The following is a 72,089-nucleotide window of genomic DNA, read 5'->3' as shown; positions in this document are numbered from 1 at the left end:
ATACAGGTCCCTATTCAGGCCATCTTTGTAAATGTCCACAAGGGTCACCTCCGACCATTCTTTCATCAGGGGAACCAGATCACTAAACTCCTGGTTGTAGTCACCCACTGGTCTCCTCCCTTGTCTGATGGTTTTCATCCAGCCTTTGACCTTCTGCTCTGCCAGGGGGTCCTCAAACCTCCTCCTCAGTGCGGTCATGAAGTGATCGTAGTTTTCCAGTAAGGGGAAGTGTCCGTTGTATAGTGACACAAACCAAGCAGCTGCTCTTCCTGTTAGGTTTTGGGTCACAGCTCTAACCTGTGCTGCCTCCGACCAATACTCTTCCCCCCAGTCCATCATATGGTTATTCACTAACGCCAGGAACAACCCTAACTACTTGGCATCTCCATTGAATTTTCCAGACGGGGGGATTTTAGGCTTTTTTCTTCCTCTGCGCAGCCTCACTCGGCCAGCAGGTGGCGTCTCGGCTGCCTCTGGGGACTCGGCTGCTTCTGGGGAAGGGGTTTCTGGCTCTGGTTCCTCCAAAACCTCTTCGCATTGAGACAATCCCCCCACTGATCCCCTGGCAGTTCCTTCATCTTCATCCCCCTCCCCCCTGGAGGACTGAATAGGGGATTCATACCTTCGGCGAGCTGCTTGCCTCTCTCTCACATCCTGATAAAGATGCAATGCCTCATCCAACTGGAGCTTATCTCTAATTTCCTGCTCCCATTGCCAATCTGAAATCCTTTCTTTTGTCTTTCTCCTTGTAGTCACTCCAGAAGGAAGCTCTTTGGGGTCTGGCAGACTGCCCACCCCTAACAACCATTTGGCCTTGTCCCATTTGTCTTCTGACTGCAAAAGTTCCATCCACCGAACTCTGGTCCCCTCCAGTCTGGCTTGAAGCGTAGCAGTAGACATACATTCTGGCAACTCTGCAATTTCAGGGGTTGGCTGGCTTCCCATCAAAGTTTCCTTTTTGACCCCCTTGGTATTTAGTTTTAAATCCTGGTTGGTCAACATGGTGGTGAGATTCAACTAAATGTCAGACTGTCTCTGATAATATTTATGGAAGAAAACACCTTGACTTCATTTGAAAATAAAGAAAAATACTTTTACTAAATACATCTGGATTACAGCCATGGATAGTTGAATCTGAGACAAAATATGGCTAACATCCCATATCCCCTCGTTAGTCCCTCCTCCTCACAAGAGGTCAGGCAGGGCTGGGCCAATGCCAGCTCCTTCTCGCCCCCCGTGGTAATCTTCTTCCAAAGGTCTCTGGCTGCTTGGCATGTCAGGAATGCAGGTTTCATTGAAAAGCCCGCGCATGTGGCCTTCATGCTGATTTCAAACCTTTCCTCCCCCCTTTCTTCTTTTTTATGTCAGATGACACTCTTAAAAGGCCCTCTTCTCTCATCCTGAATAGGATAGTAATACACCTTAAGTCCATGAGCTATTCTACATTAAACATAATGACATTTCAATTTAACTACTAAATATAAAATGCACAATTAGAAGTGAAGATTGGAGTGGAGGCTGACAAGGATAAAAGAAGGGAGGGAGAGGAAAGAGTAAGAGAAGAAAGATTTCTGTAAAACAAAAAAGATGAAATGGAAGAAAGGCAACCCCGAACATGTTTGAACATATCAGGATAAAAACTGAATTATCTAAAAAATAATAAAAGAGAATATATATCAGTAAAAATGAAGAAATTAGAACTTGGGGGCAAAAGAAGATGTGGTTTATATAAATGCATAGAAATATTAAGATATGATTAAAAATATGGAAAAAGAACACTTTGGCAGAAATTGTAACTAAGTAAAATGTATTTGGATATGTTAAGTTGTATAAGATATGATATGGCCGACTTCTGGTGGCGCCTCTTTCTTCGCTGGATGCCTGTAAAGGCGCCCCATGCTGAGGTATCGTAAAAGCTGGAGAAAACAGCTAAAATCAGCTGCTCACCGGCTTGAAGTACCCTCCCTGGGAGAAAGGGAAGGGAAAGAGCAGTGTAAAAACGGTAGAACTCCCCAGAGACTTTGCTTTGTGAAAGTGAAGCCCCAGAGGGTCGAGTCCCGCATAACTCCTCTGAGCTCCGAATCCAGCACACTCCTGCAGTAGCAGGAAAAGAAGAAAGTGTCCATCTCTGCTCAAGTGATTTTTCTTTGGATTTCTGGATGCAGACGGAACAAATACAAGTGATCGATCATTGGGATTGCAAGTAATGAACCTGACTTCTACCCTTTAAGAAAAGAAACTTTCTATCGTTTCGATTAAGATTGCTGAAAATGGCATCTGAGAGGAAATGAAAGTTGGAAGTTGTTTGTGTAATCAAGTGGAGAGTGTATTTGTGGACTGTTAAAGTGGTAGCTCTCCTATATTGAAAGAAAGATAGACGATAGAAAATGTTTTTTTTAAATTTACATCCTTGATTCTGACTTTATAACTGAACTTTAATTTGGAATTTGAAATGGCTTCTAAACCACCTAAACCCACAACAAGAAGGGGATCTGAAGTACGTATGGAAGATACGTTTAAAGAACAGACAAAAATATTTGAAGAAAGGTTTAAAGAAGTTATGAATCATATTGAACTGACTAGAGAGGAAATGAAAGATAATACTAAAAAAATAAGAGATGATATTTTGATGGCTTTTCAAGGTTTGGAAAAGAATTTGGAGGTTTTGGAAGAGAAAGTGGAAGAAACTAATCAATCTAATCAACATTTGGAAAATAAAATGGAACAATTGCAAATAAAAGTGGACAAAAATGAAGATCAGGTCGTGGTGTTACAATACAGGGCGATGGAAGGGGCTTTGAGAATCAGAGGACTGCAGGAAGTAAAAGATGAGGACCTTAAGAAAATTTTATCAAAGGCTTTGGCTGAAAGGTTAAGACTTGATCCACAAGAGGTTGCTTTTCAAATTGACAAAGTATATAGGATTAACTCATGGATTGCTAGACAAAAGAAATTGCCAAGAGACATTGTGCTTTATTTCTTGACAAGAACAATGAGAAATCAAATTCTGCAAGCCACGTATCAGAAAAAGTTGCAAATAGCAGAACAAGAGGTGATGGTTCTGAAAGAGATTCCCCCTAAGATGTTAAAAGACAGGAAAGAGTTTATATTTTTTTACACAAGAGCTTAAGAATCGTCAGATTCAATTTAGATGGGAGGTTCCAGCTGGTCTCATAGTGTTTTTTCAGGGAAGGAGATATCATATTGAAACTGTGTTGAAAGCGAAAGATTTCCTTTTTAATGTGCTGAAAGTTGATCCCGAAGCAACAGATAAAAGCCCACAAGAGAGGCAAATGAGTATGGAAGCTGACGTGGCCCCTTTGATGTTATTATCCCAAGAACAGCCACAAGAACAAAGGATGACAAGGGCGGCTACAAAGTGTAAAGAAAAGAAGGATCAACTTCAAAGTAAAAGTCAAGATTCTACTACAGAAGCAGAAGCAGTGGGAGGAGTGAGGTTGAAGACAAAGAGGAGTGAGGATCTTCAGCTGATTGCTCAAAAGCTTCGCAAGGCCACAGATGGCAAATAAATTCTTGACTTGGAATGTTAATGGTTTGAATTCAGCGCAGAAAAGAAGAAAAATATTTCATTATTTGAGACAATTTAAAAATGATGTGATTTGTTTACAAGAGACACATATTAAACTATCAGATCAAAAATACCTAATAAACTCAAAATTAGGTAAACACTTTGTTGCTTCAGCTTTGGATAAGAAAAATGGTATAGTGGTATATTTGAGAAAAGATAGACCAGCTAAATTAATTGAAGCAGATATCCAAGGGAGATATATCGCTATTGAACTTGTGTTAGAAGGAAAAAAGACACTCTTGATTGGTATATATGCACCTAATCAGCAACAAGAAAATTCTATAGGATGTTGCATGATAAACTGACTCTTTGGGATTATAAATCGTTTATTATACTAGGGGATTGGAATGGTGTAATAGATACCCAAAAGGATAAGAGAATTCTCTCTAAGAAAATTCCTACAAAATGCAAAGCTGCCCAAATCTTTTTTTGAGATGATGGAAGATTTTGAGTTGAGAGAGGTATGGAGAATGCGGAATCTTGAAGATAGAGATTTTACTTTTTTTTTCTGATAGGCATCAATCTTTTTCATGTATTGACTTTATATTAATCACTAATGATTTGCTTCTTAGGGTGAAGAAAACGAAGATATTTCCAAGGTGTTTATCTGACCATAGTCCAGTATGGTTGGAATTGCAACAAGAAAAAGGTGGTAGAAAATCCTGGAGAATAAATGAAAATTTGTTTAGATATGAAGATAATGTAAATCAATGTAAAAAACAAATGAAAGAATTTTTTGATGATAATTTGAATAGGGGAACATCAATAGAAATGGTTTGGGACGCGAGCAAGGCCTTTATGAGAGGAGTCTTAATATATATTAATAATAAACAGAGAAGTAAACAACAAAAACAGCGTAGGTATTTAGAAGAGGAAATCCAAAAGAAACAACAATTATTAATACATAATCCACATGATCAAAAACTAAAAGATGCAATAAAGATACTACAGAGTCAATTTAATATGATAAAGGCAGACCAGGTGGCAACAAACATACAGTATGCTAAACATAATACTTTTTGTAATGCAAATAGACCTGGTAGGTGGTTAGCATATATCTTTTATTTATTTATTTTTATTTATTTATTTATTTATTTTGTCACAACAGTATATATAAGCATAAGCATGAAAGTAACTATATAATATATAAGCATATAGACCTACATATATATATATATATATATATATATATATATATATATATATATATATATATATATATATATATATATATATATCTTTGGTTGTTGGGTTTTCTCCGTGTAAAATTGGAAGTGTCTTGGCGGCGTTTGACGAAGTCTCATTCGTCATCTTCAGGCTTCTGGGAAGCACGAAGCTGAAGCCTGAAGATGACGAATGAGACTTCGTCGAAACGTCGCCAAGACACTTCCAATTTTACACGGGAGAAAACCCGAACAACCAAAGACCTATATACAAACACCCGTGAAAACCTCAGAAAACAAATATATATATATATATATATATATATATCTTAAGGAAAAAACAAAAAGCACGTATTATAGAAAAATAGAATATAAAGGTAAAGAGAGATATCAACAGGATAAAATTAAAAAAGCTTTTTTAGAATATTATGCAAATTTATATGCTAAAGATACAATCTTGAACATGGATATTGATAAATATTTGAAAGAGTACAAGGCTAAAGGTTTAACCTTAGAACAAAGGGAAGAATTGAATCGGCCTATAACTACTGAAGAAATTATTTTGACAATAAAACAATTAAAAATGGGGAAAAACCCTGGTACGGATAGACTTACAGCAATTTATTATAAAAATTTACAGAATGAGATAGAAGGTCCACTTAAGGAATTATTTAATCAGATACAATTAGAAGGGGGAATACCCCCATCATGGAGAACTACTTTTATTTCATTGATACCAAAAGAAGAACAGGATTGCTCAAAACCTGGGAATTATAGGCCAATTTCACTTTTGAATAATGATTATAAGATTTTTGCTAAAATAATAGCGAATAGATTAATGTTAGTTCTGTAACAAAGAATTTATACTGATCAATCTGGATTTATAAATTTATAAAAGGGAGGCAGATGAGGAATAATGTTAGACAGATTGTAAGTTTATTGGAATATTTAGAAAAAAACAATCAGATTTCTGCAGCATTTATTTTTTTGGATGCAGAGAAAGCCTTTGATCGCCTGCATTGGGAATTTTTATTTAAATTAATAGATAAAATGCAATTTGGAGATTGTTTTATGAGAATAATTAGAACGATTTATGGAGAGCAAACAGCCCAGATAATAGTTAATGGTAGTTTAACAGAAGTTTTTAAGATTGCGAAAGGAACAATACAGGGATGCCCCCTATCACCATTATTGATTATTTTAACTCTGGAGCCGTTACTGGATAAAATAAGAGAGGTAAAGGAGATAGAGGGAATTAAAATTAGACAACATGAGTATAAAGTGAGAGCATTTGCTGATGATTTGGTGATTATTTTGTCAAATCCTATAAATTCAAGTGTATGTTTGTTGGAAATAATTGATCAATATGGAAAAGAAAGCCTGTAGATCAGTTTTGTTCTTGGGTTTAGGAGCTTCCTACATTACTTGAACCTTTGCCTTTGTAGGCTGTAACTTGGAAGCATCAATAAGGTAGCCTAGAAATTCTACTTGGATGGTGATTTGGCATTTGTTCTTTTTTTACTTTAAGGCCCACCTCCTGGAATCTAGTGAGTACTGCTCACAGGCGGTTGAGGAGTTGTGTGTCATTGACTGCAGATATTAAAACATCATCAAAATAAGGGATGGCTCCTGGGACGGCACCTGGGACAGGCACTCCATTAGGCTGTGGAACAATCCTGGTGCCACGCTTACTCCAAATTGTAATCTGCGACACTTAAAGGCTGCGACACTTAAAAAAATCCTTCACCGAGGGAGTGTACAGATGTTGCACCACTGGCACTGGGTATACTGGGTTTTGTTGCAATGCCTTGTTTAAAATGCATTTGTAGTCTGCGCAAATGCGGACTGAGCCATCTGGCTTTACAGGAGTCATGACTGAAGTCTCCCATTTTGCATGGTCAACTGGTTCCAAAATATTTTGGGCTATTAGTTTGTCCTCTTCTAAATGAATGTAATGTGAATGGCACCCTGCATGGCTTCATTTGTATCAGGGCAATCTGGATGTCAAGGTTGAAGGAGATGGGTGTGCCCTTATACTTGTTCAGATCTCCTTCAAAGACATTGTTCTGTTTCCCTCCCCCCAATACTCCCAGCAAAGATTCAGTCAGAGACCTCCTTTTCTCCTTTTATTTACAAAATAAATGTCCTGGCCACATCTACCCACGGGCCTGCCAAGTTTCTGGAGATAACGAGGAAATTATAGATAAGGCCAGAATTACTCACGAATATATTCTTCCCTCCATTGATACCGTTTGCCCGCGCAAATTCATTGCTTTGTCCAAGACAAAAAACCAGGAAGTTCCGCCTCCTATTTATAGTCTCTGCAGATGTCACTGCATGACAATTATTACTTGGCCTTATCCCAACGCTGCTTCTGCTGCGCGCGCCGGTCACGTCTGCGCAGTCTTGCATCACTCCAAAACTGTTCTTGGGGCGTTGCCAAATCAGAAGAAGGCTCCAGGGAATCAGTCCTTGCCGGCCCCTCCTCCTCCCTTTGAGTGGGTGCCAGGGAGGGAGAGGGCTCAAGAGAAGCAGGGCTTGCCAGGTCTTCTCCCTCACTTTCTGAATCATCCGAGTCCAGGAGTCCAGGTCCAGGAACCTTGGTCACAACAGACATCAGCAAATTCCTGGACCAGGATCTCAATATCAGAGTTACTGATGGAGTTGATGCCAGTAATTCCCAGGCCCAGAGGGGAAAACCAGTCCAGTCCCAAAAGACTTGGTAGGGAGCCAATTAGGCACAATTAGCCGCAGAGGGCCCACCAAGTTCTTGAATGAGATTCCACTTCCAATGACAGGAATGCTGTTTTCTTGGTAGTCTCGGAGGTGAAGGTGGTGATACTTCAGCTGCTTTTTAGAGAGTCTCGGCACTAGTTTTTTAATCGTGCTCCAGGAAACTATGGTCATGGATGACCCAGTATCCATCTCCATGCGACAAGGGGACCCCTCGATCGTGATGGTGACAAGGATTTTTTTTGAGTAGGTGAGGCTGGCTTGCCCAATGATTGTCTCATCATTGGTGCCTTTGGAGGTGGTGAAACATTCTTCTCCATGATTTTGTTGTCTATATTGTGCTCTCCTGGGGCTTGTTTGGCTTGTAGACTGGCTGATGTGACATACTCTAGCTAAATGTCCCTTTGTGTCACACCTTTATTTTATTTATTTTATTTATTTATTTTGTCACAACAGTATATATAAGCATAAGCATGAAAGTAACTATATAATAATATATAAGCCAGGGGTGAAATCTAAAAATTTTCCCTACCGGTTCTGTGGGCGTGGCTTAATTGGTGAGCATGGCTTGGTGGTCAGATGACTGGGTGGGCATGGCCAATAACAATAAATAATAATAATAAACAAAGTATAAAAAAACAAGAGGTATCAAAAACCAACTTTTACACACACACAACACAACACAACTGACTCACACACAATGTAAAAGCAGCTGCACTTCACACTTCACACAGCCACAAAAAGCTCAAAAACCAACTTTCACACTTTACACACACAACACAACACAACTGACACACACAATGTAAAAGCAGCTGCACTTCACACTTCACACAGCCACAAAACCAACTTTCACACTTTATACACACACAACACACACACACACATACACAAAATACCACATACAGCTTTCTGAGATTTTGTGTGTTTGTGTAGTTAGAGTGAAATACTACAGAAACACACCAAATCTCAGAAAGCTGCACAAATATTTTATTTCATTATTTTATTTTATTTTATTTTTTGGTGGACTTCAATTCCCAGAGTTCCTCAGCCAGACAGCATTAATCCCTCAGTGGTGAAATAGATTAGCTAAGTTTAGATTAGTTCAGTCTAGCACTAAAAGTGAAACTTTCTGGCTGTGAGAAAAGCCGTGAGGTCGATCAGTAATTAGGTAACTGTCTTAGACTCTTTTAAAAGGAGTTTTTCTACATGTTTTCTACAGAAAACATGTTTTTTAAGGTTCTGCTGATGAGGAACTCAGGTGAGATCCCCAGAGTAGCTTTTAATTTTAATTTTAATTTTTAAGTTTAAAGGCTGCCGATCTCAGCTGAGGGGCAGGATCCTCAAAGACATTTTTTTACTTTTAAAGGCAGGTTTTGGCTGAAGCAAAACCGGCTTTTAAAAGTTAAAAAAAAAAACCTCTGCAGATGGTGCGGCTCAGCAGAGGCCCGGGATTTTTGCTACCAGTCCTCTGAACCGGCAGCCGCCATCGCTACTGGATTGTGCGATCCCATCCGATCTGGGAGCATTTCACCCCTGATACAAGCATATATATAAGTATGTAATAACTATATTAATTGGATATAATGAAAGGAAATAATAGGACAGGAACGGTAGGCACATTTGGCACTTATGCACGCCCCTTATAGTCCTCTTAGGAATGGGGTGAGGTCAATAGTAGACATTTTTTAGTTAAAGCTTTTAGGATTTTGAGAAGAGACCACAGAGTCAGGTTGTGTGTTCCAAGCATTAACAACTCTGTTACAGAAGTCATATTTTCTGCAATCAAGATTGAAGCGCTTAACATTAAGTTTAAATCTATTGTTTACTCTTGTATTGTGATTGAAGCTGAAGTAGTCTTCAACAGGAAGGACATTGCAATAGATGATTCTATGAGTTAAACACAGGTCCTGTCAAAGGCGCGGAGTTCTAAGTTTTCTAAACCTAAGATTTCAAATCTGGTGGCATAAGGTATTTTGTTATATTCAGAGGAGTGGAGAACTCTTCTTGTAAAATATTTCTGGACACGCTCAATTGTATTGATGTCAGAAATGTGGTATGGGTTCCAGACAGGCGAGCTGTATTCAAGAATTGGTCTAGCAAATGTTTTATAAGCTCTGGTTAGTAGTGTAGTGTTTCTGGAGAAGAAGCTACGTAAGATTAGGTTTACAACTCTTAAAGCCTTTTTTGCGATGTAGTTGTAGTGGGCTTTGGCATTTAGATCATTGGATATGAAAACTCCAAGGTCTTTGACAGGGTGGGGGTCATCTGTAAGGTAATGTCCATCAAGTTTGTATTTAGTATTTAGATTCTTTTTTCCAATGTGTAAGACAGAGCATTTGCTGGTTGAGATTTGGAGTTGCCAAGTTTTTGACCATTCTGACACAAAGTCAAGGTCTTTTTGAAGGGTAGCTGTATTGTTGGCAGTGTTAAATAGTTTGACATCATCAGCGAAAAGAACACAATTACTTTTAATATGGTCACAGAGATCATTAATGTATAATATGAAGAGTGCTGGTCCAAGAACACTGCCTTGGGGAACGCCGCTGTTGACAGGAACAGGATTTGATAGGGCACTGCCTATTTTGACCACTTGTTGTCTATTTGACAGGAATGCTGATATCCAATTGTGGAGGGGTCCGGAGATTTTAGTTTTAGGAGAAGTTTGTCATGTACCACTGAGTCAAAAGCTTTACAGAAGTCTATGTAAATTGTATCTATTGTTTTGCCTTGATCAAGATTTGTAGTCCATATGTTTTTGCAGTGAAGAAGTTGTCAGTGAATTTTAGAGGCAGAAAGTATGTTCTTAATTCAGTTATGAAAGCGAGACATTTTTATATTAATGTTTTAAAGAGTGGGAATCCTTTATTGTTAGATGCTAAGTTAATTGGTTTGGAAATGATGGAAAATAGAATGGGAGAGAGGAGGAATGTTTAAGATGTGAATATGATGATTATGGTTAATTTTTGGAATTGATTTGTTTAGGATATAAATTATAGGATTTTTGTTATTTGCTATTTGTATGGTATAAATCTATGGGATGATATTATTTAATTGTGAAGGATGGAAAGTGAAATTTATGAATTTAGATAATGTGGATGTAATGATTTTAACTGTTTACTGTTATATTGTGGATGTAGTTTAAATGATTATTTGTTTTAATTGACACGTTTATAGATAATAAAAGTTATGAAGTTAAGCTGGAAATATTATATTTGAGAGATTTTATTCGAAATGATATTTGATTGATGGAGTAGTATTGGAAGATTGGATATTAAATGTTATGACAATTGAAGAAATATATAAGTGATGAAAATTTGAATTTGAGAAGCTGGATTGTAATTTAAGAAATGGATTTATGAAATTTGAAGGAATATACAAGTGGGTGAAAAAAATTTGAATTTTAGAAGATGGACTAATTTTTAAAATGGACTGTAAGAAGAACGGACATTAAATGTTATGGCAATTGAAGAAATATATAAGTGATGAAAATTTGAGTTCGAGAAGATGGACTGTAATTTGAGAAATAGACTTATGAAATTTGAAGGAATATACAAGTGGAAAAAAAATTGAATTTGAGAAGATGGATTAATTTTAAAAATGGACTGTAAGAAGAATATGTGAAGTTGGTATTGCTTCTTTTCTTTTTTTTCTTTTTATTATTCTTTCCTATCTCTTTATTTTTATTGTGAGGGGATCTAAAGTTTTAAATTTTTAAAGGTGGGAGGTTATGTATATTTTGTATACTTTAGCTTGTGATTGTTGGTCATAATACCCGGTATTTGCTCTGGGAAGTCTGGGGGGGGAAGGGGGAGGAGGGGGGGAAAGGGGGGAAATGATACATGGATTGATTATTAATGTACAGTAATTTTTGAAGATATGAAATTAAAATTTAAAATGATATTGGGGATGCTCGACTGCCATTTCAGAAAGAAAAGGAGAAAGGAGTAGAAGGAGGGAAGAAAGTAGGTAGGAAAGAGTAGAGAAGGAGGAGGGGAATAAGAAGGTTAGATAGGGTGGAAGAAGGGAGGAGTGGAGAAGGAGGAGAGGAAGTAGTAAAGTGAAGGATGTGAAAGTAGTAGAGGGTAGAGAGGGAGGTTGTGAAGAAAGGAAGTGGCAATCGGGCAGGCCTGAATGAGTAATAAATAAAAATTAATGATTAATGATGGATAATAGTTTGTACATAAATATGATGTTGAAAAATGGAAATAAAAATTATTTATAAAAAAAAGAAGAAGTTGTAAGTTACATGATAATTTTTTTTTTGAAACCAAATTGTTTATTAGAAAGTAGATTGTTTTTTTCTAGGTGGAGGATAATGGATTGGTCAATGATAGATTCCATTACTTTGCAGGTGACACAGCATAGAGAGATTGGTCTGTAATTTTCAACTGGGGTCTCCTTTTTTGAAGACAGGGATGACTGTGGCTAGTGACCAAAGTTTGGGAAGGGAACTGGTCGTGAAGGCTTTTTCAAAGATTATGCTTAGGGGTTCTGCTATATTAGTGGAAACCTTTTTTAAGAAGTATGCACATAGTCCATCAGGTCCTAGAGGTAGGGATGGTTTCAGTTTGTGAAGAGCTTTTTCAACATTTTCTTCAGTGAAATCTATATGTGTTGGGTCATTGTTGGTGCGGTTGGGGAATGTTGGGTATGAGCCATTACTGTTAACAAAGACTGAGCCAAAGAATGTGTTAAAGAGGTTTACTTTAACTGTTTCATCATTATTTTCTTTGCCATTAGATTCTTTTAGTGGTGGGATAGATCTCGAGTCATTAAGTTTGTTGTTCACAAAATTATAAAAAGCACGATTGGAATTTGTGCGCAGAAGGTCTTCTTCTTGCTTGGTGTGGTAATTGGTGCATTCAATTTTTATTTGGTTGCATATATCTCTGTATCAGTTTTTGAAGTTTGCTACATGTCCCTTTTTGTTTTTTCTCAAAAGGGAGGGTTTTTTTGGATTGAAGCTTTTTTATTGATATGGGTAATTTGTTTTTCTTGATTTTTGTTGTGGTTTGTGGTACGTAGAGTTTAATGACTCTATTGATTTCAAGTAGGAATACTCTGTAGTGGTCTTCAGCAGTTATACAGGTTGCGAACAGATTTTGCCAGTCAAGAAATGAGAGGTAGGTGTTTATAAGGTCATAGTTGTTTTTTTGAAATTGTAGTTTGGAATACTATTATTATGACAATTTTTGTAAGGGCGTATATTGAGACAAAAGTCTATCATGCTGTGGTCACTGTTGGAAAAGGGTTCTTTTATTTGTAGTCCATAAATTGAGTTTGTGTTGTTGCAGAAGATGAGGTCAAGGCAGTTGTTGATTCTTGAATTGTTAGTTACTAGTTGTTCAAGACCTAAATTTGTGACAGCATTGTATAGGGTAGTATGGATGGGTTCAGTTGTACATTCGTTTGTTATCCAGTTAATATGAGGTCACCCAGGAAGATGAGAGGATATGGGCAAGAGGTAGCCCAAGTTAGTAGTGAGGTTAACATGTTCGCATGTGCGATGTCGTAGTCAGGGGCTCTGTAGCATAGTAGGAATCGAAGTGTGGTGTTAAGGGACAGGTCACATACAATAGTTTCAGGGATAGCAAGTTTAGATGCAACTTGAACATTTTTTAGATTCAGTGACTTTTTATGAAAGATAGCTTCTCCACCTCCTCTGCGGATTTCATGATCTGATCTAAAAACATGGTACTCTTTGTCTGAAATAATGGAGTCAGGGATGGATGAGTTCAGCCATGTTTTGCATACAAATATAATATCAAATGTACCATTGTTTAACATGAGTATAAATTCAGGCAATTTGTTTACAATGCTTCTTGCGTTTATCAATTTGCATTTAAGATCTGCAGCATTAGGTGAAGAGGAGGGGCGTGCGTACCTAGTTATTGATGTGTTGTAATATTAAGCCATATGAACTCCTTTATGAAATTGCTTATGAAATTACTTATGTGCAAATATAAGCATGAGCAATTTTTGAGAAATTGCTTATGTGCAAAAAAGATCAGCATAAGTAAGTCTGGCTAATTTTTATCATGTAAGCAGAAATCTGTTTGATGCCAAGGTTGCAAAGATGTTTGCCTGTAAATGTATCAACACCTTTGTGATAGCCACAGAACATTCCTTCTCTGATAAGGCTCACTTCACAGAGCTTCAAAGAAGTTGCTCCTACACACAATTATATGACATTTATTAGTATGTAGGGTTGGGATGATACAAGATGAATTTATGTTTGTTACTGTGATTTTGCTACACAAGTTTCTTGATGTTTTAGAATGTGCCTTTGTTGCTATGTGATTTATGCATGCAAGCCTGCCTTTGATGTAGATGCCTTCTGATAAGAATCCTAATAAAAGGAGAGGCTAGAATTTTGTTCGATGCTCTCTCATCTTGAGAAAAACTACATGTTTGTCTCATTTCCCTCGTGAGAAGCCCACCAAATGCTTGATGCTTCGACAAATGGTGACCCCGACGTGATTCTGCCAAAAGGAATACGTCCCCTCCCTTTTTCCTTCAACGTGGTTCTGTCAAGAATGCGTTCCTCGGCGTGATTCTGCAAGAATACGTCCCTCAATGTGATTTTATTTATTTATTTATTTATTTATTTATTTATTTATTTATCATATTTATATACCGCCCTATCTCCCTAGGGACTCAGGGCGGTTCACAGGCAAATAAAAATACATATAGATACAGAATAAAATAACAATTAAAAAGCTTATTCTACATAGCCCAATTATTTTAAAAACCATATAAATAATAAAACCCATTAAACCAATATAAAACCAATATAAAATTTAAAATCTACTCCAGTCCTGCACAAGTAAGTAGATGTGTTTTAAGCTCGCGGCGGAAGGTTCGGAGGTCCGGAAGTTGACGAAGTCCTGGGGGGAGTTTGTTCCAGAGGGTGGGAGCCTCCACAGAGAAGGCCCTTCCCCTGGGTGTCGCCAGACAGCACTGCCTAGCTGATGGCACCCTGAGGAGTCCATCTCTGTGAGAGCGCACGGGTCGGTGAGAGGTATTTGGTCGCAGCAGGCGGTCCCGTAAGTAACCCGGCCCTATGCCATGGAGCGCTTTAAAGGTGGTTACCAGAACCTTGAAGCGCACCCGGAAGGCCACAGGCAGCCAGTGCAGTCTGCGCAGGAGAGGTGTCACATGGGAGCCACGAGGGGCTCCCTCTATCACCCGCGCAGCCGTATTCTGAACTAACTGAAGCCTCCGGATGCCCCTCAAGGGGAGCCCCATGTAGGGAGCATTGCAGCAATCCAGACGAGACGTCACGAGGGCGTGAGTGACTGTGCATAGGGCATCCCGGTCTAGAAAGGGGTGCAACTGGCGAACCAGGCGAACCTGGTAAAAAGCTCTCCTGGAGACGGCCGTCAAATGATCTTCAAAAGACAGCCGTTCATCCAGGAGGACGCCCAAGTTGCGCACCCTCTCCATCGGGGCCAATGACTCGCCCCCAACAGTCAGCCATGGACTCAGCTGACTGTACCGGGATGCCGGCATCCACAGCCACTCTGTCTTGGAGGGATTGAGCTTGAGCCTGTTTCTCCCCATCCAGACCCGTACGGCTTCCAAACACCGGGACAGCACTTCGATAGCTTCATTGGGGTGGCCCGGTGTGGAAAAGTACAGCTGGGTGTCATCAGCGTACAGCTGGTACCTCACACTGAAGCCACTGATGATCTCACCCAACGGCTTCATATAGATGTTGAACAGAAGGGGCGAGAGAATCGACCCCTGAGGCACCCCACAAGTGAGGCTCCTCGGGGCCGACCTCTGCCCCCCTGTCAACACAGTCTGCGACCGATCGGAGAGATAGGAGGAGAACCACCGATAAACGGTGCCTCCCACTCCCAATCCCTCCAACCGGCGCAGCAGGATACCATGGTCGATGGTATCAAAAGCCGACGAGAGGTCTAATAGGACCAGGGCAGAGGAACAACCCCTATCCCTGGCCCTCCAGAGATCATCCACCAACGCGACCAAAGCCGTCTCAGTGCTGTAACCGGGCCGGAAACCGGACTGGAACGGGTCTAGGTAGACAGCTTCATCCAGGTGAAGGGGAAACTGATGTGCCACCATACTCTCTACAACCTTCGCCGCAAAGCGAAGGTTGGAGACCGGACGGTAATTACCTAAAATAGCCGGGTCCAGATCAAGACGATACGTTCCCCGGCGTGATCTGCTACGGCGATACGTCTCTTGGACCTCCTGTGCTCATCACCAGGTTGTGGCCCGCGCACTCGGAATCGTTGGTGAAGATGTTTTCCTTTCGTGAGTATGGGAGGAGGGCTCTCTAAGAAGCAGGCCGTGCATCTGCAGGAACTTAGGGAGTTGACCAAGACTAATGTTTTTATTTTAAAAAATGATGGGAAAACACTTCCATTATTGCCCAAAAAAGAGATTGCTAAATTGCTTTGTTATATTTGGAAACAATATCCGGCTTATCCCGAAGGGGGCTCGTTAAAAGTGAGCACTTGGAGACGATTAGGTGCATGTCTCCATGGGTCTCCCAGAGCCCCCCCCAAAAAATTCTGTGGCGACTTATCATGGAATGTCTTTTAATTCATGAAAAGGTTCTGCCGGACACGTCACCTACAAATTCTGCTCAAAATTCTCAATCACCCCCCCCCCTCCGTATCTGCCTGCAGATGAAACTTTCACGGAGGGTAATGAAAGAAAAAAAACTGACTTGCTCCCTCTCTCTGTTCCTTCCGCCCCTGTGCCTGACCCTGTGCCTGTTTCTTTTCCCCCCTCCTCCTCCTCCTCCTCTTCCTCCTCCTCCTCCTCCTCTTTCCCCCCCCCCTCTGAACCCCTCTGAACCTTCAAAGCATACTGAGCTAGAAAATAATATTGTGCTTGCTGTCCCTTCAGCCCCTTGCCCCCCACCCTCAGAACATATTGAACCGGTTTAGCTCTGCCTGGTAAGGCCTGTTATTAAGAACACAAAGCCTGCAATTACTGCAGGTTCGAGCCCGGCCCAAGGTTGACTCAGCCTTCCATCCTTTATAAGGTAGGTAAAATGAGGACCCAGATTGTTGGGGGGGCAATAAGTTGACTTTGTAAATATATACAAATAGAATGAGACTATTGCCCTATACATTGTAAGCCGCCCTGAGTCTTCGGAGAAGGGCGGGGTATAAATGTAAACAAAAAAAAAAACAAAAAAAACCTGCTTCTTCCATCCCTGCCTGCCTCCCCTGCCTGCCTCCTTTCCCCCAGGGCCCCCCTCCCCTTCCCCCATGGGTGAGGTCGCTCAGGCTATAGCCCAAGCTCGCCAGCAAGGTATTGTAGAAACAGATGAACTTCATCAATGTTCTATCTGTCCTGTGGAATATGTCCCAAATGGCATTGGAGGGATACAGCCTCGACTAGAAGCACTCCCCATTAAACTAATTAGAGATTTGAAAACTGCTGTATCCACCTACGGCATACAGGCTCCGTATGTGAGGGGCCTTATTCAAACCATGTCAGAATCCTTTTTTATGTTACCCCAGGATTGGAAGGACTTGTTCAGAATGGTCCTTACAGGCCCCCAATACGTAGTCTGGGAATCTGACTTTCGTAAAGAAGCAGATCAAATTGCTCGCCGCTTGGGGGGCACTGTAACATCTGACCACATCTTCGGTGCTGGTCAATTTGCAAACATGGCAAATCAGGCACACCTAGCCCAGCACCTCTTTGCACATGTCAGTTTGGCGGCTCTTCGTGCCTTGGAAAAGGTCGATGATGCCCAGGGAACACCACTAAGCTCCTTTTCCAAAATACACCAAGGCCCAAATCAACCCTATGCCGACTTCATCTATGACCTTCAAAGGGCTGTCGAGCGGCAGATCTCTAACCCTATGGCTCGCTCTGAATTGCTTCTTAAACTTGCTTATGAAAATGCGAATGCAGACTGCAGACGCATTCTTCAACCTCTTGCTGCTAAATCAGATACAACTCTTTCTGAATTCTTAAAGGCCTGCCGAATAGTTGGGACAAATACGTATAGTACTCTTGCCATGGCATTACAGCAAAATGGTAATCCTATCAGCAATTGTTTTAATTGTGGAAAGCCTGGTCATTTCAAGGCACAATGCCGAGCCCCGGGGGGGAGCATTTCGAAATAACCAATCAGGGATAAAACCAAAAACAGTTTGCCCCCGGTGCAAAAAAGGTTTCCACTGGGCCAGCCAATGCCATGCCAACCTGCCTACCCAGTCAGGAAACTAGCCCACAGCTAGCCCTGCCTTAAAGGCTGTACAACAACCGCCGCCATTTCCTGCTTCTTCTCTGGCTTCAATCTCTCTTGTCGCTGATGTAGCCCTTGATGCAGATTTTCCTAACAAGCCCTACTCCATCCCCGCCTCCCTACTGCAACCCCTCCCCTTTTCTACATCCGCCCTTGTGACACCTCATGAGTCATTTACCCTTCGGGGCAGTTCTTTCCCTCCTGCACTTTTAACATGCTCTGATACTATCACGATTGCCATAGAATTTATTCCACACTGCCCAATTTCAATACAAAAAGGGGAAGTAATCGGTAAAGCATTAGTTCTTCCCCCTGCAGAGCCACTGCCAGCCTCCACTGATTTACTGGCTATAACAAAAACAATGCAAGACAGCCGCCCAGCCATGGAGTTCCATATTAAAGGCCTCCATTTTTCTGGCATTTTAGATACCGGCGCGGATGTGTCAGTAATCCGAACTGCTGAATGGCCCTCACAATGGCCACTTGAACCGGCTCCAGCAGTCCGAGGGGTTGGCGGAACTCAAGCTGCACAAATCAGCAAAGATTGGCTATCTGTGAGTTCTCCGTAGACATCTGCAATCGCACACATCAAACCAGTCATCCTCCCCCTTCATATCAATTTGTGGGGACGAGATCTCATGCACCAATTCGGTGCTAAACTTAGTTTGGAATAATGTCTCTTTCTATTCCTCTCCGCCTTTCTCTAAAATCTGATATTCCAGTTTGGATTGATCAATGGCCTCTTACCTCTGAAAAACTTTCTGCTTTACATTCTCTTGTATCTGAACAACTTGCTTTAAAACATATCGAACCTTCTTTAAGTCCTTATAACACTCCAGTCTTTGTAATAAAAAAGAAATCTGATAAATGGCGCCTCCTGCAGGATCTTAGATCAGTCAATACTATTATTCGGCTAATGGGGGCGCTACAATTCGGCCTTCCAAATCCTAACCTCATCCCAAAGAACTATGACCTCATGATCATAGATCTCAAAGACTGTTTCTTTTCCATACCACTGCACCCTGATGATATGCCTTTATTTGCCTTTTCTGTTCCTGAAATAAATATGCAAAAACCCACTTCTCGCTATCAATGGTGTGTCCTCCCACAAGGCATGCTAAACAGCCCCACCATGTGTCAGTTCTATGTTAATGCAATCTTGCAACCCTATTGCGCAATGTTTCCTCATTTTCTTGTCTATCATTACATGGATGACATTCTCATCGCTGCGCCAGGGCCTGCTGGCACTGTCAGCGCCACTTTATCCACACTCACCTCTCTACTCTCACAAGGGGGTCTTAAAGTGGCTCCTGAAAAAATACAACACAAAGAACCATTCTCATACCTTGGCCACAGATTGCTTTCCTCTCATGCAGCACCAACATTTCCCTCGTTACATCTACCTCACAAAACTACTTTAGTGAAACTTCAGCAATACCTGGGAACCATCAATTGGATTCGCCCATATTTTGGCATCACTACAACCCAATTAACACCTTTTCTGCCCTCATGAAAGGCAAATCTCCTTCTGATCTTATTGTTCTCACACCAGCACAGATTGAGACCTTGTCCCAAATAGAACAAGTTATGCATGCTCAATGGGTGGACTGTTGTGTCCCAAATGAACCTCTTTCAATCATAATTATTAACACTCCGCACCTTCCAACAGCAGCTATTGCCCAAAACCCAGGCTCTGTGCGCATCCTGGAATGGCTGCACTTACCTCACACCCCTAGAAACACCATTAGTCAAAAATCCTCTCAAATGGCATCTCTCATTGCCAAAGGGAGACTCAGATCCAAAACCTTGACTGGAGCTGAGCCTTCCACACTTTATATTCCCTGTGCCTTATCTACATGGGAAGTCATGTATATCAACTCTGAGCTTCTTCAATCTGCACTCACTGAATGGCCTGGGGTCATCTCTTGCCACGCTCCACCAGACCCCCGCTTTCAGCTTCTCAGGCAAGTTCCAGTGGAATGGGACACACAACAAAAATCAGGCCCCATTCCCCAGGCTATCACTGTTTTTGCAGATGGTAGCAAAACATTAGGTGCCTGTGCATGGTACCTCAACAATCAATGGAACACAAAAACCACCCCACCTCAAACCTCTGCTCAACGCTCTGAACTGGTGCGGCCATTCTCGCTTTTCAACATTTCTCTAAAGAACCTTTTAATCTAATCCTTGACAGTCTATATGTTACTCAAATAGTAAAAACTATTTTTCAATCTTACTTGTCCCCTTCTCTTGATTCTAATCTCACTTCTCTTTTCACAACTTTACAGTCTCTCATTTACAAACGTACACATCCCTATTTTGTTACACATATACGGAGCCATCAACCTTTTCCTGGTTTTCTCCAGGAAGGGAACAATGTAGCAGATGCTGCGGCCTCTGCCTCCTCTCTTTTGACACTTCCTCCTGTCTCTCCTTGGGACAGTCACTCCTATTTTCATCAAAACAAAAAAGCGCTCATTAAACAATTTGGCATTTCAGCTTCAGAAGCCTCTGCTATTGTACAACAATGCTCCTCTTGTAGCAAACAGGCTCATTCCCTCCCAATGGGGGTTAACCCCAGAGGAAAGGAATGCTGCCAAATTTGGCAAATGGACGTCACATACTATCCTCCATTTGCCCCTTGGAAATATTTGCATGTTTCCATTGATACCTTCTCTGGCTTCATTATGGCTACCCCCCAAAGGGGGGAGACCACAAAACATGTAATTAATCACTGTATTCGGTCCTTCGCAACGCTGGGATGCCCAAAAGAACTAAAAACAGACAATGGCTCTGCTTACATTAGTGCACCTTTTGCGACATTTTGTAACCAATGGTCCATTGTACACAAATTTGGTATTCCATACAACTCCCAGGGTCAGGCATTAGTAGAGCGCGCTAATAGCACATTAAAAACAGCCCTGGATAGATATAATCAGACACAAGGGAAAATTCCCCCTAGCCTCCCAGCTTTGCAAAACAGGCTTAACCTGTGCTTATATACCATCAACTTCCTGAACCTGACGGGCACTCCTCCATCGTCTGCAGCATCTCGTCACTTCTCCGCTTTCCCTGCTGCAGCAACATCCAGACCGCTGGTGTATTTCAAGCGACTCCCTGACCCCATCTGGAGAGGCCCTGCTGAACTCATCACCTGGGGAAGAGGTTATGCTGCAGTATAACACGAAGGTACGACATTTTGGGTTCCCGGACGACACATTCGACCTTTTCACCCAAAGCCTAACGCCACAAAAGCTTCTTCAAACACCCTCTGCTAAGGCATACCGGCAATTGCCTTTCCACGCACGGGCATCATGAACTGCATAATGAACTTTCTTGTCTTTATAATGTTATACTACACTATGGACATAACTCTTGCCCAGCCATCAGTCGTTACCGCCCAGATTACAAATACAGCCTCTGAACAATCGCATGACTTCCAGGAGACAGGAGATATTACGCAACCTTCTATTCTTCAATCAAAACGTCGCATCCAGGTTCGAGTACAATGACAAGCCCCAGCCACAGATGACGCAAAGCATTGCAAACCGTGCCTGCAAACCACCAAGCAAGGTATGCGAACCATTAAGACTCTTTTGTATCATTCCAACATGAATTGCAAGAATAAAGATCCTCAAACTTGCACCATAAATGGTACTACTTATAGCATCTGCAAGGACGGAGATAAAATGCAATGCTATGATCCCACCGGTCTTACGCACAGATATAACATTAAAATCCTTGCAGGAGAAGGACAAAATAAAAAGGCTATAGCTTATAAGGACTTTTACAATCCCAACAATACTCGATCCGTAATATTTGATGCTTGTGAAGCAATGGACCTAGGTACGTCAGAATGTGGAAGCCTCAGCTGGCGTAGAACATATTCCCGCAATGAAAAATACATCTGTGCGCACATCTCAAGCTGAACTGATCCTTGTGGCAAAGGCACGTATTGCGGAGAATGGAAGTGTGTGAACTTTCAGTCACGAGGGACTACGGTACATCCTGACACCATACCAAAATATGACAAATTTAAAAAACTATACATTACACCAGGGACACCTCCCTCCCCCTGTTATCAACATGCCTGTAACCCCATAAACCTGACTTTTCCCGTGCCAAACAATTGGCTACAATCCCAAACTTGGAAAGGTTATAACGATGACTATGGACTGGGTATCGATGGCAAAGGATATGACCCTTCTGTTAAAATAAAGATTCTTGTTACAAAAGTTTCACTCAACCCCACCGCATATTCCCTTTTTCATTCATCCTATGAAGAGTTTCAAAAGCTAAAAGAATTACCAGTTCCAGCAGTGGCAAAAAACATGTTCCTCACTCTTGCCGAAACAATAGCAAAGACTTTGCAAATAAAAAATTGCTTTGTATGTGGGGGGACAACGATGGGCGAGCAATGGCCATGGCAGGCACAGGAAGTAGACCACAGTCATATTGCTAATTCCTGGTCAAACTTCTCAAAGCCTGCTGACAGAAATGAGACATGGGCGCTTACCACCAATCTCATCAGAAAGATTTGTTATCAAAGATCCAACACTTCTTCCCGAACTTTCAACGCCGGTTCCTTGCTTTGTCTAGGCACCTGGGAAAATAACACCTGATGGTCCGGATCCAACGCCTCTGCTCCCCCTCGTCCCCTCCAAGACTATTTTATCTTTTTAAAAGACACTGAAAATGACGCAGTCAGCTGGGTGGCCCCCTCTGGACTTTACTGGATCTGCGGCCGCTTTGCCTACAGCATCTTACCAGCAACCTGGTTTGGTTCTTGTATATTAGGCACTATTAGACCTGGCTTCTTTTTGCTTCCACTACAACAACGCCAATATTTGGGACACCCTGTCTATGAAGAAATAGGACATATCCAGCGCAAACAGCGGGAAATAGCCAGTGTCATCACAAAAGATATCCATAAAGGAAATTGGAAAGACAACGAATGCCCCCCCCAACGAATAATTTCTTATTATGGTACCGCCACGTTGGCAGAAGATGACATGTGGGGATATCGGACTTCTATCTATATGCTCAATCGTATTATCCGTCTGCAAGCAGTTGTTGAACTTATTACTGATGAAACTTTGGTCACTATGAAAAAAATTAGCTGCAGAAAGTGTCAAATCCCGAACTTATATTATGCAGAATCGCCTTGCTTTAGATTATTTGTTAGCAAAGGAAGGGGGGGTATGTGGGAAATTTAATCTGACTAATTGTTGTATAGAAATAGATCAGAGTGGCAAAGTAGTAGATGAGGCAGCGATAAAAATGATTAAACTTGCACACGTTCCAGTGCAGACATGGAAGGGATTAAACCTTGAAGATGCCTTTTCAGGATGGTTGCCTAAATTACCTAGTTTACAAGCTATTATAGTTATAGTTGGTATAATTGCATTAGGATTATAATCTTACCTTGTATTCTACCTATTTTTGTTAGAACAATTTCTAAAAGTCTATCTTTACTAGTAGAAAAGAAAACAACTGCACAAGTCATGGCATTGTGGCATAAACATGACCCTGTCAGATATCAACTACTGGTCATTGAAGAACTCGAAGATGATTACACCCAAACTGCATCTAACGATTTCTGCCTGGTTGACGAATAAGAAATAGACAAGGACAGTATGGCTAATATTTGTGTTTACACCAACATGAAACCAACTGATTGTCTGGTCCTAAAAAATAAAAACAGAGGAGATGTTGTAATATTAAGCCATATGAACTCCTTTATGAAATTGCTTATGAAATTACTTATGTGCAAATATAAGCATGAGCAATTTTTGAGAAATTGCTTATGTGCAAAAAAGATCAGCATAAGTAAGTCTGGCTAATTTTTATCATGTAAGCAGAAATCTGTTTGATGCCAAGGTTGCAAAGATGTTTGCCTGTAAATGTATCAACACCTTTGTGATAGCCACAGAACATTCCTTCTCTGATAAGGCTCACTTCACAGAGCTTCAAAGAAGTTGCTCCTACACACAATTATATGACATTTATTAGTATGTAGGGTTGGGATGATACAAGATGAATTTATGTTTGTTACTGTGATTTTGCTACACAAGTTTCTTGATGTTTTAGAATGTGCCTTTGTTGCTATGTGATTTATGCATGCAAGCCTGCCTTTGATGTAGACGCCTTCTGATAAGAATCCTAATAAAAGGAGAGGCTAGAATTTTGTTCGATGCTCTCATCTTGAGAAAAACTGCATGTTTGTCTCATTTCCCTCATGAGAAGCCCACCAAATGCTTGATGCTTCGACATTGATGATAGTTGGTTGGAGATTCTGATCCACCGAGGTTCTGTTCAACGTGCAGTTGGAGGTTGGTTGGTTGAACTACGATTGGTTGAGCAGTGGATGGTTGAACAATGGATATTTGGGGGTTCTGTAAGAAGGATGGATGGATGTTAGTTGGTTGAGTGACGGTTGGTTGAGTGACGGCTAGTTGAGGGTTTTGTATGACGGATGATTGGAAGTTCGGTGCGACGGATGGTTGGATGCTTTGATTGATGCGGGGTTGGATGTTGGCCAATTGTCTGTAGATTTTTCTTTTTATGCAGTCAGCATGGTAGTCAATGTAAAGGTTGGTTTCTCCTTCATCTTGCCTTCGTTTGAGTTCTGTGCAAAGTTCATGGGAGCGAATCCATTGCAGAAATGATAAATCAGGTCTTGCTCTAAGTTTGTTGAAGTTGAGGTTTGTTTTGGCAATTTTGTTTATGGCATAAATGAACTTTCATTTGCTGATCTAATTTTGCAGATGACTCTACAGAATTTAGGTGCCACTGAGCCATCACTGTTTTTGTATTCAGGACCACCTCTGGAGACTTTGGTTATATCATCAGGGGAGAGAGCGGGTGAAATGTAATTTTTAATGATGTTTTTAACTTTAGAAATATCTTATTCACTGGTATTATCTAATCCAAATAATATAGCATTTTGACATTTTTGTTCTCTTTCAATGGTATCTTTAATTAAAATGGTTACGTTGTTTGTTTGTTTGATTGATTGATAGGAATATGTTTGCGGTTTAGTTTGTGGGTTAGGCAATGCTTGTTGAATTGGGAAGAGGTTTTGTTCTGTGGTGTTATCATTTTTTTGAATTGTAATAATTCTTTTTTCGAGATTTGTGATTTTTTCTTCTAAGTTTGAGTGGATTGTTGTGACATTAAAGTTGTTTCAATGACATGGAGTCTATTAGATATGGAAATTAGGTGGTCTAATTTAGGTAAACAAGGTTGACAAAAATGGATAAATGTAGGATCTGATAGGAAGTTTACTGCAGACTTGTTTATTTTCAGGCAGGAGTGATGGACATAATTTGAGCATAGTTGGCATATCTCAGATTCTTCATTTTCTTTTATTATATTGTTACATTTATAGCATATATTTGATTCATTTTGATCATTATTTGTAGTGACAGTTTTTGTTTGAGGGCATTTGGCAGATCTATTTGAATTTTGGCCTGGCATGGCCAATGATTCGTGTGTATTTTACAGATTAATTTTATCTGCTACTTTTTAAATTCTCTGATCTTCCCACGTGGTCTTCCAGGGGCTTACTCAGCTGGTATGGGAAGTTTTTCTCCCCAATCTTTCCTGAGAAAGTTTCACTCTCCAGTTTAGGATGTCAATTAATTATACTGAAAAAGTTAAGTTTTAAAAGTTTGTGGCTACTAATATCAGTCTGTTTTCTGTTTTCTTCCGGTTGGAGGGTTTTTAGAAAAAGCCTGCTTTTGCAGTTTTCAGGAACAGTGAAACTCTCCTTTGTTTAGAAGACAATTAGCTGTTTACTGTAGCTCCGGTGGAAGGATTTTTTACAATGATTTAAATCTGAGTGAGTTGAATGGAGTGTTTCCAAGAAGTTTCGTCTTGGAGCTGGGGATGAAGCACTGTTCTGATTATATGCTGGGAAAACAATCCGATGATCTGGCAATCTCTCTCACACACTGGGGATTTTTCTTACACACGTTACTGAGATCTTTCAAACGCTGGGGATATTTCTCTCACGCTGGGGATATTTCTCTCAGGTTCTGTTTTAAACGCTGAGATCTTTCATATACTGGGGATATCTCTCACACGCTGAGGATTTTTCTATCACGTTGGAATCACTATCTTTAAAAAGTATCTCTTTAAAAAGTATCTCTTTAAGTATCCCTTTGAAAAGTATTTCTAGGTGGCTCGTTTGATTGGAGTAAGGTGGCCGTCTTTCTCCATGCTCTAACTTTCTCTCTTTCAGCCGCTTTGCGCTCTCTGCGCTTGCTCTATGTGAGAGCTCTCCACGCTCTCTCTCTCAATATTTTTTTTTTAAAGCTTTCTTTCTTTTGTGATTTTTTGATTTTTTTTTGAGGCCTGGAGAGTAGCGGCGCGACAGTGGTAAGGCGGTGGTGGTGGTGGGGTGGTGGTGGCGGGGGAAGGGGGATTTTACTACCGGACGATCCTTACCTTCACTTCCCCGATGTTTTCAGTTCTTTTCTTTCTTAAAGGTTGCTTGGGTGAAAAATAAGTCTTTTTACAAGCAGCTTCAAACATAATCCTCAACACCACGGCTTTCTCACAATGAGGTTAAGGAGCAGCTATTCATTGTGCGACCATGCCGGTCGTCATCTATGTCATCTATGTCATCCTTTATGTCATCTTTTATGTCATCCTTTAACAGATGACATTCTTAAATTTACACGCCGTTCTTGGGTGGTTGCCGCCACAAACCACACATGTTGTTTCTTTCTTCTCAGTCACTGTACCTTGCCTTTTTGATGATTTGAGCCAATAAACATCCTCATCATCCTCAGTTGACTCTCCATGATCCACACCATCATGGTGCACAGCAACTGTTTTGCGCGATGAGGGTGGACTGGTCAATTTCTGGATTTCAGCTGTTGATTGATTTGACATTTCAGCGGCTTGAGCTTCATCAAGTGCCATCTGCAGGTTGATAAAATATTTAAAAATAATATAATTAGAAATGCATTATTGAGGGTTTGGAGGAAATATCAATATAAATTAGATGGAAAGATTCCAATATGGGCAATCCCGAGACACATGATAGAAAATATAAATATATATCAAAAGATGGAAGTAGTTACCTATAAAGAACTTCTTTGTATGGAAAAGGGGGAATTACAATTAAAATCCAGAGAAAAGATGGGGGAAGAAGGGAAAAATTATACATGGTTCCAATATGGACAATTACAAGCTAGATGGAAATTAGATCAAAAAATAGGTGTTAAGCAAACTGAGGATAATTTGTTAAAACAAATGAGAGATCAAGGCCAACAGCATATTAAGAGGTTGTATAATGTATTAGTAGAAATAGACTCAGAGACTGAATTGGTTAAGGATTGTATGATTAAGTGGGCACAAAATTTTCAGCAACCAATAATGTTGGAAACTTGGGAAAGAATTTGGGTGAGGAATGTTAAATTTACACAAGCGCAAAATATGAGAGAAAATTTTTATAAGATGTTTTATAGATGGCATTTAGACTCCAAAAAGTTGTCATGTATGTATCCTAATGTACAGGCTAAATGTTGGAGATGCGATTGTGAAGATGCCACTTATTACCATATATGGTGGACTTGTAAAAAAGTTAAAGCATTTTGGATTAAAGTATGGTGGATCATGCAGAATATTTTGAAAAAGAAGATTAAGTTTACCCCGCAGTTCTTTCTACTAGGAATAATTATGGATTGTACAGCTATAGAGACTAAATTGATTTTGAACTTAATAACAGCTGCAAGACTTTTGATTGCTCAATATTGGAAGAAAGAAGAATTTCCTACAATTGAAGAATGGACACTCAAAGTATCAAATCTGGCAGAAATGGCAAAAATCTCTGCTTACTTGAAAGATTATACACAAGAAAAATATATTTTAGAATGGAAAATGTGGATTGATTATATTCAAAATAAATATCAGATAAAAAAATATCGAATAGCATATGAGTAAATTTAGGAAATATTTTGTATTAGATATATTTCTGAAGGAGAGGGGAATTGAGAGTGTGATTAAGTGTGGAGAGACTAGAGATTATAATTTAGGAATTATTTTAGATTATGATTGTTAGTTTTGATACCCTGCATTTTGTTCTGGGAAGTCGGGGTGGGGGTGGGGGTAAGGGGAGGGAATTGGGGGTTGAGGCTAGAGATGGAGTGATGGTTAATGTACAGGGATTATTGAAGATGTATTAATATAATTAATGTAGGGTCGGGTCTGCCCAATTACCATTTTAGAACGGTGGGGAGGGAGAAAAGAGAGAGTAGGAGGTAGGAAAGAGAAGAAGAGGAAGGAAGAGGGGTAGAAGAGGGAGAAGGAAGGTGTAGGGTGGAGGGAGGAGAGGATGTAGATAAGAAAAGGAGAGGAAGGTCTGGAAAGTAAAAGAAGGTAGAAGAGGGAAGAGTGTTAAAAAGGGGGGTGGTGACTGGGCAAGCCCGACTAATTATATATAACTGTACATTGAATGAGTTGTTTGACATGATTGTAAAAATAAAACTTTTTTATGATAAAAAAAAAGTGCCATCTGCAGGTTGAGGTTTGGTTTTGCAAGTAGACGTTACTGTAATTTGACATCCCTCACTCCACAAACCACTCTGTCCAAAAGAACGTCATCTATGTCTCTGAACTCGCAATACAATGCTGCTGTCGAGACCAGCTCTGACTCAACACATGATGCTGTGGGTATTGGACAGTGAGAGAAGCACCTACCCAAGATCTGGAGGAACAACTTGTTATCAACTCATTAGGGTGGTGCAGGAACCGGCGTCTGGGTTGCATGAGGGGTTGATCATTACACATGCGGCCAGGGTAGTGGTGGACAAGACTTGGGCATCGTAAGAGCTACCATGGTTCCGGGGTCTGGCGGATGATGTGGCAGCTGATGCTGTTGGTCATGGAGGGAGAGAGTGGTTGGGCATCCAATCAGCTGAGCAGCACAGCCAAGGGCGGGGTGCAGGCGATGCGGTATGTTCAAAAGGTGCTGAGAGGTGGAAGCTCTTTGTACAAAGTGAACTCGACTACTACTGAGATCTGGTTTGTAGCAGACCGTCACAGGTCATGGGTGAAAAGAAAACCAAGTTTGGCTTGTTTTTTTTACGGCGTCTGCCACAACTGTGGCTATGTTAGCTGAGAGAAAGTCGGTGCTCCCTTCTTTTGAAGTTTCCTGTCTGTTCCGGTCGACATGAGTCCCCTGGCTGAAGGCACCTCTAAACCTGAAGCTGAAACTGAGGTTTGTGGAGGGGAAGAGGAGGTGGTCGAGACAGTGGCGGTGGAGGACAGTGAGGCCAGAGTGATACACCCAAAAGAACAATAAATATTGATAGAGGAGAAGAAAATGGAGACCAGAGAAGAGGGGGAATCATGACCCACAGAATCCTCCTCTGGCCATTGGTGGCACAGTTCAGCCCTAAGTGGCCCTGAAGTTCCTAGAGCTAAGATCCCAACCCCAGTTGGGGTCCCACCATTCCAGGAATGGTGAGAAAGGAGTTGGACAGAAGGTGACGAACAGGAATGGAATTATTCTACAGGACTTGGAACTACTTCTATGGAAGTGCTCAGGGAAAGGTTTGAGGAGGCCAGTTTCCGTGATGCCCCGTCATGGCAACCATGGATGACGAGAGTGGAGTCTTTGGATTCATGGAGGGTAGTCGGTGGCATGAGAGCTGATTCAAGATTCCATCTGACCAGCCCCAAATTTAGACTGGAGTAGGGGGCCAGAAGGTCTAGGGCCTTGGAGCAACAACCTGGTGGGCCAGGGGGGATAGGACTGTGATATACCTCCAGCACAGGGGGAGAGGGCATGGCCACTGTGTCCTTGCCTACAAAGAAACAAATGGGATCAACCCATGAGGCTCCTGGGAGTGGAGAAATGCCCAGGGGTTATGGGCAGGCACCATGGTAGGCTGTGTGTCAGTGGCTGCACCAACAACCTATTTGGGGCCCTCCACCCATTCAAGCCTCGTTTGATGGAAGTTTGGATCGAGTAGCACTGTTCCTGAATGAAGTCATAAGGCACTTTGATTTATATGGATGGTTTTATTCTTCTCAATGGGCGATAGTAGTCTCAGTCATGATGGTAGAGGCAGGGGGAGGCAGTAGATTGGGTGGCTGGTCTTCATAGTGACAATGCTAGGGAATTGACTAATATAGGCATGTTTTTGGAGGCACTGAGGGGAAGGTTCGAGGAGAAGTCTAGCACCAAAGTAGCTGAAAGTGAGATACTTTCCCTCAGGCAGAAGGGTAGGCCAGTAAGGGAATACATTAAAGAATTTCGGAAACTGGCAGGCCAGCTTAGAATGTGGCCAGAGAGATTGCTGGTCCACCAGTTTCATATGGGACTGGATAGGGACATACGCCAAGCTTGTATATACAGACGATTGCCTGCATGCCTGACTGAATAGTTTAAGGCTGCAATAGAGCTGGATGTTGGTTTACGGGAATTTAGGGTGGGGGGAGATGTTAGTGCCACTCACCCGACTCAAAGGGCCCCAGATATATCTACACCACATGGTAAGGAAACCACAGCACCACCTATGGGTACAGTTCGTTGGCCAGCTTTCCGGTGTTTCCGCTGCAATAAGTTAGGCCACTGCATAGCTGAATGCCCTTTGCCACCTCCACAGACACCGGGGGTTTCAACACCAGGCACCAGAGAAAAACAGAGGGAGCGGCCATGGCCCATTCCCAAACAGATGAGAATGGCAACACAGACTATGCCCAGAACCCAAGTGTTCCAGGGACAGATCCGGGAAGGCCAGCTGTGGATGGGGGTGGTGGACTTTTGCCGGTGGTCACAGTGGATAGTGATGAAGATAATTCAACTGGCCCCATGGTGAGCTCCTGGTAGAGGGGCTGCCTGTCCAGCCCAGCTCCGGCTCGACATATGATGCTGTGGGGATTGGACAGTGGAAGAAGCATCTACCCAAGATCTGGAGGAATGACTTGTTATGGACTTATTAGGGTGGTGTGGGAACCAGCGTCTGGGTTGCACAAGAGGTTGATCATTACACATGCGGCCGGGATAGCAGCAGACGAGGCTTGAGTGTTGCAAAGAGCTGCCACAGTTCCGGGGTTTGGCGGATGACATGGCAGCTGATGCTGTCGGTCATGGAGGGAGAGAGCGAGTGGGCATCCAATCAGCTGAGCAGCGCAGCCAAGGGCAGGGCACGGGTAACGCAGTATGTTCAAAAGGTGCTGAGAGGGGGAAGCTCTCAGCACCGACTTTGTACAGAGCGCACTCAACTACTACTGAGACCCGGTGTTGTGACTCCGGCCCCCGAGCCTGTCCTCATGGAGGAGGATGACTCAGAGAGTGAGGGAGAGGAGCCGACAAGGCCTCCCTCTCCAGGTCCCTCCTTCCTGGCAATGCCTCAGGTGCCAGCGGAAGGCAAGGAAGAAGGCGTGTCAGAGCCCCCACAGATAGAGGACAAGGAGGATCAATCCTGGATTGATCCTAGGCAGTGTCGGAAAGAGAGGCATGCACAGCAGAGTAAGAGGTGTGGCAGGCCCAGAGAGTGCTGAGTCACTGAGCCACGCCCCACGGGATAAAAGCGGGTGGAGTTGCCATCTGGCCCTTGTGACGGACAAAAGCTACCAAGTGCGAACTGCAGATCGGTCGTTTGGGAGTTAAAGGCCTGGACTGTGCAAAGGCTTTTTCTGTCAGCTCATGGCAATGGATCTTGGCCACATGGGCTTCTGTCTGTATAAGAGATAAAGAACTCAGAACTTGGCAGGCCTTTGCACTGTAGTTGCCAAGTCTTTCATTCACTACAGAAAAGCAGATCTGTTGCAAATATAAAGGACTGTGGACGCGTATCTCTGCGTCTTCTCTGTGAATTGGGGAGGGGGACAGAACACCTGGTTTGTAGCATACCCCAATAAACGAAGTCATAGATGAAAAGAAAACCAAGTTCGGTTTTTTTTTTTTTATGGCGTCTGGCACAACTATGGCTAAGCTAGCCAAGAGCTGCTTTCTGAAGGGCTGCAATATACCTGTTGATCAATTCGCCCTCTGCCTGATTGCAATGGTGGAAAGCATGTCGGCAAGCAATTCGCAGCAGTTTGGGCACATAGTGAGTCCTTAGCTTTTTCTGCAGCATGTCCCATGGTACTGTCTGAACAGCCATCAGAGCTAGGAGAGCCGTGGCCATCTCAAAAATGTCTGGGCCGCAGTAGCTTAGGAACAATGCCCTCTTTCTGTTGTCTGAGATTCCAGTAAAATCATTGGCTTTGAGGAAACACTCAAAGCGAACAATATATGAGTCCAAAGTCTCAGAAACTGGGTTGTATGGAGTAAATGGTGTTAGTGCTATTCTACTAGACCGATGCAAGCCCAGGCAATTTGGGCTGATGTGTTTATGGTTGATGAATGGTGCTGTAGCGAATGGTGGATCATCTCTGGTGCTCAGCTCTTGAGTAGGTTTGTGATCAGCTCTTTGTGGACTCAATTTCCATCTGATCCCACCTTTATCACCAGTGTTATGTTTCCGGTGAAAATGGAAGCAAAGCCAGAGTGATTTCAGCAAAGCTCTTTTTATTTAGTTTCATACAAACAACAGCAACAGCCTGGCTGACAGCGCTCCTTTTATAGGAGGTTGTCAGCTGGTCAACCAATCAGATTAAAGTATTTTCCCATTTCAATAGCAGACCTGAGTGAGAACTTCAGCAACTAATTTCAATTACTTATTTCAATATGTAACAGTCTGTAAACTGGAAAAGAACTAAGGGGATTTTTTTTGCAACACATAAAAGCTACATTTTTAATACTTTAGTAAATTATCAGTGCTAGACTAAATGTTTTTCCAAAATACCCAATGCAGACAGGTAATATTGATATCTGAAACAGAAAATAGCACTTGTTTACTCCTCTATGGAAAATGCTACTTTATTTTCTGCATTCAACTGATGCCCCCAAATTGCTGTCTAAGATCTCTACTTAGAGATCTTAGATAGCTTTCTTTAGTCTTTTGATTGATTATTTGATTGATTGATTGAATGATCGATCGATTGATATCCAAAGGTAAAAGTAAAGATTTCCCCCGTCCAGTTGTTCCCCACTCTGGGGAAACTGCTCATCTCCAATTCTTAGACAGGGGAGTCTGCGTTCATGGTCATGCAGTCAGCATGACTATATGCTGAAATACATGGAACACTGTTACCTTCCCATTGAAGTGGTTCCTATTCATAGAATAGAATAGAATAGAATAGAATAGAATAGAATTTTATTGGCCAAGTGTGATTGGACACACAAGGAATTTGTCTTGGTGCATATGCTCTCAGTGTACATAAAAGAAAAGATACGTTCATCAAGGTACAACATTTACAACACAATTGATGATCAATATATCAATATAAATCATAAGGATTGCCAGCAACAAGTTATAGTCATACAGTCATAAGTGGAAAGAGATTGGTGATGGGAACTATGAAACGATTAATAGTAGTGCAGATTCAGTAAATAGTCTGACAGTGTTGAGGGAATTATTTGTTTAGCAGAGTGATGGCCTTCGGGAAAAAACTGTTCTTGTGTCTAGTTGTTCTGGTGTGCAGTGCTCTATAGCGTCGTTTGAGGGTAGGAGTTGAAACAGTTTATGTCCAGGATGCGAGGGATCTGCAAATATTTTCACGGCTCTCTTCTTGATTCGTGCAGTATACAGGTCCTCAATGGAAGGCAAGTTGGTAGCAATTATTTTTTCTGCAGTTCTAATTATCCTCTGAAGTCTGTGTTTTTCTTGTTGGGTTGCAGAACCAAACCAGACAGTTATAGAGGTGCAAATGACAGACTCAATAATTCCTCTGTAGAACTGGATCAGCAGCTCCTTGGGCAGTTTGAGCTTACTGAGTTGGCGCAGAAAGAACATTCTTTGTTGTCCTTTTTTAATGATGTTTTTGATGTTAGCTGTCCATTTGAGATCTTGCGATATGATAGAACCCAGAAATTTGAAGGTTTCTACTGTTGATACTGTGTTGTCAAGTATTGTGAGAGGTGGAAGTATGGAAGGGTTTTTCCTAAAATCTACCACCATTTCTACGGTTTTGAGTGTGTTCAGTTCCAGATTGTTTTGGTTGCACCACAAGGCTAGTCGTTCGACCTCTCGTCTATAATTCATCTACTCAATTTTGCATGTTTTCAAACTGCTAGATGGGCAGGAGCTGGGACAAGTAATGGAACTCTTCTGAATGACACTCAGGTCTTGAACCTAGGCTTTGGAATCTAACTGACAGACTCAGCATCCTTAACTGCTGAGCCATCACACCCTTTTATTTTATATCTACCTTTATAGTTATATCCTACATTTCCCCACTCATTGAAGGAAGCATGTAGAACACTCTAGTTTTTCTCCTATAACAACAGTTCCATGAGATGAGTTGAGCTAAGAGAATGACTGGCAAAATCATAAAGTGAACTTCTAGAGTTGAGAAAACTGAATTTTTGCTGTCCTATTCCAATATCATTGCCACTACAACACACTGACTACCATCCTATGTTGCCTTCTATGATCATGTGATGTTGGCAGAAATTTCCAACTTCCATTGTATCTAGTTCATAGTAGTATATTCTATCAGAAAAGCCAGTGAGATGATTAGTCTAACTCAGAAGAAACAAACTTTCCAAAAAAAAATGTGTTTAACCAACTTCAGTCTATGGCTGTGAGAAAAATTTAAAGATTACAAGAAAATCATTTGCAAAGGCACATTTCATTTATGTCACCTTGATATTTTGGCTTAGGAGAATGAATTTTCTATTGGAAAACTATTTTGGACAATAGCAAAGTATCTCTAAGTTCAGGCATAAGCGCTCATCCTCTTCAATTTTAAATGAATTTTAATGGAGCTGCTCTCATGCTGTTAACATTCTTTGGAAGTCTTTGAATATTAGGAAGTACCTAACACATTCTGCATCACAGCAAGTTCATCACTCCTGGGAGTTCCAAACTTGCAAGGTCAGCCTGCAGTCAGAAGGTTTTTTTAGATATAGCTATTTATGCAGTTATAAAATGCTACATCATTTATGCACAAATTAGTAAAAAATTCTTTTTATGAATTATTTTATTCTATTTATGAACTAAAAACAACGGCATGAAAATAATTAGCACATTTGTCTGATCTTACCTTATTTCTTCATACATCAAACAGCATGATTGGAAACACGCTGGATTCTTTTTTTATTTGCTATGTCTATGTATGATTTACCCTGCCTTTTTTACAAATTGCAAAGGAATTTAGAATAGTGTCAAAATGTATTTGATTGCTGATAAAATTCTTCTTTTTTAATCAGTTAGCTTAATCTCCAAGAGCTATACATAATTAAGTGTTAGTGCACATTGTGCTGCGTCAAAAATTTACATCTGCCTTCCACATTCTAGAGATTACCCGATGTGTTGTGACTATAACTCCCAGAATTCCTCACCAACAGGCTTAACAGACTGGAAATTCTAGAAGTTGTAGTCCAACGCAACAGTAAGACTGCAAACTAAGGAAGACTGATTTACAGGAAACTAACCAAGTTCCTTCTCCTTTCATCTGCTTCTTATTATGTCTTCTGACACTGAAAAAGAAAAGGTATCGACTTCCGGTGGCTCCACCTCTTCGCTGAGCCCCTAATTAAAGGGGCTCCGCACTGAACATCGTAAAAGCCAGGAAAAGCCGGCTTTAATCTTTTTCCCTGGATGAAAGGGAAAAGATAAGAGCAGCAGGGAAATGTTGGTAGACCTCCCCAGAGGCTTTGTTTTAATTAAGCAGAGCCCCGAAGGGTCGATGGGTCCCATAAATATTCCTGCCATGCTCCGACTTCAGTGTGTGCCTGCAAAAGCAGGAAAAGAAGAAAGTGTCCATCTCTGCTAATTGTCTTATCTTCATGGATCTCTTTAAGCAGACGGAATGAGTGCCAGCGGACAATTATTGGATTGCAAGTATTTTTGATTTCCTGACTTCTACCTTTTAAAAAAGAGAATTTTTTTTTCCTTTGTTTTAATTGACTCTTAAAGATGGCGCCTGAACGGGAGTGAAAGTGACGAATGGAATTTCAAACAGTCTGTGCAACTAAGAAGATAAGAAATGTTATGTGTGGATTTTAATGAAGTGAACTGAGCTCTCCTATACTTAAAGGGGAAAAGAGAAGTTTCTAGACTTATATTTTGTGAATTTTACTGAAATGGCTACTAAACCACCTAAGACTGGGGGCAGAAGGGGTTCTGAACCAGCTTTAGAAGATCTGATTAAAGAGCAAGGGAAAGTGTCTGAAGAAAGGTTTAAGGAGATTATGGATAATAATGAGAAAATAAGAGAAGAAATAAAAGAGAATAATAAAAAAATAAGAGAAGATATCTTGATGGCTTTTCAAGGTTTGGCAAAAAGACTGGAGGTGGTGGAGGAGGAGGTGCAAGAAATTGTTCAGTCAAATCAACAAATAGAAAATAGAATGGGGGGAATGCAAATCAAATTGGATAAAAATGAAGATCAAGTGGTGGTGATGCAGTATAGAATGATGGAAGGAGCTCTGAGAATTAGGGGTTTGAATGAGGAGAAAGGGGAAGATTTAAAAAAAAATTTATCAGAAGCTCTGGCTGAATTTATTGAACTTGATCCACAAGAGGTTGCTTATCAAATTGACAAAATTTATAGAGTTAATTCTTGGATTGCTAGGCAAAAGAAACTTCCTAGAGACATTGTGGTTTATTTTTTGAAAAGAACAGTGAGGAATCAAATTTTGCAAGTTGCTTTTCAGAAAAACTTGAAAATAGGGGAACAGGAGTTGAAGGTTTTGAAAGAGATTCCTCCCAAGATGTTAAGGGATAGAAAGGACTTTACATTTTTCACACAAGAACTTAAGAAATACCAGATTCAATTTAGATGGGAGGTTCCAGTTGGCTTGACAGTGTATTATCAAGGAAGGAGATATCGTATTGACACAGTGCTTAAGGCCAAAGATTTTCTTTCTACAGTGCTGAAATTTGAAATAGAAATAATAGAAAAAGAATTCAAGAGACTCAAATGGGTGTGGAAGCTGAGGTGATTCCAGTGATGTTACCATCAGAGGAACAACCACAAGAACAAAGACTGACGAGGGGAGCCCTTAAGCGTAAAGAAAAGGAGCAACAAACTCAAAGTAAAGTTCAGGATTCTGCTACAGAAGCGGTGGGAGGAGCACGGCTGAAGATACGGGAGGACGATCTTCAGTTGATTGCTCAAAAGCTTCAGCAGCCCAGTAATGGCAAATAAAATCTTGACTTGGAATGTCAATGGTTTGAACTCAGCTCAGAAGAGAAGAAAAATATTTCATTATTTGAAACAATTTAAAAATGATGTTATTTGCTTACAAGAAAGGCATACTAAATTATCAGATCAAAAGTACCTAAATAACTCACAGTTAGGTAAACATTATGTTGCTTCAGCTTTGGAGAAAAACATGGCATAGTGGTTTATTTGAGAAAAGATATACCAGCCAAGTTAATAGAGGCAGATATTCACGGAAGATATATTGCTATTGAACTTACAATAGAAACAAAAAGGACTCTCTTGCTTGGTATATATGCACCCAATCAGCAACAAGAAAAATTTTATAGAATGTTATATGATAAGTTGATTCTATGGGATTATAAATCGTGCATTATATTGGGAGATTGGAATGGAGTAATAGATACACGAAAGGACAAGAGAATTTCTTCCAAGAAGATACCTGCACATGCAAAGCTGCCTAAATCCTTTTTTGATATGATAGAAGATTTTGAGTTAAGAGATGTATGGAGACTGCGGAATTTGGAGGAAAGAGACTATACTTTTTTCTCTGATAGGCATCAATCCTTCTCACGTATTGATTTTATTTTAATTTCTAATGATTTGCTTTTTAGGGTGAAGAAAACTAAGATATTTCCAAGATGTTTGTCTGATCATAGTCCTGTTTGGATGGAATTGCAATATGGAAAAGAGGGTAGAAGAACTTGGAGATTAAATGAAAATTTGTTTAGATATCAGGATAATGTAAATCAATGTAAAAAGCAGATGAAAGAATTTTTTGATTATAATTTGAATAATGAAACATCGATAGAAATGGTTTGGGACTCAGTAAAGCTTTTATGAGAGGTGTATTAATATATCTTAATAATAGACAGAGAAATAAGCAACAAAGACAGCGTAGGTATTTAGAAGAGGAAATTTATAAGAAACAACAATTATTAATACATAATCCACATGATCAAAAACTTAAAGATGCAATAAAGTTACTACAGAATCAATTTAATATGATAATGGCTGATCAGGTGGCAACAAATATACAATATGCCAAACATAATACTTTTGTAATGCAAATAGACCTGGTAGGTGGTTAGCATACACTTTAAGGAAAAGACAAAAACAACGTACTATAGAAAAATAGAATATAAAGGCAAGAGAGATATCAACAGGATAAATTTAATAAAGCTTTTTTAGAATATTATACAAATTTATATCTTAAAGATAATATATTGAATAGGGATATTGATAATTATTTGAAGGAATATAAGGTTAAAAATTTAACTTTAGAACAAACGGATGAACTGAATCGGCCTATAATCTCGGAAGAAATTATTTTGGTAATTAAACAATTTAAAATGGGGAAAACTCCTGGTACGGATGGGCTCACAGTTAGTTATTATAGGAATTTACAGGATGAGATGTTAGGTCCACTTAAGGAATTATTTAATCAGATACAACTAGGAGAATTCCCCTCATGGAGAACCTCTTTTATTTCATTGATACCAAAGAGGAACAGGATTGTTCTAAACCTGGGAATTATAGGCCAATCTCACTTTTAAATAATGATTATAAGATTTTGTTAAAATAATAGCTAATAGATTAATGTTGATTCTGCAGCGAAGAATTCATAATGATCAATCTGGATTTATAAAAGGGAGACAGATGAGGAATAATGTTAGGCAGATTGTTAATTTACTGGAGTACTTAGAAAAGAAAAATTTTATTCCAGCAGCATTTATTTTTCTCGATGCAGAGAAAGCTTTTGATCGATTGCATTGGGATTTTTTATTTAAATTAATAGAAAAGATGCAATTTGGAGATGGTTTTTTAAGAATAATTAGGGCAATTTATGGAGAGCAAACAGCACAGATTATAATCAATGGTAGCTTAACAGAACCTTTTAAGATTGCGAAAGGAACAAGACAGGGATGTCCTTTATCACCATTATTGTTTATTTTAACTCTAGAACCATTATTGGATAAAATACGAGAAGTAAAGGAGATAGAGGAATTAGAGTTAGACAATATGAATATAAGCTAAGAGCTTTTGCAGATGATTTGGTGATTACTTTAACAAACCCTATAAATTCTAGTAAATCTTTGTTGGAAATAATTGATCAATACGGGAATGTCTCAGGGTTTAAGGTAAATCAAAAAAGACAAAAGTGATAATAAAAATATGGCCAGACAACAGAAAGAAAAACTAGAGGAAGTAACAGGATTTGAAATTGTAAAGAAGGTTAAGTACTTAGGGTTTATATTACGTCATCAAATGTGAAATTGTATAAGAATAACTATGAGGTTTTATGGCAAAAGTTCAGAAGGAGTTGATTGTTTGGAAAAAATTGCAATTATCTTTGCTGGGAGAATTGCTGCTATTAAAATGAATGTTTTACCTAGATTTTTATTCCTCTTTCAGATGATACCAATAATTAAGAAAGATAAGAATCTTGAGGAATGGCAGAAGGAATTAACAAATTTATATGGGAAGGTAAAAAGCTAGGGTTAAAATGAAAATAATTCAAGATTCTCGGAAAGGGAGGTTTAAAATGCCTAATTTTAAATTATATTATGAAGCAGCTGCTCTCTGCAATAAGTGATTGGTTTAATTTAACAGAGGACAGAATTTTGAATATAGAAGGTTATGATTTGCTATATGGATGGCATGCATATTTAATTTATGACAAAAAGTGGATAAGGCCTTTAAAAATCATGTGCTAAGAAATGCCCTTCTGCGTGTTTGGAAAAATACTCTTATAAACTAAATTATAAGGTTCCTATATGGGCAAGTCCTAGACATACAGTAGAAAATATAAACATAGAACAGAATCAGGAAATGATTACATATAAAGATCTTTTGTATACTGAAAGAGGTAATTTGCAGGTAAAATCTCTGCAAGTATTAAGAGAGGAAGGAGAAAAATATACTTGGTTTCAATATGAGCAACTATGTGCTAGATGGAACCGAGATCAGAAAATTGGTATAGAGCAGAACGAGGGAAATTTGGTAAAGCAAATTAGAAATCAGTCTCAGGAGCATATAAAGAGATTGTATAATGTGTTACTTGAAATAGATTCTGAAAGGGACTTGGTAAAGGACTGTATGATAAAGTGGGCACAAAATTTTCAGGAGCCAATATTATTGGAAACGTGGGAAAAAATTTGGGTTAGAAATGTTAAATTCACGCAGGCACAGAATCTGAGGGAAAATTTTTATAAAATGTTTTATAGATGGCATCTAGATCCTAAAAAATTATTGTGTATGTATCCAGATATGCAAGCAAAATGTTGGAGATGTAATTGTGATGACGCTACATATTTTCACATTTGGTGGACTTGTAAGGACATAAAGGCCTTTTGGATAAAAATTTGGTGGATTTTACAAAATGTTTTGAAAAAGATAAAGTTCCTGCCGCAATTTTTCTTGTTGGGAATTATTACGGATTGTACAGTAATTGAGACTAAATTGATTTTAAATCTAATAACTGCAGCAAGATTACTAATAGGACAATATTGGAAGAAAAAAGAAGTACCAACAATAGAAGAATGGATATTGAAAGTTGCCAATTTGGCTGAGATGGCGAAGATATCAGCCTTTTTGAAAGACAATACGCAAGAAAGATACTTAAAGGAATGGAAAAAATGGATTGACTATATTCAACGTAGATATCAGACTAAGAGTTATCAGACTGTTTTTGAATGATTATGATGTATTATTTTTGATTGCTGTCGGGGGAAGTTAGGAATTGATGATTGTAGGGGTATAATTAAGTTGGGACGAAAATTTTTTAGCATATGTTTGTTTTATTTTTAACTATACCTTGTGCTCGTTCCGGGAAGTCGGGGGGGGGGAGGGGGGTTGCGAAGGGAGGGGGGAGGAGGGGGGGAAAGGGGGAAAAAATTTTGTAAAACTTTTTGAATAAAAAAAAGAAAAGAAAAAAAAAAGAAAAGGTATCCAGAGGATTAGTTCTGCTCTTAGTGACTTGTTTCTCCTTTCTGGAAAGAAGTAGCACCATGACCCAGAGGCAGAGAAAGGCTGTGATTAAGGAAGGAAAAGGTTAATTGAGAGTCTCTTGCTGAAACCTGAAATTGATATGCCACTATAAGCATACCTTCCCATTGAACTAATGATATGAATAAAATGGAAAGATCTGAGCCAGAAATGTATGTGATAGAAATTCAGATTGTAATAAAAGTAAATGGAATTGAATTTATTTATTTATTTAATTTATATACCGCCCTTCTCCCAAAGGACTCAGGGCGGTTTACAGCAATGGTAAAAAGCACAAATCAGAAAGTTAAAAAAGCATTTAAAAACTAATTAAATTAAAGGCTGAAAGAATTATAATAAAACTATATTAAAACCCCAATAAAAAACTTCATTAAGCCAGCCCTGCACGATGGAACAGAAAGGTCTTTAGCTCGCGGCGAAAGGTCCGGAGATCAGGAAGTTGACGTATCCTCGGAGGCAGTTCATTCCAGAGGGCAGGAGCCCCCACGGAGAAGGCTCTCCCCCTGGGGGTCCCCAGTCTGTATTGTTTGACCGACGGCACCCTGAGGAGACCCCCTCTATGGGAGCGCACTGGTCGATGGGAGGCTATTGGTAGCAGCAGGCGATCTCATAGATAACCCAGTCCTATGCCATGGAGCACTTTAAAGGTGATAACCAACACTTTGAATTGCACCCGGAAGACCACCGGAAGCCAGTGCAGCTCACGCAGGATAGGTGTTACATGGGAGCCTCGAGTTGCTCCCACTATTACCCGCGTGGCCGCATTCTGAACCAGTTGGAGCCTCCGGGTGCTCTTCAAGGGGAGCCCCATGTAGAGAGTGTTACAGTAGTCCAGGCGGGACGTGACGAGAGCATGAGTGACCATGCATAGGGAATCCTGGTCCAGAAAGGGACGCAACTGGTGTATTAGGCGAACCTGATAAAAAGCCCCCCTGACAACGGCCATCATATGCTCTTCTAAAGACAGCTGTGCATCCAGGAGGATGCCTAGATTGCGAGCCCTCTCCATGGGTGCCAATGACTCGCCCCCAACAGCCAGCGATGGCATCAGCTGGCTATACCGGGACGCCGGCATCCATAGCCACTCAGTCTTGGAAGGATTGAGTCGAAGCCTGTTTCTCCCCATCCAGACCCGCATGGCCTCCAGACACCGGGACATCACTTCAACGGCATCGTTGGGATGGTTTGGGGTGGAAATGTACAGCTGAGTATCGTCAGCGTACAGATGGCATCGCACCCCAAAACCATGGATGATCTCCCCTAGCGGCTTCACATAGATGTTGAATAGAAGAGGCTAGAGAACCGACCCCTGTGGCACCACATATGAGGTGCCTCGCGGCCGATCTCTGCCCTCCTGCCAACACCGTCTGCGACCGGTCAGAAAGATAGGAGGAGAACCACTGCAGAACGGTGCCCCCCACTCCTAACCCCTCCAACCGGTGAAGTAAAATACCATGGTCGATGGTATCGAAGGCCGCTGAAAGATCTAATAGGACCAACCCCTGTCCCGAACCCTCCAGAGATCATCCACCAACGCGACCAATGCCGTCTCCGTGCTGTACCCAGGCTGGAAGCCAGACTGAGAGGGGTCGAGATAGGCAGTTTCATCCAGGTAGTGTGGGAGTTGTCACGCCACCACACTCTCTACAACCTTCGCCACAAAGCGAAGGTTGGAGACAGGACGATAGTTCGCTAGAACAGCTGGATCCAGGGAGGGCTTCTTGAGGAGAGGCCTCACTATGGCCTCTTTCAAGGCAGCAGGGAAGACACCCTCTGTCAAGGAAGCGTTGACAATTCCCTGAAGCCAGCCTCGTGTAACCTCCCAGGTGGTCAATACCAGCCAGGAGGGACACGGGTCCAATAAACATGTGGTCGCGTTTAGCCTCCCCAGTATCCTGTCCATGTCTTCAGAAACAACAGTATCGAACTCTTCCCAGATAACATCCTCAAGACCTATCTCCGTCATCCCGCCTGAATCCACCAAGTCAGAGTCCAGACCATCCCGACTCTGAGCGATTTTATTGTGCAGATATTGTCCAAAATCCTCAGCACACCCTTGCAAGGGGTCTTCCCGTGCTCCCAGATGGAGGAGGGAGCGGGTCAGCCTAAACAGGGCGGCTGAGCAATTCTCTGCCGATGCAATAAGAGTGGAAAAATACTCATGTTTTGCCGCTCTTATCGCCACTAGGTAGGTCTGAATATGAGACCTTACTAGTGTCCAGTCGGATTTGGAATGACTGGCCCTCCAACCACTTTCTAGGCATCTTTTCCGGCGCGTCATCTCTCTCACCTCCTCAGAATACCAAGGAGCCAGTCGAGACTGGCGCCGGGTCAGAGGCCGCAAAGGCAAGATGCGGTCCAAAGCCTCAGCGGCCTCCCTTTCCCAGGCAGCCACTAGTTCTTCAGCCGAGCCGTGAGCTAAATCCTCAGGAAATGGCCCAAGCTCCATCAGAAACCTCTCCGGGTCCATCTGGTGCCTGGGACGGAACCAGCTAGTCGGCTCCGTCTCCCTGCGGTGGGGGTTGGCGGTTCAAAAGTTGAGTTGAAGGAGTGAATGATCTGACCATGACAGGGGTTTGGTGACTAAATCCCCTAATTCTAGATCATTCAACCACTGTCCAGAGACAAAATTCAGATCCAGAGTGTTCCCCCCAATGTGAGTGGGACCATTAACTAACTGGGTCAGGTCCAAGGCTGTCATGGAAGCCATGAACTCCTGAGCCACCATTGATGTTTCACCGACCGACGGCAGGTTGAAATCCCCCATAACCATAAGTCTGGGGGTATCAACCGCCATCCCGGCTATCACATCCAGTAGCTCAGGCAGGGCTGCTATCACGTAGCAAGGAGCCAGGTACGTGATCAGCAAGCCCATCTGTACTCCTTGGCCCACTTCACAAAGAGGGACTCACATCCGGCTATCTGAGGAATGGTGACCTCCCTCGGCTCAAGACCTTCTTTAATAATAACTGCCACCCCTCCACCCCTACCCTGGGCCCTCAGCTGATGGAATGCTTGGAAGCCTGGTGGGCACATTTCAACAAGGGGCACCCCCAATTCCACACCCAACCAGGTCTCCGAAATGCCCATCAGGTCCACATCCCCCTCTTGTATAAGATCAAAAATGAGGGGGGCTTTATTCACCACGGACCTGGCATTACATAACATCAGCCGAAAGCCCAGCCTCTGAGGATTCAAGCCACCCGTGGAACGAGAAAAGTTAGGGGGACCTGAGTGCGCGATCGCTCGCAAACAGCGAGCACATACTCCCCGAACATAACACGGGCCCCCGCTTCCACCATATCTGCCCCTCCCATTTACCGAGCAGATGGAATAGCCCTCTTTAGATCGAGCTCCTGCCTCCTCCGTCACCTCTGAACCTATAACATCTATACCGCGAACCATTGCAGGGTCAAGCCATGGCCCTAGTGGGTTTCCCCCAAAACCCATCCTAGCCCTCCCTCCCCTTAAAAACCCTTTATTTAAAAAAGTTATAAAAGATAATTTTTAAAAACCCCTCAATCCCTTCTTTGCAGCATGCCACCTCTCGGGATTCCAAACTCCGTCATCGAGGTAGGCCCTCAATAGAGTGGAGGGCCACATCTGCGAGAGGGGGGAATCTCACAGACCAAGAAGTTCCACTGGTGAAAACATCACAGTCTCAACGAATGGCAGGCAGTTTATCTCGGCAGGTCCAGATGGTATCCCGGCAAGTCCAGATGATAATATAATAGGTTCAGGAGGCACAAATATGCTAAGGCCCATAGGGAGTTACTGTATTTAAACAACAACAGGCAATGTCGGCTGGCGGCCCCCAGGGGAAGGGCCTTCTCTGTGCGGGCTCCCACCCTCTGGAATGAACTTCCCCCAGGATTTCGTCAACTGCCTGACCTTCGGACCTTCTGCCGCGAGTTGAAGACTTACTAATTTATTTGCGCAGGACTGGTGTAGAAATTTTAATAGTTTTTAATATTTGATATAAATTTTATGGGGTTTTTACGGCTTTAAATGGTTTTAATTTTGGCCTTATATTTAATTAGTTTTTTAACTATGGTTTTATTGTGTATATAATTGCTGTTTTATTTTGGCTGTGAACCGCCCTGAGTCCTTCGGGAGAAGGGCGGTATAAAAATTCAATAAATCTTAATCTTAATCTTAATCTAACAGTAGCCCCCCCCCCCAAAGCATCCAGCCAGGACAAAGAAAACCCAAACACCCATTCATGGTGTTCGGATCAGTGTTCCGTCCAATCACTGGAGACATGAAAGCTATGTAACATTTTAACTAGCTCGAGGGATTAAAAATCCAGACCACTCTCTCACCGTGGCCAGTCTGATAGTCCAGGCCCCCTGCTAAATAGAAGCCAAGCGCCAAGCCAACACAGCCTGAGGGGAGTAGAGGCCTAAACCTCTGCGGTAGGACAGATGGTTAGTGCCCTCTGCTGGTGAAATGACAGAAGTAAACCAGCTTCAAAAGCCATTTATTATTCATGTCCTCTGGCTGGGAAACGGGATTAGATGTCAAAAAACCCAAAGGTGGAGAATGATATCACCGCCGTCTTCAACTCCACTCCACTCGGCGTCCTTCGATCACAAGGGGTGAGTGTCGTGTCCCACTCCTCTGCTGACGGCCGGGTCAGGGAAATCCGAATCAGGCGTGCCTCTGCAGCTCTGCCAAAGTCCTAGCAAAGTCCTCAAGGCAGGCAGGAGACCAGAAAGTGACTTCAGCAAGATTTGTTTAGACTTTGCCTGACTCAGAGAATGCCAGAAAGCAGATCCTTTATATAGGCCATGGGGTGTGGCTCCATGACTCAGCACTTATCCAGGCCTGCCCCTCCCTTCCTTCTGACGCCGCTGCCTATCAATTCTTCTGAAGCGAGGGTCACTCCAGTCGGCAGCTGTTGGTAATTGATCTCCCTCAGGCTCACATGCTGTGGGGGAGGGGGAGGGGTCTAGTTGCTCCGTTTGCCTGGGTATGGAGCCAGGGCTGGGGCCAGGAGGTGCTTCCTCCTCCTCAGCCTGTCTGGGCATGGAGCCAGGGCTGGGGCCGGGAGGTGCTTCCTCCTCCTCAGCCTGTCTGGGCATGGAGCCAGGGCTGGGGCCGGGAGGCATACTAGGACATTCCTAAGTGTTTGGAAGCAGATAAGAAGGCCCCGGCTGCGGTGAGAGCGGGCAAGACACAACAGTGAGGGAGGTCTGACCAGCCCAGAGCAGCCCAGGACAGCAGCCAAGCCAACATCTGGCCTCCGATATAGCTTCCCCTGGAGGAAAAACGCCGCCATCACCATCGCCGCCCAACTAATGCAGTTAGTATAACCGCCACTCACACCAACCATCTCCAACCTCATTCCAGCCAGCCATGCTCTCCCGGGGGGTGAAAAACACCTCTTCAGGCTGATAGGACATTCCTCCAGCCGAACCAGGGGTCAAAGATGTTCAAATTGGCCCCCTTGCAAGGACAAAACCGGAAAAGGCCGCCTTTCCTTAATCCTTGCTCCGTCATCACCACCTTCTTGAGCACTTCCTTAAAGAGACATGATACAAATTCATTAGAAAATATTGTAACAAAGAATATAAAAGATAGGTGAGCATCAAGACTGTCAGATACAGAAAAGCTTTGTGGTCAAATAACTTTTATAAACCTTGTTCCAGGAAAAATAACATTCTTATCATACCTTGTAGACTAATCCATTTGTTATCATAGTCTGTAGTCCATAAAATCTGATGGAATAAGATACAGAATCAAATCAAGATTGTGTTTAATTTCCATTTTCTGTCTGTCATATGCCAGTAGATGTCTGTCAGGCCTGCCTCCATTCAAAATCCAAGAAAGAAAACTCCTGACTCCACTGAGGTAGAGAACAGGTACTTTTACTGAGTTTGAAATGATAGCAGCAAAAGCAAAGCAAGATCTGATTCAAAAGACACGAAAGTTACAGGTTGAAAGTTTCCCCAAAACCCTTCCCCCAGGGACCCAGGCTGAATGTCCAATCCATGTCTTGCATAATGTCATGTGAAGCTTATCTTCAGGTATTTTCATCCATCTGGAGTTCTAGGAGGGTTGGCCTTAAACAACTCAACTCAGCAGCACAGTAATTCTGGAGAGCAAACCTCCCTTTTTGTTCACATGGGCCTTCACCACACCAGCTCACTTCCCAAACCAGTTGGTTTATTTTAGAATCACCCAGCACATATTCAAAGAATGGAGCAGGATTCATAATACAGAAAAAATGTATTTTATCTACAGAATACAAAAACATGATACAAACAATACCCTTTGGTAGAGAGAAGAATGAACTTTGAACACAGAATAGCTAAGCCACACCCAGACTAAAGCCTGCTCACATGGCTCTCACAGCAAATCCTGTGTCTCAGTCAAAAAACAGTTCCTATTGGCTGGCTTGTTGCCATGGCTATTTCAGTTCATAAATTCTTTTTACACTGACACTCCTCCCTTTATGATTGGAATAGACATAAAACCAAATAATGTAATAATCTTCTCATGTTGCATTCTACCCAATGGCTTGGTCATTACATCTGCTAGATTGTCTTCTGAAGAACAGTGAAGCACGCAAATTATTTTACTTTTGATAGCTTCTCTGACATTATAATACTTAATGTCCATATGCTTGCTCCTATTTTTTGTTCTGTCACCTGTTGCCATCTTAATGCAAACAGCATTATCTTCAAACACCGTTACAGCTTCATTAACTTCTATGTTTAAATCCTTTAACAGCTGTATGTACCAAGTTTCTTCTGAACAAAGTTTAGAAAGAGCCGTGATGGCGAACCTATGGCACACGTGCTCGAAGCGGCATGTGCAACCATGTCACCTGGCACGTGCGACGGCGGCCATTCCTCTTTCAGGTTTCTGATCAGCTGGCCTTCATGTGTGCAGCAGTGCCAGAAACTTCTGTTTTCATGCGTGATCATGCATGCTGGTCAGCTGATCATCGTGCACACATGCAGGCCAGAAAATTAGAAAGCTAGCTGGCCAGCACACATGCATGCGGAAGTTCATTTTCAGGTGCGCGCATGTGCCCTGGGCAGCTCCTATTCCAGGTTGCAACCCAGACAAGCATGCATGCTCCCTTTTCAGCACTCGGTGCTGAAAAGGTTCACCATCACTGAGATAGAGGAATAAATTCTGCCTCCACAGTATAAATGGCTACAGTAGTTAGTGTAATGTATTTGAACTTTGAGAGGGAATTTTGGGCGGGAAAATTGCACGTTGCTGATTGGTTGAAGCCTCAACCAAAAGAGTATTTAAAGAGGGGTTTTTGCTGGTTGTCCTTGCTGGGATCACAATAAACTAAAGAGCTGTTGTCACTCACTGGTCTCCTGCCTCTTCATTGCCCAAACGTAACATTGGCGACGAAGGTGGGATGTTGAGGCAGTGAGATTGTTAAAGAGCTGAAGGAACCAGGAATTCGCGAACCCAGCCAGTTCTCAAGGGCGGAAAATAGCGATGTCCAGCTACACGCCGCCAGCGCCATTTGACCCAGCAAAGGAGAAATGGGGGTCGTACATGGCTCGTTTCGAGTGTTTCCTCGAAGCAAACGAACTACAGGGAGTCTCGGATAATCGGAAGCGAGCGTACTTCCTGAGCCACTGTGGTCCAGAGGTCTTCGATACCGCGGAGTCACTCTCAGAGCCAACGCCAGTACAATCGGTACCGTGGCAAACACTACAAACAACACTTCGAGCGCACTACGCACTGGTACCCTCAAAGTTCGTCCAACGGTTCGAGTTGAGGCAACGGGTACAGCGAGAGGGCGAATCGATAAGCGTGTACATGGCCACGTTGAGGAAAGCCGCAAACCACTGTGAGTACAGAGATTTGGAGGATTCCTTACTCGAACAACTCATTTGTGGGGTCAGGGACATCAGACTACAAAGGCGGCGGCTGTCTAAAACCAACCTGACTTTGGCGATAGCCCTGGACGAAGCCAGAGCTCACGAGATGTCCACCAAGGCGGCAGAGACCTTGCAAAAGCCAAACGCGCAGGGTGCCGGGACAAAGACTACACCAGTCCATAGCGAGGAAGTTCAGGCCAAATCGGAAGGTGAGGAAGAGGAAGAGGTGTTCCACACCGGGAGGCTGGAGAGAGGTGACCGGGACGAATGCGTGAGTTGTGGGGGCCAACACCAATGGCAAAACTGCAGATTCAAGGACGCGGTTTGTCGGCGGTGCAAAAAAAAAGGACACATAGCTCGGGCCTGCCGAGCCCCCCAACCTTCCCGCCAAAAATTCAAACCGACCAATCAGAGCGTGGGAGCAGCGAAGCGGCCCGGGATTGGTCCATTTAAAAAAGGCGCGAAGTTAAACCAGACCACTGTGAGAGTGGGCCACGCATCGACATGACTAGAGAAGAAAATATTTACCCAAGTCTACATTGAAGGGGTGCAGTGCCAAATGGAAGTAGACACTGGGTCATCAATCACAATTATGTCCTGGAACACCATCGTGAGAGACTTGCCAGCCATCGCAAAACGCCAGCTACAAACCCAGAAGCTGAGAGTGCAAGACTACCAAGGGAATCGGATCCCTGTTCGAGGAGTCACATCCGTCCAAGTCAAATATGGACAATTCAAAAAGACCCTGCCAATCACCATAGTAAATGGAACTCTACCGAGCTTGCTAGGGCTGGACTGGTTCTGAGCTTTGGGCATGGGAGTGACCGGGGTCCACAGGAATGACATCATCCTAAAAGATGAACTGCTGAAGGAGTTCGAGGACGTTTTCAAGGATTGCCTGGGCAAGTACGTGGGGACCCCTATTTCTTTCAACCTTGACCCCCAAGTCGCCCCCATCCGGTTAAAGGCTAGGAGGGTTCCATTCACCCTAAAGCCCAAAATTGACCGAGAATTAGACAAGCTAGTAAGCCAGGGAATACTAGTCCCCGTCGATCATGCAAAATGGGAGACACCCATAGTGACCCCAGTCAAACCGGATGGATCGGTCTGGATTTGCGCTGACTACAAAGCAACGCTTAACAAAGCATTGCAGAAAAGCGCATACCCCGTTCCAGTAGTGCAACATGGTGGCCTCATGCGGTGGCGATGGGACGCTTTCGTTGGCGATGGCCGGGCGGAGGTGGCCGGCGGCGGCGGCCTGCCTCGGTGTTTCAAGGCGGCGGATGGCCTGTTTAACATCTTTATCATCGGTCCCCCCCCCTTCCTTCTTCCTTAGTCCACCCCTGACTATTTATAGGGGGTGGTGAACTGACTGAGTGAGCGGTTTTGTCCTCTACCGCACAAGGATCACTATTGACTGTTTCCCATCAGGACAGACTGACAGACTGGTTGTGGTCACTGTATCATCTGTTACCATCTTGACCGGCCCAGGATGGGCCTCCTGCCGGACTTCTTTGTGATGCGAACGTTTACTGCGGCTGACCTTCTTGCCTCACGAGATGCCCTCTCTGCGGGTTTGGCCTCCATATTATCGAGGGCCCACCTTGAGGACGGGCTTTGGAGCCCGAGAGGTGGCATGCTAAAAATAGGAGGCTTAGGGCTTTTTAATTAGCTGTTTTAAGAGATTTTTAAGGAGTTTTAATGGGGATTTTAAGGGTTGGGGGGGAGGGATTTGTGGTGGGGAGAGAACCCGTCGGGAGGATCCAGCCCCTGTGCTTGTTTCGACATTATTACATCTGGTCCGAAGGCAGGGGAGGTTCTGTTCCAGGACTAGAGGGTTGTTCAATCTGTACGGTAAGTGGGAGAGGCAGATATGGCGGAGGGGGCATATCAGTGTTGGGAGCACGTGCTCGATGTTTGACGGCAATCACGTGCTCCAGCCCTCAGTCCCTACACGCCTCAGGCGCGCATGATCCTCAGAGCCTGGATCTTGGTTGATGTTATGTAATGCCCGGTCCGTGGCTAATAAAGCCCTGATTTGTGATCTTATTCAGGGGAGTCCGCGGACCTTATGGGCATTACGAGACCTGTTGGGTCCGGAGGGGGGGGTTCCCCTCGTTGAGCTGTGCCCTCCAGGTTTCCGAGCATTTCATCAGCCGAGGGCCCAAGGTAGGGGTGGGGGGGTGGCGGTTGTCATTAAGGAAGATCTAGAGCCGAGGGAGGCCACTGTCCCTCAGATTGCTGGTTGTGAATCCCTCTATGTGAGGTGGGGCCATAGGAATCAGTTGGGCTTGTTGATCGCGTACCTGGCTCCTTGCTGCGTGACCACAGCCCTGCCCGAGCTGTTGGAGGTACTTGCCTCCGTGGCGGTTGAGACCCCCAGACTTATAGTCATGGGGGATTTCAACTTGCCATTGGCTGGCTTGTTATCGACTGCAGCTCGGGAGTTCCAGGCTTCCATGACGGCCTTGGACCTGATTCAGGTAAATGATGGCCCCACGCACATGGGGGGAGGCACACTGGACCTGATTTATATCTCTGGACAGTGGTTAAATGATTTGGAATTAGATGATTTAGTAACAGAACCGATGTCATGGTCTGATCATTTCCTTCACTAGACTTCAACCGCCATCACCATCGAGGGAGACGGAACTACGGTGGTTCTGCCCAGGCGCCTGATGGACCCCGAGAGGTTTCTGGAGCTTGGGCCATTCCTGAGGATCTCCCACGGCACGACTGAGGAACGAACGCCTGGGAGCAGGATGCTGGGGCCTTGGACTCGTGCCTTTCAACCTCTGACCCCATCGTCCCCGGTTAAAGGCTGAGGAGATGAAAGAGAAGACCGAGAATGGAGGTCCAGCTGCCCAATTGACAAGTTAGGTCCTATTCAGACAGAATGGGAGACACCATATACCTATCATTGCTGAAGATAACCGCCCGATTGTGGGTATAGAAATCAAATAAATAAATAAATAAATAAAACATTTGCTGCACTCATTAGGGCAAGGGCAGGTCTTCGCCAAACTCGATTTGGCTCAAGCCTACCAGCAGCTACCAGTAGATAGCAGCACAGCCGAGGCGCAGACAATTGTCACACACCGCGGGGCTTTCAAATGTAGGCGACTCCAGTTCGGAGTTAGCGTGGCCCCAGGGCTCTTCCAGAACCTAATGGAGTGATTATTACAGGGCCTACCAGGAGTGGTACCATACTTCGACGATGTATTGGTATCAGCTGAAAACTTAGAGGAACTCGGGGTAAAACTAAGGAAGGTATTGGGCATTTTTAGGTCTGCTGGGCTTAAAGTTAAGCTCAACAAATGCCACATTGGGGTGAAATCTGTAGAATTCCTAGGATACCGAATAGACAGGGAAGGGATCCACCCCACGGAGAGCAAGGTACGGGCCATTAGAAAGGCCCCAGCCCCCAAAAATAAAACAGAATTACAGGCATTCTTGGGGCTTGTTAATTTCTATGCGGTATTCAAGAATAAAGCAACAGTAGCCGAACCGCTACATAAGTTGCTAGCAAAGAAAGCTGTGTGGTCCTGGGGCAGAGAAGAGGCTAGGGCATTTGAGGGGTAAAAACCTTTTGTCCAGCGATAGCCTCCTCATCCAGTACAATGGCACGTTGCCACTAGTACTAGTTTGCGATGCATCACCATATGGGGTGGGGGCTGTGCTCAGCCATAGGTTACCGAATGGAACAGAAGCCCCTATAGCATATTATTCCCGGACAATGTCCTCTGCGGAAAGGAACTACAGCCAGCTAGATAGGGAGGCATTGGCCATAGTCTCCGGGGTTAAGAAATTCCACGAATACTTGTTTGGGCGAGATTTCGAGATAGTCACGGACCACAGACCCCTTCTAGGACTCTTAGCGGGTGACCGCCCAACACCGTGGCACTTTCTCCCAGGCTGACCCGATGGACTATTTTCCTAGCGGCATACTCCTACAAATTGCTCCACCGCCCAGGAAAAGACTTAGGGCATGCAGACGCTCTGAGCAGATGCCCTTTACCAGAGACAATTGAAGACCCAACCCCGGGGACACCCGTCTTGCTAATTGGACTCTGGCCCAGTCACATCCAAGCAAGTGGCTAGGGCATCGTACAGGGACATTACAATACGGACTGTAATCAGTTGGGTGCAAAGGGGTTGGCCCGCTGCACCGGGCGAGCGTTTCAAAGACTTTGCGAAAAAACAATCAGAACTGTCGGTTCAAGGGGGGTGTCTGTTATGGGGGGATAGGGTGGTTATCCCAGAAAAATTGCGCGAAAATGTGTTGGAACTGTTGCATGTGGGCCACCCAGGGATTGTGAGGATGAAGAGTTTAGCGAGGAGTTATGTATGGTGGCCCCTAATGGATAAGGACATCAGCGACAGGGTAGGGAAATACCAATCCTGCCAAGAGTCGAGGCCGCTACCCCCTACAGCCCCAGTTAGAGAGTGGGAGAAACCCCAGGGGCCATGGTCCAGGATTCACATAGATTTTGCGGGGCCGTTCCATGGGCAGACCTTTTTAATTGTAGTAGATGCCTACTCAAAATGGTTAGAAATCATCCTCATGAAAAGCACAACGGCCGAAGCAGTAATCACAGTCCTAAGGCATCTATTCGTAACACACGGCCTGCCCGACACCCTAGTCTCTGACAATGGCCCGCAATTCACGGCAAACCAGTTTGAGGGGTATTTAGCAGGAGAGGGCATCAGACATGTCCTCTCGGCGCCTTTCCACCCGGCAACGAACGGACTTGCAGAACGTTTCGTTCAGAGCACCAAGGAAGCGCTATCTAGGATAAGTCCAGGCGACTGGCAAACGAAAATAGACACCTTCCTGGCCGTCCAACATAGGACCCCTTGTGTAACAACTGGCCGCAGCCCAGCGGAACTCTTAATGGGTAGGAAACTCAGGTGCCCACTAGACCGACTAAACCCAACTTATACCCCAGACGGGTACAAGGGTATTCAAGGAAAAACCAGGGAAATGACAGTGGGTGACCCAGTATGGGCACACAACTATAGCAAGGGCCCAACATGGTTAAAGGGGGAAATTCTGGGCCTAACCGGACCCAAATCATACGTAGTAGACATGGAGGACGGCCGGGTATGGAAACGCCACATAGACCAGTTAAGAAAATGTATACCAAGCAAACTAGAAACCAAACAACCAGGCCCTGACTACCAATTGTTTGAATCTGCAGCTGACTCAAACCCGAGGTGAGCGGAGGACTTATCTGATTACGATGAATCCAGCGACGCCAACCGGTTCCTCCTGAAGACAGCAGGGACGACTCAGCCAATAATCCAGGGCCGGACGGCCTAGAGGAGGAGGAACAAACAGTCCCTCCGACCAGCTCGACTCTCTCCCAGAGAATGAACTGCGCAGGTCAGAAAGAGTTAGGAGACGCCCTGTCTACCTGCGTGACTACGTAGAGAAATAGCATGCAAATATTATGTAAATAGAGGTACAAAGTGTTCTGGGAGGGAAGGAGTGTAATGTATTTGAACTTTGAGAGGGAATTTTGGGCGGGAAAATTGCACGTTGCTGATTGGTTGAAGCCTCAACCAAAAGAGTATTTAAAGAGGGGTTTTTGCCGGTTGTCCTTGCTGGGATCACAATAAACTAAAGAGCTGTTGTCACTCACTGGTCTCCTGCCTCTTCATTGCCCAAACGTAACAGTTTGTTTTCTGGACTTCCATCCAATTAAAGCCCCTTCAAATAATACCACAATCCCAGAATTGGATTTTCTGGTTTGCACATCATTGGCATAATCACTATCAACATAACATTTTAACTTTAAATCTTCAGAGACCTGTAATTTGAAGACCTAAATTCACAGTTCCCTTTAAAAACCTGAGAATTCTTTTTACACCCATCCAATGCAACTGCATTGGTGCAGTAGTGAAGTGATTTAAGATGCTTACTTCACAAGCTATGTCTGGTCTGGACCACTGTGACAGATATAACAAGCTCCCTATTGCTGACTGATATATCTCTTGATCACAGTCTTCACTTTTGTCCTCACCCAAATTGTTGTGAAAATCTGTGCTCATAGGTATTGGAGCAGAATTACAGTCCTTCATGTTGTATCTCTCCAATAGCTGTTCAATTTTCCTTCTTTCCACCTTTCTCAGTTTTTTCTATCTCTACACCAAGATAGTTTTGTATCTCACCCAAATTTTACTGTTCAAACTTTTGCTCCAACTGGTTAGCAAATTCCTTCACCTATATCAGATATTTTGCAATGAAGCAAATATCATCCACAAATGCTAATAATTGACAATCCCCACTGTGTAACCTTGCAGTATATATGCAACCATCAGCCTTGCAACTCTTGAACACAAGACCTTTCAATGTCATATCTAAACAGATGATCCAGTTTCTGGCTGACTGCTTCAGCCCATAAATGGCCTTACTCAGTTTATATACAGTGTATACACATCCTTTTACTTTCATACCCTGATGCTTGAACCATGTAAATTTCTTCCTCTAATTCTGCATTGAGGACTGCTGTGGTTATATCAAAGTGCCAAATTTTATGGCCACATGCTGCTGCCAGTGCTAATGCCAACCTTATTGTTTCACTTTTTACCGTTGGTGCAAACACCTCATCATAGTGCATGTTTTTCTTTTTCAAAAAAAAAAACCCTTATGCCACTAATCTTGCCTTATATTGGACCATTATTGGGTAATACTTTCCTTTTGTATACCCATTTACAGCCTACAGTTTTGTAACCTTGTGGCAAAGTCATAGACATCAACACTTTATGTTCATTCATGGATTTCATTTTGGGTAGTGCCAATACTTCCTGACAGTTTCTTGGCTCATACCACACATTACACACCTTTAATTTACTACCAGAATACCTGTCAGGTGGAATCCCTTTGTTCCATCTCTTTGACCTGTGTGGCATTGTATGCTATTTTGTGTCAACCATTTCTTGTTCACATATCAGAGTCATCATCTTTTCCTGACTCTTTTTCTTGTTCTTTTTCAGTTTCTCCTCCCTGAATGCTGACACTGTAACTAAGTGAGTCACCATCACTAAGTGGAGCATCGCTAAAATTGGCATCAATTCTGCCCCAATTTTGCTCTGCAAAGCTAGCAGACCTGGAAATCACTATTCTCTTCCTGCCATCGCTAAAGCGATAGTTCTTAGAGCCAGGCTCATAGCCCATAAATTTGAGTTTTCTAGCCTTTGGTTGACCTTTTCTCCTGATTGTTTTTGGAATATGCACCCATGCATTGCTTCCAAACACCCTTAAATGTGCCAGAGACGGTTTTCTCCCATATAGCACAGTATATGGAGTATCATTAATAGAGGAACATTAATAGAGGAACACAGCCGATTGATCAAATAATTAGCAGTCAACATGGCTTCACCCCAATATGACCTGTTCAGACCAGAATCCTTCAGCAATGATTCTTCCATTCTGCCTCTCAACTACACCATTCTCAGCTGCTGTGTATGGATTAATGCATTTATATCTGATTCCTAACTGCCCCAACCACTGTTGAAAACTTGCTGACATGAATTCTGAACCTCTGTCAGTTTGCAGCTGGCATACCTTGTCTATATCTTGTTTTTACAAAGCTTACCAATTGCTTGAACTTTTGTGGCACCTCTATTTTACTCTTTAGCAAATAGCAGAACCCAAACCTGCTGTAGTCATCTACAATGACCAGCGCATACCTTGCTCCTCCCAAATTGGCTTGCATTGGCCCTACCAAATCTGCATGTACCAGCTCTAGAACTCTTGTTGTCTGCCTTGTGCTATTCTTGCTTACTGGGAACGATGCTTTATCATGCCACCATTGATCTGCAGCTGCTAATGGGCCCTGGGGTGGATTAATGATGATATCCCAGAGTTCCTTAGCCTTCAGGAAGCATTCCATTTTGCAGCCCAAATAAGATAATTCTTCTGTCCCAATCGAGGCAGAGAACTCTCCTTGAAATCAACAGCCATCCTGAAAGCCTTCTCTGCCTTGTTTTCCTTTTGTTTATAACACAGGCAGTCTCTCAGCTTGTTCACAGTTCTGGGTTGAGCCTCAATCCTTTTTCTTCAGTTTCACTGTGTGCATGGGCTGGCTGGCTGGGATTTGGGCCAGAGATGGGTTTCAGCAGGTTCTGACCAGTTCTGGAGAACCGGTAGCAGAAATTTTGAGTACTGTGGAGAACCAGTAGTAAAAATTCTGACAGGCCTCACCCCATCTATTCTTTGCCTCCCAAGTCCCAGTTGATCAGGAGGAAATGGGGATTTTGCAGTATCCTTCCCCTGGATTGGGGAGGGAATGGAGATTTTACAGTATCCTTCCCCTGCCATGCCCACAAAGCCATGCCACACCCACCAAGCCACACCCACAGAACCAGTAGTAAAAAAGTTTGAAACCCACCACTGATCTGGGCCCATAACCTATTGGTTTATTTGAGAATCATCCAGCACATATTCAAAGAATTGAGCAGGATTAAAAATATATAGAAAAAGTGTATTTATCTACAAAATACAAAAACATGATACAAACTGTTAAGTTTGGGCAATGACGAGGCAGGAGACCACACAAGTGACAACAGCTCTTTAGTTTATTGTGACCCAGCTAAAGACCAACAGCAAAAACCCCTCTTTAAATACTATTTTGGCTGAGGCATCAGCCAATCAGCAACGTGCTAGTTCCTGCCCAAACTTCTTAAAGTTCAAATACATAACACTCTTCCCCTCCCAGAACGCATTGAGCCCCTTTGTTCTGTTTCCCTCCCCCAATACTCCCAAGAAAGAATCCGTCAAAGGCCTTTTCTTCTTCTTTATTTACATAGATAAATGTCCTGGCCACGTCTACCCACGGGCCTGCCATGTTTCTGGAGATAACGAGGAAATTATAGATAAGGCCAGAATTACTCATGAATATATTCTTCCCTCCATTGATACAGTTTGCCCGTGCAAATTCATTGCTTTGTCCAAGACAAAAACCAGGAAGTCCCGCCTCCTATTTATAGTCTCTGCAGATGTCACTGCATGACAATTATGACTTGGCTTTGTCCCAACTCTTCTGCTGCACGCCGTCACGCCTCGCAGTCTTGCATCACTCCAAAACTGTTCTTGGGCGCAAATCAGAAGAAGGCTCCAGAGAATCAGGCCTTGACGGCCTCCTCCCTTTGAGTGGGTGCCAGGGAGGAGAGGGCTCAAGAGAAGCAGGGCTTGCCAGGTCTTCTCCTCACTTTCTGAATCATCCGAGTCCAGGAGTCCGGGTCCAGGAACCTGGGTCACAACACTATCCTCACCGCAGGGCCCTTCCCCGGGCTGACGATCGGGATGCGGTCGGGCTGGGTTCTGCTCATGGAAGGCCTGCACCAGGTCAGGGGCATGAACGCCGGAGGCATCTACCCAGGAGAAATCAGTCCCGTATCCCTTCCACGCGATCAAATATTGGAAACGACCTTCAGCCAGCGGGAGTCTACGCTGTGGACTTCAGATTCCTCCGACCCCCAGTGACGGGTGCTGTTGGGCACCGGGGACTCGTGTGGCCTCAGGAACCAGAAGGGACCGTGAAAGACGGGTGGATCCGCATGGATCGTGGCAGGGTCAGTAGGCTACCGGGTTGATGACTGCCTCGACAGGGAACGGGCCGATGAATCGGTGGTCCAACTTTACCGGGCGGACGGGAGGTGTTTGGTGGAGAGCCACACCGTCTCCAACTGCCAGCGGGGGCGTTGCCGAGCGGTCGGCGGACTGCTTGTAGTCCTCCTTGCCCGATCCAGCTGCTGACGTTCAACTGTTGGACCGCATGCAATTCCGTCAGGAAGGTCTGCTCGGGAACAGGAGAGTCCGTGGTGCCAGAGGGAAGAGCGGATGGTACCCCACATTGGCAAAGAACGGGTCATCTGAGTAGAGGTGTGCTGAGAGTTGTTAAAAGCAAACTCCGCCAGGGACAGGTAGTCGCCCAGTTGTCCTGTTGCTGGTTGATGAAGCAACGGAGATACTGTTCCAGGATACCGATGACCTTCTCTGTACCCCCGCCGGTCTCCGGATGGTGCGATGACGACAGACACCTGCACCTCCAACGCGCCATCAGGCTCTTCCAGAAGCGAGCTGTGAACTGAACTCATGGTCCGAAACCACCCTGTCCGTAGACCATGGAGGCGGAAGATGTGCTGCAGAAAGAGACGGGCTGCTTATGTGGGCAGTCCGGCATGGGATGAAGTGTGCCATCTTGGTGAGCATGTCCACCACCACCAGCACCGTGGTGAACCCAGAGGACGGCGGCAGGTCTGTCAGGAAGTCCATGGAGATCGCCCCCAGGGTCTGTCGGGTGTCGGCAAGGGCTGGAGGAGCCCGAGGGGCCCCTGGCCTTGGCTTGCCGCACGGCACGCAGGATGTCACGAGGCATGTACATCATGCCGCACTGGGCCACCAAAAGGTCCGTGTCACCAGGTGGAGGGTCTTGAAGAACCCAAAATGTCCTGCTGCAGGGTTGTCGTGGCACTGGGTCATGACGAGGGCTCGGAGTGGTCCTGTGGGCACATATAATCGCCCAAAACTTGAGTAAGTCCTCCTCCAAGGTCCAAGGAGACGGGGCCCACCTCCGCCTCTCCTTTGCTGCGACCAGGCCCTGGCGCTGCGCCTCACCTGGGCCCGCAAGTCCACTGGTTCCTGCTGCGCCAAGGCTTCTGCCGCAGCACTGTCCGTGGAGGAAGGGGTCCTTGGCGAGAGGTACTCTGGCTTATGGACAGGGCATCCGCCGTTGTGACCGCTGGGAATGTAGGTCACGCGGAAGTTGAACCGGCAAAACAACGACCACCGGATCTGCCGCTGGTTCAACTTCCGAGCTGTGGTGAGGTGCTCGAGATTCCGATGGTCCGCTCGACCTCCACCTGATGTCGGGCCCTCCAGATGGTGTCGCCAAGCCTCGAATGCAGCCTTGATAGCCAGCAACTCTTTTCCCAGATGGTGTAGTTGCGCCGGAAGGATTGAGTTTCCGGGAGTAGTAAGCGGAAAAAGTGTGCCGCCATTCGCCGGAGCCTGTAGCAGCACCGCCCCAGAGCCACATTGACGCGTCTTTCCACCACAAAAGGCCGGAGCGGGTCGGGATGCCTCAGGACGGGTTCCGTGACGAAGGCTTTCTTGAGGGCTGTGAATGCTTCTTGCTGCGGGGACCCCACCGAATGCAACCTTCTTCCTGAGGAGCTGGGTAAGTGGAGCCGTCAGTGTGGCAAGCCCGGGATGAAGGTCCGTAGTAGTTGGCGGCCAGCAGGCGCTGAACATCCTTCACCCGACGAGGGCTTCCCAGCTACACAAAGCTTCTACTTTGCATGGGTCCATGGCTATGCCCTCGGGCGAGATGATATGCCCGAGGAATTCTATGGAAGTCCGGAAGAAGACGATTTCTCCAGCTTGCATTGAGTTGTTGCTCCCGCGTTGCAGAACCAGACCGACGTGTCGGTGGCTTTCCTGGACCGAGTAAATCAGGATGTCGAGGTAGATAACCACGAACCGATCCAACATGTCTCGAACACGCTGCTCATGAAGTGCTGGAAAACGGCGGAGCGTTGGTCAACCCAAATGGTATGACAGTGTATTCGTAGTGTCCGTATCGGGTGCCGAATGCCATCTTCCATGCGTCTCCCTCTCGCATCCGCACCAGGTTGTAGGCCCCCCGGAGATCGAGCTTGGTGAAGATCGTGGCCTCCCGCAACCTCTCCAGCAGCTCCAGGATGAGCGGCAGGGGGTAGCGATTCCGCACCGTAATGGCGTTTAGCCGGCGGTAATCACAGCACAGGCGCAAGTCCCCTGTCTTCTTCTTCACGAAGAGGACCAGGGCCGAGAGGGACTTTGAAGGCCGGATGAACCTCGGGCCAGATTTTTGTCCAGGAAGTCCCTGAGGGCGCCAACTCGGCCCGACATGGAATACAGGCGTCCCACAGGCAGTGGTGCATTGGGCAGAAGGTCCACGGGCAATCGAGGCGCGGGTAGTCGGTCCGCCTCCTTCTCGCTGAACTCGTCGGCAAAGTCCGTCAGCTCAGGAGGCACGGTGATGGCAGCGGTGGGGACGTTTTGGCCGGCACAGGTGTGGCGGATGTGGTTGACGCACTGCAGACTTGGGAAAGAGATGGCGTTCCGCGACCAGGCCACCTGAGGATCGTGGGTCCGAAGCCAGGCCAACCCAAGGACCAAGGGAAAATGAAGGTCCGCCATGACATAAAACTGGATCGCCTTCTCATGGTCCCCAATAGCCAGGCACAAAGGCTGGGTGGCGAATTTAATGGGGCCGGATACCAGTTCTCGTCCATCAATTGTCTCTACCCGCATCGGAGAGTCCACCGGAACCACGGGGACCGCAAACTGGGTCACAAAGGCCTGATCCATAAAGTTTGTTGTGGCCCCTGAGTCCACCAGCGCATGCGCCTGGAGCCCGTCTGACTGGTTCCCCAACCATATCCATGTGTCCAGAATCAGATGCCGAGGGGGCCCAGAGTCTACTTCCGCAACGTCCAGTGGGGGCTTAGTACGTGCCCGACCTAGGGTTTCCCCAAGGTCGGGCCTGCTCCATTTCCCGATTGGTCACGCTGTGATTCGGGGACCGGCGTGCGTGCCCCACTTTGCTTTCTGGGGCAAGAAGCGGCGAAGTGGCCAGGCTCCCCACAGTACAGGCACAATCCCCCTTGGTGCCTCCGGTTCCGCTCCTGGGCTGTCAGGCGAGGTCTGGCCACTCCCAACTCCATGGGCTCTTCCGCAGCGGTTACAAAATGTGGGGCGACCCGGGGTGCTGGTGGCGCAGGAAGTGGGGGTGCAGATGTCGACGGCGGGTCCCCGGGGGGTGCGACGGGATGGTCTCCGTTGCAGACGGGTGTCGAGGTGGAGACAAAGGGGCACCGAGTTGTTGAGGGTCTGCGGCGCCTCCACCCGGGCCAGCTCGTCTTGGAATTCCTCTGAGAGTCCCTCCTGGAACACGTCCACCAGCGCTGCATCATTCCAGTCAGAGTCCTGGCACAAAAGACGAAATTCGGCGATGTACTCCTGCAGGGGGTGTTTCCCTTGACGGAGTTCCTTAAGGCGCCTGGTTGCCGTCAGCATCCGAATGGGGTCCTCGTACATGATGCGCAGGTGCTGCCAAAAATGCTGTTGGTCCGCCAGCCGGGGGCTGTCCTGGAGCAAGAGGGGCATGGCCCACCGAGCAGCTGAGCCGGAAAGAAGGTTAATCACAAAGGCCACCTTAGCCCGGTCGTCTGGGAAATCCTCTGGCCGCATAGCCATCTAGAGCTGGCACTGTCCCAAGAAGGTCGGGAACATCTCAGGCTGCCCAGAAAACTTATCCGGCACGGTTATCGGGCACTTGCGACGAATAGGAGGAGTGGGAGGACAGTGGGGGGGCTGCAGGCACATTCCCGGCAGCAAGTTGGCCTGCCAAGTGAGCCACTTGCTGCTGTAGCTGTTGATTAGCTGCTTGTAGCTGCTGTAACTGCTGCTGTACCTGCTGCTGGTCCATCTTTGGTGGAAGATAGTTTAGTCGGGGTCTTGGACAAAATTTCTGTTTCCCTCCCCCAATACTCCCAAGAAAGAGTCAAAGGCCTTTTCTTCTTCTTTATTTACATAGATAAATGTCCTGGCCACGTCTATCCACGGGCCTGCCAAGTTTCTGGAGATAACGAGGAAATTATAGATAAGGCCAGAATTACTCACGAATAGATTCTTCCCTCCATTGATACAGTTTGCCCGCGCAAATTCATTGCTTTGTCCAAGACAAAAAACCAGGAAGTCCCGCCTCCTATTTATAGTCTCTGCAGATGTCACTGCATGACCATCATTCTTTGAATTTATCCCAACGCTGTTTCTGCTGCGCGCGCCAATCACGTCTGCGCAGTCTTGCATCACTCCAAAACTGTTCTTGGGGCGTTGCCAAATCAGAAGAAGTCTCAAGAGAATCAGGCCTTGCCGGCCCCTCCTCCTCCCTTTGAGTGGGTGCTAGGGAGGGAGAGGGCCCAAAAGAAGCAGGGCTTGCCAGGTCTTCTCCCTCACTTTCTGAATCATCCGAGTCCAGGAGTCTGGGTCCAGGAACCTGGGTCACAACACTCTTTTTTGCATGGAATTTGCATGTTATTTCTCCACGTAGTCACGCAGGTAGACAGGGCGTCTCCTAACTCTTTCTGACCTGCGCAATTCATTCCCTGGGAGTGAGTCGAGCTGGTCAGAGGGACTGTTTGTTCCTCCCAGCTCCTCCTCTGGGGCCTCCGGCCCTGGATTACTTGCAGAGTCGTCCCTGCAGTCTTCTGGAGGAGCTGATTGGCATCGCTGGACTTCTACAAGTTCAGATAAGTCCTCCGATCGCCGCAGGTCTGAGTTAGCTGTTGGTTCAACTATTTGGTAGTCAGGGTCTGGTTGCACGGTTTCTGATTTATTTTGTACCCTTCTTTGTAATTGATCTTTGTGGCGCCTCCATACTCGGCCATCCCCCATGTCCACTATATATGATTTTGGACCTGTTACTCCAGTGATCATTTCTTTAAGCCATGCTGGGCCTTCACCATAGTTATGTGCCCACACTGCATCACCCATTTCCATTTCCCTGGTTTTTTCCTGGATGCCTTGGTACCTGTCAGGGGAATATGTTGGGTTTAATCTATCTAATGGACACCTGAGTTTCCTACCCATCAATAGTTCGGATGGGCTGTGCCCTGTGGCTACACAGGGGGTTCTGTGTTGTACCGCTAGGAAGGTATCGATTTTGGCTTGCCAATCACCGGGGGTTATTCTGGATAGCGCTTCCTTGGCACTGCGAACGAATCGTTCTGCAAATCCGTTCGTCGTTGGGTGCCCTCTTCTGCTAAGTACCCCTCGAATTGAGTAGCCGTGAATTGCGGGCCGTTGTCGGACACTAGGGTGTCTGGCAATCCGTGTGTTACAAAAAGGTGCCGCAATGTTGTAATTACGGCTTCGGCTGTTGCGGATTTCATAAGCAAGATTTCTAACCACTTTGAAAATGCGTCTACCACGATTAAAAATGTTTGCCCATGGAATGGCCTGGCAAAGTCTATGTGGATCCTGGACCAAGGACCCTGGGGTTTCTCCCACTCCCTTATGGGGGCTGTCGGGGGTAGTGGCCTTGACTCTTGGCAGGCCTGGCATTTTCCTACCCTGTTGCTAATGTCTTTATCCATTTGTGGCCACCACACATAACTCCTCGCAAGGCTTTTCATTCTCACAATCCCTGGGTGACCCACATGTAACAGTTCCAACACGTTTTCTCGCAGTTTCTCCAGGATAACCACTCTATCCCCCCATAACAGACAACCCCCTTGAACCGACAGTTCCGAGCGTTTTTTGGTAAAGTCTTTGAAACGATCCCCCAGTGCATCGGGCCATCCCCTCTGTACCCAACCGATTACAGTCCTTATAATAACGTCTCTGTACAATGCCCTAGTCACTTCATTAGAAGTGACCGGCCCGGAGTCTAAAGAGTCAATTAGTAGGATGGGTATCCCCGGGGTCGGGTCTTCGATTGTCTCTGGTAGCAGGCATCTACTCAAAGCGTCCGCGTGTCCTAGGTCCTTCCCTGGATGGTGGGACAATTTGTACGAGTATGCCGCCAGGAAAATAGTCCAACGGGTCATCCTGGGTGATAGAGCAACCAGAGTTGGACGGTCCCCTGCCAGGAGTCCTAATAGTGATCTGTGGTCTGTTACTATTTCGAAATGGTGCCCAAATAGGTATTCGTGGAATTTTTTGACTCCTGAAACTATGGCCAGGGCCTCTCTGTCTAACTGGCTATAGTTTCTTTCTGCTGCTGACATCGTGCAGGAAAAATATGCTATGGGGGCTTCCGATCCGTTCGGCAGCCTATGGCTGAGGACAGCCCCTACCCCGTAGGGTGACGCATCGCAGACTAGCACTAGTGGTAATGTCCCGTTATATTGGATTAGCAGGCTATCACTGGACAAAAGGTTCTTAACGCCCTCGAATGCCCTAGCCTCAACCTGGCCATTCCAGCTGGGGGAAAAGGTCTAGCCCTCCACAAAGTACTTGAGGTTAAAACTTCCTAGCAAGAAGCTGGGACCCAAGTTCATGGGGCCATTCCCCATAGTGAAGATTATCAACCCGGTCATGTGGCCCTCTGCTTTATCAAGGGCCTACCTTAATGAAGAGTCTTGGGACCCAGAGAGGTGGCATGCATTGAAGAAGAATCTTTGGGGGGTTTTTAATAGGTTTTTAAATAAGGGGTTTTTAAGGGGGGGAGGGGATTGACGGGTAGGGGGAGAAGCCCGTCAGGGAGGGTATGTCCAGTCCCAGTGTGTGCTCACAGCACTACTCCATCTGGTCCAAAGACAGGGGGGGAGGGGGATGTTCAGAGCGTAGAGTGTTATTCCATCTGTACGGTAAGTGGGAGAGGCAGATATGGCGGAGGCAAGGAGCCGTATCGTTCTTTGGGAGCAAGTGCTCAATGTTTAAAAGCGATCACGTGCTCCGGCCCCTCAGTCCTTACTTGTTCCCCGGATGGCCAAGACCCTCAGAGCTTGGGTCTTCGGTTGATGTTGTGCAATGCCCGGTCCGTGGTTAATAAGGCTCCCTTGATTTGTGATCTTATTCAGAGGGAGTTCGCGGACTTTACGGGCATTACGGAGACCTGGTTGGGCACAGAGGGGGGTGTACCCCTGGTTGAACTGTGCCCGCCGGGTTTCCGTGCATTCCATCAGCCGAGGGCCCAAGGTAGGGGTGGGGGGGTGGCGGTTGTGATTAAAGAAAGCCTAGAGCCAAGGGAGTCCACTGTGCCTCAGATAGCTGGTTGTGAATCCCTCCTTGTGAAGTGGGGCCATAGGAATCAGATGGATCTGTTGATCGCATACCTGGATCCTTGCTGCATGACTACAGCCCTACCTGAGCTACTGGAGGTGCTTGCCAAAGTGGCAGTTGAGATTCCCAGACTTTTGGTTATGGGGGATTTCAACTTGCCATCGGCCGGCTTGTCATCAACGGTGGCTCAGGAGTTCCAGGCTTCCATGACGGCCATGGACCTGATTCAAGTAACTGATGGCCCTACACACACGGGGGGAGGCACACTAGATCTGATGTTTATCTCTGGACAGTGGATTAATGATCTGGAATTAGGAGATTTAGTGACGGAACCGGTGTCATGGTCAGATCATTTTCTCCTTCGCCTGGACTTTCGGACCGCCGCTCACCACCGCAGGGAGACGGAGCCAATGCGATGGTTCCGTCCCAGGCACCTGATGGACCCTGATAGGTTCCGGACGGAGCTTGGGCCGTTTCCTGAGGATCTTGTCCATGGCACGACTGAAGAACTAGTTGCGGCCTGGGAACGGGCTGCGGCTGGGGCTTTGGACCGTGTTGTGCCTTTGCGGCCTCTGACCCAGCGTAGATCTCAATTGGCTCCTTGGTTTTCCGAGGAGCTGAGGGAGATGAAACGCTGGAGAAGACACCTAGAGTGCACTTGGAGGTCTAGTCGTTCCGAGGCTGATCGGACACTAGTGAGATCTTTTACTAAGACCTACTTAGTGGCAATGAGGGAGGCGAAACGTTCTTACATTTCCACCCTCATTGCATTGGCAGATAACCGCCCGGCCACCTTGTTTCGGGTGACCCGTTCCCTCCTCCATCAGGAGGGACGGGATGACCCCTTACAGGGTCGTGCTGAGGAGTTTAACGGTTATCTATACGATAAAATCGTTCAGCTTCGGGATAGTTTGGACCAAAATTGCGATGATCCAAGTGGGATGACGGAGACGCGTCTTGTTGAGGTTGTTTGGGATGAGTTTGATTCTGTGGCTCTCGAGGACGTGGACAGGTTGCTGGGGAGGTTACATGCAACTACATGTTTACTGGACCCGTGTCCCTCCTGGTTAGTACTGGCTTCACAGGAAGTGACACGAGGCTGGCTCCGGGGAATTATAAATGCTTCATTGGTGGAAGGGGTTTTTCCCGCTGCCTTGAAAGAGGCAGTGGTGAGACCCCTCCTCAAGAAGCCTTCCCTGGATCCAGCTATTTTAGGGAATTATCGTCCAGTCTCCAACCTTCACTTTGTGGCGAAGGTTGTAGAGAGTGTGGTTGCATGGCAGTTTCCCCAGTACCTGGATGAAGCTGTCTATCTAGACCCGTTCCAGTCCGGCTTCCGGCCCGGTCATAGCATGGAGACAGCTTTGGTCGCGTTGGTGGATGACCTCTGGAGGGCCAGGGATAGGTGTTGTTCCTCTGCCCTGGTCCTATTAGATCTCTCAGCGGCTTTTGATACCATCGACCATGGTATCTTGCTGCACCGGTTGGAGAATTTGGGAGTGGGAGGCACCGTTTATCGGTGGTTCTCCTCCTATCTCTCCGACTGGTCGCAGACGGTGTTGACAGGGGGGCAGAGATCGACCGCGAGGTGCCTTACTTGTGGGGTGCCTCAGGGGTCAATTCTCTCGTCTCTCCTGTTCAACATCTACATGAAGCCACTGGGTGAGGTCATTAGTGGTTTCGGGGTGAGTTACCATCTGTACGCTGATGACATGCAGCTGTACTTCTCCACCCCGGACCACCCCAACGAAGCTGTCGAAGTGCTGTCCCGGTGTCTGGAAGCCGTACGGGTCTGGATAGGGAGAAACAGACTCAAGCTCAATCCCTCCAAGACGGAGTGGCTGTGGATGCTGGCACCCCGGTACAGCCAGCTGCAGCTGCAGCTGACTGTTGGGGGCGAGTTATTGGCCCCAAAGGAAAGGGTGCGAAACTTGGGTGTCCTCTTGGATGGGCAGCTGTCGTTTGACGATCATTTGGCGGCCATCTCCAGGAGGGCCTTTCATCAAGTATGCTTTGTTCGCCAGTTGCGCCCCTTCCTTGACCGGGATGCCTTATGCACGGTCATTCATGCTCTTGTCACTTCCCGTTTGGATTATTGCAATGCTCTCTACATGGGGCTGCCCTTGAAGTGCATCCAGAGGCTGCAGCTAGTCCAGAATGCAGCTGCGCGGGTAATAGTGGGAGCAACTCGTTGTTCCCATGTAACACCAATCCTGCGCAGCCTGCACTGGCTTCCTGTGGTCTTTCGGGTGCGCTTTAAGATTTTAGTTACCATCTTTAAAGCGCTCCATGGCTTAGGGCCTGGGTACTTATGGGACCGCCTGCTGTTACCTTATGTCTCCCACCGACCCATACGCTCACACAGAGAGGGCCTTCTCAGGGTGCCGTCCGCCAAACAATGTTGGCTGGCGGCCCCCAGGGGTAGGGCCTTCTCTGTTGGAGCTCCTACGCTTTGGAACGAACTTCCCCCTGGTTTACGTCAAGTGCCTGATCTTCGGACTTTTCGCCGTGAGCTGAAAATGCACCTATTTATTCAAGCGGGACTGGCTTAAAAGCTTTATAAAAATTTTAATTGGGGCTATTTATGAATTTTAGGGTTTTTAAATTGTTTTAAATTTCGGCCATTTTTGTAATATGCTCGGTTTTAGTTTTGTTTTAATATGTATATTGTGGGTTTTTTACTATTTGGCTGTACACCGCCCTGAGTTCTTCGGGAGAAGGGCGGTATAAAAATCTAATAAAATAAATAAAAATAAAAATAAATGGTAAATTAAAATTGCCCTGACTGCTAGGGAAGATACACCCGATATTCCATAGCAGCCTCTTAAAACCCGTAGTTGGGTCAACCCTGAGACCACTACCCCATGAGTCCCCCGACCCAGTGGTCATAGGGGGCCAAACCCATTATGAAGTGCAACACATTTTTGACTTGAGGTGGCACAGGAGACAACTCCAATACCTAATCAAGTGGAAGGGCTACCCCCTATCAGAGGCATGTTGGGTAAAAAATAGAAATGTCCAAGCTGACTGCCTCGTAGCCAAATTCCATGAAGACAACCCAACAAAACCCGAGGGAGGGTTGCACCCCTGAAATCAATACCTGTACTCATAACTATTTTTGCTAGGCTTGGGCTTGGGCTTGGGCTTGGGCTTGGGCTTGGGCTTGGGCTTGGGCTTGGGCTTGGGCGGATGGGGAACCGAGCCTCACAGCTGCAGCAAGGGAATTGCATTTCAGTCAAAACAAAAGCACATTCCAGCCATCTCTATGTCAAGGCCATCTCCACAGAGACCCGCAGTGGCTGGAGAGAGGGACTTCTACAACCCGCAAAATTGCTTCATTGGGGAATGTCACTGATACCTTGGGGGAGAGGGAGGAACAGGGTCAGAGTCAGGGCGTGAATTATGTGAGGTCAGAGTTGGCATCACTTGGAACATGCCAACATGAAGCTCCTAATAAATAACTGGATTTCTTTTGAAGCTTGGCTTGAGGCTCATGATTTAATTAGGGCATTGGTCAGAACCCTGACACTGTCTTTTATTAGCTTGATGTGCCTCGTCTAGTGCCTTACAGATGATGGGTCAAATACATTGAAGCTATTCAATCCATTCTACTAAGGAAGAGCTGGAGTTTCCCCTGGGGCAGTTCTTGCATGGGTCCTAAATCCTGACTAGAAGCAATTTTAAAAAGGGTGAAGCCAGTACTACTATGTATTGAGTTATTACAAGCGACCTCTACAAATGGCAGCAATGTAGATCTCTATGTCCTTTTTCAATGAGGGCCACCAAAACTGCTTTTTGTCCAGGTGTAAAGTTTTCATGAAGCCAAAATGCCCAGCAGCTTTCAAATCATGGGGCCGTTGCAGCACAATCCCCCTAAGACTGGGGGGAATGTATAGTTTAGCGCCAATCCAAGCCAGGCCACCTCACATGGTGCACTTGTTTGAGTGGGATAGGAACCAATCATCACTTTTCAGTGCTCCTTTCAGCTCCACACTTAAGTCACTGGGAACGTTGAGGTCCACTTTTCCCTGGGCTTGGTGACCACCGGGGCAGCTTAGTTGCTTTGAAGGGATAACTAGATGGATTACTTCTGGCCGAGCGCTATTGTACTGGGGCAATCTAGACAAAGTATCTGTCCATAAATTTCTTCCTCCCAGGAAAGTAGCGCAAGGAAAATTTAAAATGGTTTATTTTATTTATTTATTTATTTTATTAGATTTTTATACCACCCTTCTCCCGAAGGACTCAGGGCGGTGTACAGCCGAAATAAAATACAGAGTATATACAATTAAAAGAAATTAAAAGAAACTATTAATAAATGGCCGATAATTTAAAAAATTTACAAATGTTTAAAATCTCTAAAACCCCAATTTAAAATCAACTATTTATGCCAGTCCTGCTTGAGTAAATAAGTATGTTTTTAGCTCACGACGGAAGGTCCGAAGATCAGGAACTTGACGTAAGCCAGGGGGGAGTTCGTTCCAGAGCGTCGGTGCTCCCACAGAGAAGGCCCTACCCCTGGGAGCCGCCAGCCGACATTGTTTGGCGGACGGCACCCTGAGAAGGCCCTCTCTGTGAGAGCGTACGGGTCGATGGGAGGCATACGGTAACAGCAGGCGGTCTCGTAAGTACCTGGGTCCTAAGCCATGGAGCGCTTTAAAGGTGGTAACCAGGATCTTGAAGCGCACCGAAAGACCACAGGAAGCCAGTGCAAACTACGGAGCAGTGGTGTTACGTGGGAGCCTCGAGCGGCTCCCATTACCACTGCGCAGCTGCATTCTGGACTAACTGCAGCCTCCGGTGCACCTCAAGGGCAGCCCCATGTAGAGAGCATTGCAATAATCCAGCCGAGACGTAACAGAGCGTGACCGTGCATAAGGCATCCCAGTCAAGGAAGGGACGCAACTGGCGAACCAAGCGAACTTGGTAAAAAGCGCTCCTGGTGGCGGCCGCCAGATGTTCCTCAAAGGACAGCCCGCCATCCCGGAGGACCCCCAAGGTGCGAGCCACCTCCTCTGGGGCCACTAACTGCTTCCCAACAGTCAGCTGCGGATGCAGCTGACTGTACCGGGTGCCGGAATCCACAGCCACTCCGTCCTTGGAGGGATTGAGCTTGAGTCTGTTTCTCCCATCCAGACCCGTGACGGCTTCCAGGCACCGGGACAGCACTTGACCGCCGTTGGAGTGGTCCGGGGTGGAAAAGTACAGCTGAGTGTCATCAGCGTACAGATGATAACTCACCCCGAACCCACTGATGACCTCGCCCAGCGGCTTCATGTAGATGTTGAACAGGGTAGGCGAGAGAATCGACCCCTGGGGTACCCCACAAGTGAGGCCCCTCGAGGACGACCTCTGCCCCCCTGTCAACACCGACTGCATCGTCAGAGAGATAGGAGGAGAACCACCGATAAACGGTGCCTCCCACTCCCAATCCCTCCAACCGGCGCAGCAGGATACCATGGTCGATGGTATCAAAAGCCGCTGAAAGATCTAATAGGACCAAGGCAGAGGAACAGCCCCTGTCCCTGGCCCTCCAGAGGTCATCCACCAATGCGACCAAAGCCGTCTCCATGCTATAACCGGGCCGGAAGCCGGACTGGAACGGGTCTAGATAGACAGCTTCCTCCAGGTGCCGGGGAAGCTGCCATGCAACCACACTCTCTACAACCTTCGCTAAGAAGCGAAGGTTGGAGACTGGACGATAATTTCCCAAAATAGCTGGGTCCAGGGAAGGCTTCTTCAGGAGAGGTCTCACCACCGCCTCCTTCAAGGCGGCGGGGAAAACCCCTTCAGCTAAAGAAGCATTTATAATCCCCTGGAACCAGCCTCGTGTCACTTCCTGAGCAGCCAGTACTAACCAGGAAGGACACGGGTCCAGTAAACACGTGGTCGCATGCAACCTCCCCAGCAACCTGTCCACGTCCTCGGGAGCCACAGAATCAAACTCATCCCAAATAACCTCAACAAGACGAGTCTTGTTAAAGTATTGTGCCCAATGAATTTGCTTAGGTGACCACTTTGGGGGCATTTTTAGGGCTTCCAGGTTTTTATTGTCAGTCCACACTTCAAAAGGGTGTTTTGCCCCTTTGAGGAAATGCTTCCAAGTTAATAGGGCCCATCGGACAGCAAATGCTTACTTCTCCCATATATTTTTTTTATTTCATTTTGTCACAACAGTATACACAAACATTGTCATAAATAAAACAACATATCATGAAGAAAATATATATTAGTAAAAAAGATATGCATCAGCTATATTAATTTGATATAATGAAGGGAACAATAGGACAGGAACGGTAGGCACTTTTGTGCTCTTATGCACGCCCCTTATAGTCCTCTTAGGAATGGAGTGAGGTCATCTCCTTTTAGTTTCAGTTAATTTCCTGCATGTGTAAGTGCAGGGTTGTAAGGCCCCAATGGCATTTGCCTGCAAGAGCATGGCCCCCACAGTCACATCACTGGTGTCAGCCTGGACCACGAA

General features: G+C 44.8%; 1 pseudogene; it reads left to right on the top strand.

Moving 5' to 3' along the window:
- The first annotated feature begins 28,910 nt into the window (after positions 1–28,910).
- LOC131199945 (uncharacterized protein K02A2.6-like) lies at positions 28,911–53,572 on the top strand (annotated as a pseudogene).
- Positions 53,573–72,089: the final 18,517 nt, after the last annotated feature.

The sequence above is a fragment of the Ahaetulla prasina genome, chromosome 5, assembly GCF_028640845.1.
Source record: "Ahaetulla prasina isolate Xishuangbanna chromosome 5, ASM2864084v1, whole genome shotgun sequence".
NCBI classification, from domain to species: domain Eukaryota; kingdom Metazoa; phylum Chordata; class Lepidosauria; order Squamata; family Colubridae; genus Ahaetulla; species Ahaetulla prasina.
Note: the sequence above shows the minus strand (reverse complement) of the source record. Positions and strands in the feature narration are given on the sequence as shown.